Source organism: Haliotis rufescens, unplaced genomic scaffold (genome assembly GCF_023055435.1).
Source record: "Haliotis rufescens isolate VD_foot unplaced genomic scaffold, xgHalRufe1.0.p SCAF_13, whole genome shotgun sequence".
NCBI lineage: Eukaryota > Metazoa > Mollusca > Gastropoda > Lepetellida > Haliotidae > Haliotis > Haliotis rufescens.
In genome coordinates this window covers 26,776,674-26,841,699 of record NW_025963813.1, presented here as the reverse complement: position 1 = coordinate 26,841,699, position 65,026 = coordinate 26,776,674, and the positions used below count along the sequence as shown (strand labels likewise).

General features: G+C 40.2%; 1 protein-coding gene across 3 annotated transcripts; it reads right to left on the bottom strand.

The window, feature by feature from the left end:
* Nucleotides 1-31,045: 31,045 nt before the first annotated feature.
* LOC124152512 (small cardioactive peptides-like) lies at nt 31,046-64,186 on the bottom strand. 3 transcript variants are annotated; one of them, XM_046525472.1, is made up of 5 exons: nt 64,016-64,186; nt 41,670-41,702; nt 37,333-37,407; nt 33,718-33,954; nt 31,046-31,316 (listed from the first exon to the last, which is right to left on the bottom strand). In XM_046525472.1, exons 1-5 carry the CDS (start codon nt 64,082-64,084, stop codon nt 31,266-31,268), a joined length of 465 nt encoding a protein of 154 aa, XP_046381428.1. In that variant the 5' UTR covers nt 64,085-64,186; the 3' UTR covers nt 31,046-31,265. The 3 variants fall into 3 exon arrangements, with proteins under 3 accessions (XP_046381428.1, XP_046381429.1, XP_046381430.1); XM_046525473.1 differs by having other exon boundaries at nt 31,046-31,312; nt 64,016-64,181; XM_046525474.1 differs by lacking the exon at nt 37,333-37,407 and having other exon boundaries at nt 64,016-64,175.
* Nucleotides 64,187-65,026: the final 840 nt, after the last annotated feature.

Here is a 65,026-nt window from a genome sequence, read left to right as displayed (position 1 = left end):
ACCATATAGATACGTATCACATACAACGAAAATAAACCTTATTACGTTGATGCAGGAACTAGAAAAACATGTAGTCTACATTCACAGAACCTCGCCTGACATATCGTTTACCAATGCGCGGTTCTCACTTGCAGCTTGTTCAGACACGATGTGTGAGGTCTGACAAACGCTGCAGTATGTGACATTAGAATGACCCAAGTTGGTCAAAAGTTAATTACATTTACGGATGATGACGCGATAGTTCTATTTTCATCAGAAGCCCAATCAAATGGACAATACATTGTCTTTATTTCTTCCGAGCATAATTGGTCTAACAACGCTTGGTTTGTATCGAAGCTTATTGAATCACAGTAACGTAACACATTCCTGATATATCAATGTATTTCTTTCCTTGAACTGAAGTTTTTATTCCATCTGATATGACTTTATAAAAAAACTTAATCAAATAGTTTGGAGAACGGCGCCACTTTTGATGTGGATGTTAACATAATCAGTAATATATTGATACATATTGATAAATGACAACACTCTTTAAACGAATCTGATATTTACTATTGCAAACGCATTACATATAGATAAGTCAAGCACACTGCTAACATAATAAAACAGCATCCTTTAATAACATGGCACTATCTATCAAGTATGGAATATATATGCTATATATTGCATAGTGAATGATCGAAGTGATTTCTTTTTAAATCAGTCAAATATTCTGTTTCAAATTCTTGACATAGAATTATGAAGTTTCAAGCCAAGCCCATATCGATGGCATTGTTGGTTTTGTAATATATTCTGGTGTGTTTGATCTGACGAGGAATTACATCGTTTTGTGTGTTGTTTCTTCCTTTCTTTATGTTTTACGCTGCAGTTCGCAATATTACAGCTATACCATGGCGGTCTGTTAATAATAACGCCTGGTCTGGGCCAGTGGATAGTGGCATTATAAACATCCCATGCATTTGAGACGCGATGCACACAATCACTCACGTCAAGAGCCTGATCACACGAAATGGCATGATCACGTTGTCTGCATTTGGTGGCGCGATGGCACACAGTCAGAGAAGTCAAAGAGCCTGACAAACCGATCCAGGGGACTTCTTCTGACTCAGATCTCCCGCAGGATCCCATGGATGAGTCCAATTATATGAAATAGGTGAGATGAAGTAGGGTTTAACGTCGCGTTCAAAATAACTGCACTTATATTACGACGTGAATGCATGTGTGTGTTGCTGCTTGAACGAATCCAGACTTATAATCACTCGTATGCCGGATTTATAGTGCTAGCCTACTGAGATACCATGTCGCAATTTAACATGGATACTCAGACACATTATACTGACTACAAGCCGACCACTCCTTGTTTTATTCCCTTAATGCCGAACGTCATGCAGGGAAACAACAAGTATCATCTTTTGACGTATTGTGCTATGACGCGGCCAGGGGATCAAACCCCAGCTTTCTGTTTTCCGGGTAGGCGCTCTATCCACTAGACCACGAAAGCGGTCTCAAATCAAAAGGAGGAAGTGATGAATATGAATGAAATTACAAATTTGTGTCATCTTCGAGGCAAGCAGCAGTACGGATAACAATGTCCGTAAAAATTAGACTTTTCGTGAAATCACAACACAGTTATTTATCGATGTTTCATTCAGTCCCAAGGCAATCCATATTATATATATGTATGTTACTCCCCTCCATTCTAAGCTTCAGCGGGAGCTGCCAGACAATAACCAAATGAAAATTATCTGCCTTATATTAAAAATATGATTGTTACTATATCTGGTATTATTTCATCGTTAATGTGCTATAATCGAAGTGCAACAGTTGTAGCATCGGAGCTTTTAAGTGAATTCTTTAAACAGTATTTCAGTTACAGACAGTAATGTGGAAGGAAAGCCCGAAGCATTGTCGATTACTACTTCGGTGAAACCAACCAGCACGGGTATGGTACTGACAAAGCTAGAAACATAATCAGGGTAAACCTGGATTCGATCAAGGGTTCCTAGCACACCTTGTGGATGAAACACGGTACAGCTATTTGCGGCGCCTTAGACGACTGAGCCACCCATACCGCCTCCGTGGTCTAGTGGTAGAGCGTCCGCCCGTACCGCCTCCGTGGTCTAGTGGTAGAGCGTCCACCCATACCGCCTCCGTGGTCTAGTGGTAGAGCGTCCGCCCGGAGACCGCCTCCGTGGTCTAGTGGTAGAGCGTCCGCCCATACCGCCTCCGTGGTCTAGTGGTAGAGCGTCCGCGCGGAGACCGCCTCCGTGATCTAGTGGTAGAGCGTCCGCCCGGAGACCGCCTCCGTGATCTAGTGGTAGAGCGTCCGCCCATACCACCTCCGTGGTCTAGTGGTAGAGCGTCCGCCCATACCGCCTCCGTGGTCTAGTGGTAGAGCGTCCACCCATACCGCCTCCGTGGTCTAGTGGTAGAGCGTCCGCCCGGAGACCGCCTCCGTGGTCTAGTGGTAGAGCGTCCGCCCATACCGCCTCCGTGGTCTAGTGGTAGAGCGTCCGCGCGGAGACCGCCTCCGTGATCTAGTGGTAGAGCGTCCGCCCGGAGACCGCCTCCGTGATCTAGTGGTAGAGCGTCCGCCCATACCACCTCCGTGGTCTAGTGGTAGAGCGTCCGCCCATACCGCCTCCGTGGTCTAGTGGTAGAGCGTCTGCCAATACCGCCTCCGTGGTCTAGTGGTAGGGCGTCCGCCCATACCGCCTCCGTGGTCTAGTGGTAGAGCGTCCGCCCATACCGCCTCCGTGGTCTAGTGGTAGAGCGTCCGCCCATACCGCCTCCGTGGTCTAGTGGTAGAGCGTCAGGGGAGAGAAAGGTTGGGTGCACGATCCCCGGCCGTTTCATGCCAACAGACGTTAAAAGATGGTACTTGTTGTGACCCTGCCTGGCGATCGGCATTAGGAAGATTAAACAAGGACTGGTCGAGTCGGAGTCAGTATACTGTGTCTGAATGGGATATTTATGTTAAACTGCGGCATGATACCTCAAGGGATTAGTACAATAATCTTGGCATTAGTCCGTACTCGTACAAGCAGACACACACACAAACGCACGCACGCACACACGCACGCACGCGCACACACGCACGCACGCGCACACACACACACGCACACGCGCACGCGCAAACACACACACACACACACACACACACACACACACACACACACGCATGCACGCACACACACACGAGAAGTTAAACCCAATTACAACTCACCTCACCAGATCCACCCCTTTCCCCCTGAGAGCGTGCATGAGAACGAAATAAAATGCATAGGAATCATTTTACTTATTACTACATAATACAAGGAGGAAACGGGGAATACGTCACTCTTCCTCTTCCAAGGAGTGGTGACATATAGTCAAGCGGGCAAATGGAGAGGAGCAGGACTCTCTCTCTCTCTCTCTCTCTCTCTCTCTCTCTCTCTCTCTCTCTCTCTCTCTCTCTCTCTCTCTCTCTCTCTCTCTCTGCCGCCTCCGTGGTCTTGTGGTAGAGCGTCCGCCCGGAGAGCGGAAGGTCCGGGGTTCGATCCCCGGCCGCGTCATACCAAAAGACGTTAAAAGATGGTACTTGTTGTTACCCTGTCTGGCGCTCGACATTAAGGGGCTAAAACAAGGACTGGTCGGCTCGGTGTCAGTATACTGTGTCTGAGTGGGGAATTCGTGTTAAACTGCGGCATGGTATCTCAGTGACCTAGCACTATAAATCGGCATCAGTCCGGACTAGTACAAGCAGCCACACACACACATACACGTGCATGCACGTCGCTATATAAGTGCAATAATCTTGGACGCGACGTTAAACCCAATTTCACCTCACCTCACCTCTCTCCCTCTCTCTCAGAACACGTGTGAGTGAGTGGATTGGGTTCAAAGCCACTTTGATATTACTTAAGTATTTCAGTTTCAATCGCGGCGGGTCAGCTTATTGTGGGAAGACATCCCAAAGTGATGCCGTTTTTCTTGTATGGTGAAACCAATATGATACTGACAGACAAGATTCGTAAACAGCGCGAATCTGTGGTTCGAAACCACGACCATCGGAATCTTACCCAACGAAGGCTAATTTCCTAAAGACCGGGTCATCCCTGTTCCCTGTGATCAAGACACAAGACATTTAAGTAAAGCAGCGTCGTGTCTCGACGATCACGGTTTCAATAAAACTTGCATACATATCTAAGTTTTATAAAAAAAATTGTACATACATTTCTTTCTGACCCGTGAAGATCCGGCAACCCATGCTTGCCATAAAAGGCGACCATGCTTGCCCTAAGAGGCGACTAACGGGATCGGTTGGTCACGCCCTATGACTTGGTTGATGCATGGATTGTCTGGTCCAGACTCGATTATTTACAGACCGCCGTCATCTAGCTGGAATATTGCTGAGTGCAGCGATAAACAACAACACAAATACATACATTTCTGTTGCCTCGTCAGTTGAAGACCAAACATGGAAACAGAAGCTATTGTGGTCATTTTACCCATAACACAACCGCGATACTACCGCAATTACTCTTACCTCTAGTTCAGTACTGTTGTATGATGCGCTGTTAGATGCCGACTTCCTGCTTCTATTCAAAATTATGTTAAAGCCTGGTATTAAGTTTGTGTCTTCCTTGTAAAGTAGACTGGAAAAGTACTTACCAGAAGCGATGATTAGCCGTATAATTATCACTTAATTATATCCTGGGGTCATAGGTGGTCCAGTTGTCTAAGACTAAGGAGTTGTTCCAAGGGCCCCGTTCCCGAAGCGATTGTAGCGCTAAGACGATCGTAACTCCCATACTTTAACAGAGACTTACGACTGTCGTAGCGCTACGATCACTTTGTGAAACGGAGCCCTGGACATGTATGATCGCGGGTTCAAAACTTAGATTCGCTATGATTTTGTTTCGATGTCAACTATAAACATTTCTGTCTCCACCCATATATGGCCGTCGGACCATTGATAATTGAAATCAATAATGCCATTGATCACCCCTAACAATCTCTCCGGTATGGAAGGCCCGTGAAGATCTGGGTAGAGAATAGGTTTTTCTGAAACCCTTGCTTGTCGTAAGAGGCGTCTAACTTTGATCGCTGGATTGTCTGGTCCAGACTCGATTATTTACAGACTGTCGTCATGCAGCTTGAACATTGAATGCGACGTTAAACAACAAACAAACAACACATCCGATATGGGGATACGATTCGTATCGATGAATCGTTGCATCCTAATTGCCTTTCTTACACAATATAAAATACAGCTGTCAAAAACAGTTTGAAAAAATCTACATAATCACGGCAACTACAACCACAAACACCTCACGGCCTTTCTCCGTGTTTAGCTGATCGGTTTTAGCTGACGTTTACCCCAATGTAAACACTTAATACTCGTACCTCGTTACCCTAATGAACTCGAAAGGAATATAATTAAATCAATGTTTAATAAAGCAACAAAACATAACGACCAAATTAAAACAGAACTAAAGTCGGACTAATCGATACCAACTGATAATTGAGTTTACCTCCGCATTCGTTGGTGACGATGTAATACAAGGATTAATGCGCCAACACACCCAGACTCCCATCGCTTCAGACATATTATAGATTCTGATTGCGAATCCACTATGGGGAGCCTCTCCTATCTGATCTTTAGAATTGGATATTTGTCCACCGTAGTCCTATTAGCTAAATTCATTGGGCCCATAAATCATTTAAAAAGCGTCTTTAGAGCTCTGACCTGCTGAAAAAGCGTTTACCTTAAGCCTTCGTTCGGAAACCCGCTAACAGTTACCATGTAATGATATTAATATTTGCCTTGCTGAAAAACCACGAAAGTATCCTTTTGAATTCCTCGTGTTGCCATCGCTGGGATGGGGGAAAGCAATTACCTGGTGTTGTACAATGATTTAGACCATCTTCGATGCTAAATGCAACCAATCAAGCGCAAAATTGTGTCAATAGCTCAACTAGAAGATTGATACATAATCAAAGCTGTCGGTTAGGTCGACTGTCATTCTGTCTCCTCTCGTGACGTCACGTGGTTTGTTTTCCTCATAAACACTTCCCACGTAATTACGCCCTGTTCAACCATAAACGATTGTTATGACAAGGAGATTAATTTATTATTCGTGTGATTTTGACGTGTGAGAGTGTTACTTGCATACCAGAATGTGGCGAAACAAGAAATTCATGGAAATATGGGCCGACGTACAAAGGATAGGTGGGAGTGTCCTGAGTCAGATGCTTGTGGGTAAATAGACATCAGACTGGAAAATATTTAGACAAACAAAAGAATCATCTGGCTCTGCAAAAAATGATGTTGCTATTTTTAAAATCGAATGGAGGCAATGTTAACCCGTCAGTCAAGTAACCCTGCTTACGGGAAGATTCTGTTGAACGGAGACATAATTTAAGGCCATTTCTACACGGATTCTTTGTTCTGGAAAGTTGCTAATCCGGTGAGTGAATGAGTGAGTGAGTGAGTGAGTGAGTGAGTGAGTGAGTGAGTGAGTGAGTGAGTGAGTGAATCAAATTGGTATGCATGCACCATGTCGAACGAATATTTCACGCACTTGGCTCCCCACCTCCCCTTTCAGGAGTCAGCCTAGTCGCCTAGGGTGCGGCAAGATTGGCCTTGATTATAATTAACGGTTTGTCATGCCCAGGGCTTTTACAAAAGTGGCAAACGCCGAATACCTGCCTCACTTTGGGCTTTCCTCTCCCTTGGTGTGATAACTAAGTTGTTGATAGAACATGCCATGCGTGTGTATCACCTCCCTTGGGGTAGTGACTTATTTATTAATTAATATGACAATTTACATGCATAGTTGTAAAATGCCACAGTACCACTACAATTGTGTGATGATAATCTACTTGTGATATTTAAGTAAGATGCATTAATCTATGGCCGTTTCTAGATTGTTTTACGTTATTTCAGGGCCACGGCTACATGATTATAGGCCTACATGACTACATGAAAACATAATCATGAGAATAAATCGATGACAACCCCACAGCGAGCAATGTTTATACTTGGCGCCCTACAGCAGCTGTAACACCTATAGCAGAACACGTGATGCCAAACACCTCTAGATGGTGCTTGAAGTGATTGAGTGAGTATGGTTTTACGCCGCTTTTAGCAATATTCCAGCAATATCACGGCGGGGGACACCGGAAATGGGCTTCACACATTGTACCCATGTCGGGAATCGAACCCGGGTCTTCGGCGTGACGAGCGAACGCTTTACCCACTAGGCTACCCGACCGCCCCGATAGTGCTTGAAGTCAACGGTAGAAGAAAACACAAAAATCATCATACAGTTTGCCGATTATACCGTAGTGACATGACACACCGTGTGAATACACAAATGCCATGGCTGTATAGTTAGGAAGTCAAAACAGAATGGTCATACAGAAACATATCCCCAGCTTGTGAACACAAACATGTTGTTGAACATTATATAAACTTTAAGCTACATTCAAATAACATAACAGACGTAATAACACCCTATTGCAGTGATGTGTAACCGGACAGTCAGAATAACTACAACATTCGGTGTCGTGAACTGTTCAGTATTCCATTACGTGTTTGTTTTGAAATAATTATAAAATTACGTTTTGGCTGATTTTTATGGTAGCATATGTGCATGAATTCAAAAGATAAAGGAACTATTAAAGAAGAATACTATTTGACAATATGTACATGTGTCCTGATAACATATAATAATCAGTTGCAGTGTAATGTTTCACGGTTACGTGGTAGTTCTAGTTGATCTAGTATAGCCTCAAGTTCAAACTCTTGTCAAATCTCCATGTCCAATTCCTCTCACAAATGTTTATCAAAACAGCAAAAGTCACGAAGATCACTTGTGCGAGTTTTAAAATCACCCATCAGGGTTGTATTGTCTGTGTGTGATAGCACTGATAACAAAGAGATGCAACATCGGTAAACATATCATCATGAGCATCGTCAACGACATGAAACAGATGTTGTGATAGCTGAAACCACGTCATATAGTCGTCGGAGAGGTTTGTGTGCTTTATGTATGATTGTTTGTTTGTTTGTTGTTTAACGCCGCACTCAGCAATATTCCAGCTATATGACGGCGGTCTGTCAATAATCGAGTCTGTACCAGACAATCCAGTGATTGACATCATGAGCACCGATCCACGCAATTGGGATACGATGACATGCATCAACCAAGTCATCGAGCCTGACCACCCGATCCCGTTAGTCGCCTCTTACGACAAGCATAGTCACCTTTTACGGCAAGCATGGATTGCTGAAGACCTTGTCTACCCCGGATCTTCACGGGTCACTTTATGTATGAAGTGCACTTATCTTTTAGTGTTTAACTGCCAAACCAACTCCATCTGAACGTCTTCTCGCTCCAGTCCTATTTTGGATAAACAATTTATATTCATTGATATCCAATTCGTCAACTTCGTCCGTTTTCGTTCCCATGAATACAGTAATGCCACATACATTTATACTTAATGAGCTTTGTGAGTTAGTCTTACAGTCAGGGCGGTCGGATAGCCTAGTGGTTAAAGCGATCGCTCGTGGGATCTACAGGGAAGGCAGTAGTAAAACCAGTTGAAGTTACAGTCTCTGGCAATGTAGGGGTACTCGCAGGTATATCATCTTTGGGTGGCCTTTCATCTATAGCCATACAAGATGCCATATTTACTGGAATGTAAGTACTGTCTGCGTCATGATCATTCTGAAATGCGGGAAATGTTTTGTCTATCATCTTTAAGTTACTGAGCATTCGTTAGCAGTATCATTGGTTAACATTTCATTTACAGTGTCATTCTTTGATAATGGGTCAGATTGGGTCAGATTACAATAAGGAACGTTCACAGTTACATTTGCATCTGTAAGAATGGGCTCCCGTGATAGTTCTGAGTGACTTTGAAGCTTGTCATTGAACGATGACATCGGTTGACCATTATCAAAGTATAACGAATGTCCGATACTGTCTTGGCAAGTTCATCCCCGTCTGTAATGTAGACACTGCAGTCCACTTTACGTACACGTGTTTCAGTCTAACATGCATATGGTGGCGTTAGTGCCCGTGTCCGCCGGCGATTCCCCACCTGGGCCTCGTTCCCGCTGTGTTGCATCGACGCGCTGCTGGAGGGCCCGGCAAGGGGGCGGTATAGACACATTTTGGAGGACATTTTCAACATACAGTTTTTTAACCGAAAAAACACACACGCAAAGGCAAGCCAAATGTTTACTTGAACCAACATGGGAACATATGAGACAAGTCAAAATACAGAACTGACTGGGCATCATTTTAGTCACTGATTCATCAAATGTGGAAATATCTTCCACATGACTTCCATGAAACATTTTGAAAGCCTTACTGAGGCGTTGAATGCCGTAACCTTGGTCAAACTACTGAGACGCATCATGCTCTTATAAAGAGAGAGCATGCGAGGGCTGCTATCGTTTGCGTATTAAAAGTAAACTCCACTGAAGATCCGTGTCAGAATAGGTCTTCAGCAACCCATGCTTGTCGTAAGAGGCGACTATGCTTGTCATAAGAGGCGACTAACGGGATCCCGTGGTCGGGCTCGCTGACTTGGCTGATGCATGTTATCGTATCCCAATTGCGTAGATCAATATTCATAATGTCAGTCATTAGATCTAACCCGGAACCTCCATAAAGAAGTGGTTGCAGTAGATGTTGGAGTACCAGGTAGCTGTATAGTACTGGTGGTAGAAGCAGTAGGTGTAACAACAACAACAACAATAATAATAATAATTATAAATAAATTATATATAATAATATTGGTAGTAAAAAGTACTTGGATACTACATCAATACAACTGGTGTAATGTCGGAACTATCCTTCAGAGGAAACTTGAACCAGGACATGTATTTCAATTTACCCAGGTTATATTACAGGTGCTGGATTCATGTAAAACTGTGTTGTGCATTTGTGCTCCTCCTATTCGACTATTTCCTTTGAACTTTGAACTTCTTTCATGATATCGAGGCTGGCATTATCCGTGAATTGATCTAATTATCGTCAGTGGCTTGATATTAATACTGATGACAACGTAAATAAATGAACAGTGCAGGTAGTGGACCTTTATTTCTGTATTTTATGATTGATTTATAAGTAAGATAATCTTAACGGTCTACCTTAACGAGGGGATCTTGTCGGATTGCTACGCCAGCAAATTTCAGCCATGCCAATCCAACAATACTATACCCTAATCAGGTACAAACCATCTCTCAATTATAGGTCTCTGATTACAATGATGGGTCGTGTACACCATCATCCATTTTAACCGAACAGAAATTACAGGTGAAATGAACTTAACCAATAGAGTCTGAACGTATGTATTGGTGGATGAATTGACCAACTGTTACCAGATTCCTATGTAAGGGAACGTTGGTGTGTATTTGGAGAATCAAAATCTATGATTTAAAAAGGACCGAAACGTCTGAAAGCCCAAAGACTTTTCTTTGCCTTCTTGTCGTGGTTTACACTTGTCAGTGTTGATACTAGTCACAAAGGTTTCATACCAGCAAGCGTACGTCATTTAAATCAGAAGGTGAGTTGCTGTGTACACAGGAACCCTTCCCTTGAAGATCCGGGTTTGAATAGGTATTCAACAACCAATGCTTGCGAGGTGACTATGTTGGTGGTAAGAGGCGACTAACGGGATCGGGTGACCAGGCTCGCTGACTTGGTTGATGTATGTCATCGTGTCCCTATTGCGTGCATCGATGCTCATGATGTCAATCACTGTATTGTTTGTTCCAAACTCGATTATTTACAGACCATCGTCATAATGCTAGAAGTGCGGCATTAAACAACAAACGAACAAAACACAGAAAATCAATATTATTGTCATTTTGTTATGTTAGTGTATTGTGTTCAGCGTGCAAGTCCAACGGTCTTGCGTGTATGCATATTTCATGTTTATAGAGAGAGAGAGAGTGTGTGTGAGTGAGTGAGTAAGTGAGTGTGTGTGTGTGTGTGTGTGTGTGTGTGTGTGTGTGTGTGTGTGTGTGTGTGTGTGTGTGTGTGTGTGTGTGTGTGTGTGTGTGTGTGTGTGTGTGTGTGTGTGTGTGTGTGTGTGTGTGTGTGTGTGTGTGTGACTGAATGTTCTAGTCCGGACTTATGCCTGTTTTGTAAAGGTAGCCCGATGATATACCATGCCGCAGATTTAACATATATACCCAACGCAAACACATTCTACTGACTCGTTCGGCAGCTCAGATCACTCCTTGTTTTGTGTCCTTCGTGACAAGCGTCAACGGGGACAAGGCAGGGTAACGACAAGTACCATCCTATAACGTCTTTTGGTATGACGCGGCCCGGGGATCGAACCGCCTACCTTCATCTTCCCGAGGCAAGAGAGTAAACTGACTTTAAAATTCCAGTTTCCACCCTTGCCGAATAAGGCTGGAAATTCTGGGCTCGATCGTAGCTATTACGAGTTATGTCCCTTCTAAGCCTCCCCTATGGACCAATCAGATTCCACCTCTCGTATCACTTGCATTTGCTTCAAACAAAATGGCGGCGCCTTGTCAAGACGATATGATCGATAATCAAAATCTATATTGTAATAAAACGGGTCTTCACGGACGCGAAGTGCATCAAATCACGTGAGCACCTTGATTAAAAACACGAAAAGATTTGGAAAATATCTGCTGACAACGAGTTGTCGGGGAACATGCTTTGACAAATCTTACTATCGACCGAAATCTGCACGAAAGTTTACGAACCGGATTTCGATTTCGTTGCGCGATTTTGATTGGACTTTGCATAGACTCGTTAGTCCACCCAAAATGCAACTCCATAATACCAGCCTATTTCGCAAGGGTGGAAACTTGATTTTTACAGTCATTTAACTCTCTTGCCTCGGGAAGATACCGACCTTCTCTTCTCCGGGCATACGCAATATCTACTACAAACATATTTTGTAAGCATATTGATCGGGGTACGGCTAAATAGAATATGGCGATTTTCCATTCTCCTGGGAGAAGCTCCCTCAACCAGACCATAGATGTGGTTCAGTGCATATGTCATATATCATCAAATACATGCTTACCGTTATAGCCGTTCCCGTTTTCATTTCCCCCAGACGTCTGATACCTGCATAACTTTAGGCTTTCCTTCCTCATTAATTTGACACGCCGTGATATAACTGGAATAAATAAACGGTGTTAAACCAAACTCACTCACTCACTATGTTAGTACATATGTCGTTACAGTTTGACAGGTGGATTCTGGACGTAAATCCCCCAAGTGTCTACTCTTAAAATGGGACTTTTTTGCGATGTTCATGTGACATATACGGTACAGGTATGATTAAACGGAATATTAAGTGCCCCATCACTCTGCTGGCTCCGTGGGTATAATTACCTGTTGTAATACACTCAGGGGGTTTCGGTACCGAGGCAATCATTACATACATTACATTTTGAGAATTGCTTCACGCAATTTGGCAAGAGATAATTAATTGTATTGCTAGATTCATCTTACTGTTCACTAGGAACGTGCTGAGGTATGCTTCGCGGTATATACTATTAAGACTGTTACGACGTCAGCAAAAAATCTATGACATTGTTTTAAATGATGAAATGGGTTATTGAGAGGATAAGCTGTTAATAATTCGAAATAGAGGAATAGTTGTCATCCTTGTCTGTCACTGCTTTACATCCCCTCGGCGCTTTAGTGTTTTTACTGTCTCGTTGGGATATATGATTTGGTAATCCATCCACACTGTTAATAGTCCTTTTTAGCCAGTGAACTAAATTGACACTCGTAGGGTGCACTTGTCACCGGGGGATCACTGTGCAGAGTTTCGCCCCTTTGTCGTGCCGGGATCCGCTAGTCGTTGGTTTCGATTTCCTGAGACGCATTGATTGTTATGGTTCTGGGTGCAGCACTCTTGCCGTGGTACACCAAAGTGGTAAAGGAGTACATATGCTCACAACGTCAATCATAGACACTACTCAGTCTCCATTATCTGCCGAAATAGATTTCATGGGGCGAAAAGGCAAAATAATGATGACATATATATGAATGAATCACCTAAGATCAGTGATCATACTGATGACACCAGGTGTTCACAAAAAGACTAAGCACGTCAGTGTCAGCAGCGAGAATTTGTTTGTTGCCAAACTCAGCAATACTCCTGCCATACAATCGAGCCTGACCAGATAATCTAGTGATCAGTATCATGAGCCATGGTCCAAGACTGTTCCCCCGACCCACTACAATAGTGTTAGTGAGTAATGAAGTGTGAGGACCCGTTAAGGTCATAATAGTGGATAGCATCGCGCACCATAAATGTCATATTTAGTAAATGTTTTTGCTTGTCTTCCAGAAAATGTCTGGTATGATTTCTGACATTTGATGGTGAATAAAAGCGATGAAAACATGAACATCCCGCAAGTCGCCTCTTACGACGGGAACTGAATTTGGGGGAATCACAAGATTAATCGTTATGTTTTAGTTAGTTACATAACCATCGTATCCCAATTGCGTAGATCGATGCTCATGATGTCAATCAAAAGATTGTCTTGTCCAAACTCGATAATTTACAGACCGCCGTCATATAGCTGGGATATTGCTGAGTGCGGCGTTAAACAACAAACAACATGCCTGTTTTTATGTCCCAGGCTTATTTCATGGATGCATGCTTTAGTTATGATAAATAGAGGTTATTACGCGAGTGTGTTTGGGGATGGTAAATATCCTGCATTAGGAATAAACATTGTATTTAGCGAGCCTTGGCGAGCTAAATACATAGTGTTTATTCCTAATACAGGATATTTACCATCCCCAAACACACAAGCGTGATAACCTCTTTATCATATAATGTCATTCTTTAGTTCTGTGCTTAAAAATCGCTTTCCCTCTCTCACAAACATAATCAAAACATTGCGAGTTTTCCTGCAATGCGCGCATTAATATTTATTACGTCAGAGGGTAAGTGACGTGTCAGTCGGACAGTGACAGTAGCCAATATAGTTCCAAATGAAATCTATTTCTTATACAGTGGCGAAGCAACATAAACGCAAAACAACAATTGTTTTTAATTGCCTTTTGCGGCAATCCATCGGTCTGTCCGCTAGACTAACTGCCCTTTGTCAAAGGGAAGCTACTCTAACCCTAGTCTCTGAGACGTCACGGCCACGGTCAGACCTTGTTGACAGTCGGTCTGTCCTGTTATAACGTTAAGAAGTGTAGTCAGATGTACACACAGCGACAAAACGCAACAAGGTAACAATTCACATATATTTCGGCCAAATCCAACTATTTTAATTTGTGGTGAAGGTTTCAAGCCGCAGAGGTCTACAAGCACAAATATGGCTACTGATCCCGCTTGGCTAGGCCTCGTGCCCTCGCAAAATTGTTTCGAAATTTATATCTCCAAAGTTACCCAAACTTATAAAATGCCTTATCTACGTCACAGCTAGACACGGATTTTCAGTATATTAGACTGTTCTTTTGATAATGATAGCAATTATCCCTGTAGTTTATCCAGATTGCCGATGGTTAACTCTGACTCGATCCCCGAATGACGAGGGCGACGCCATGTTTGTTTATAAACAGTGAAAGTAGTCCCTACTTGACCTTTGATATTTGCATCTCTATCCGCATATGACCCCAAAGGATATCGTTTTTATCCGTTGGCTTTATCCTGCCGAGAAACCTACCCGTTATATGATAAATATCTTTATGCGTTAGTGATGATAAATATTTTTATAGCTTGAGTAGCCAGTAACATTTTCTATAACGAAGTATTTGTTACGATATTTCCATATCTTTATCACGTGTGTAGCAGCTGCGTGTTGTGGTGATACGTCCATATGATTTTGTTTTTCAAATAAATAAGCCTGTGACATAAAACAGGTATGTTGTTTGTTTGTTGTCTAACACCGCACAGCAATATTCCAGCTTTTGGACGGCGGCCTGTCAATAATCGAGTCATGACCAAACAATCTAGTGATTGATACCATGAGCATCGATCCACGTAATTGGGATACGATGACATTCATCATCCAGGTCAGCGAGTCTGACCACCCGGTTCCCTTAGTCGCCTCTTGCCACAAGCATAGTCGGCTTTTAAGGCAAGCATGGGTTGCTGAAGACCTATTCTACTCCGGATTTTCACGGGTCATGTCCATATGAGAATACTGAATCTTTGCAGAAAATGAAGTTCATAGCCTAGTCCTGTTCCTCTACCAATGGTCAATGTGAAGTTCATAGTGTATTCGGGTTGTCCTTTTAAATGACCGTATTTAGGCGTATTTACAACACATTGTTTGCATTTTGACCCTCACTCTTAGAAAGATGGTAGTACAATACGTTTGTGTTTCGTGTACTTAAATGTTCCTTCAGTGGTAACCTACAAATAGATGGATGAGCAAATAGTTAATTGATTGGCGTAAGGAAGTCCCTCCAAAATCATCATCTCTTCAACCCACACCTCTTCCCTCTGGAACGGCATCAAGTGGCAATCGTAGCTTACCAACGCGAGGATTCGAACCCGGACCTCGTGATCGACGTGTCGAGAAAACAATATCGTTGTCCTGTAAACTTTCAGCAGCAGGTTGTTTTAAGAAATTTACTAATAGTGTATTGAAATATTCTTCCTTGAAATGTGAACAACAGGACCAAATAGAAACTACTTATTATCATAACACATAACGAAAAAGCGGGATAGAGCTATTATGAAAGTTGGAAAGTAACTAACACAATCACACAAGTAGTTTAATGAATGATGCGCGGGACACCGAGAATGTCTTTCACATCAATATCTCTGCCTTATAGATAAGAATGGGCTGACCGTGTGCCCACTCAGTAGAAGAGTGTTTAAGCATCTGACGTAAACTTCTAAACACCACAAGCCGAATAACGGTGAGATGACGCATCCATGGTTTATGGGCAAAGGTCCCTATCAGCATAGCTTATTGCCTTTGAAGTCATGCGATTCATGATGAAGTACAACTATATGTTCACCCAACAGCAGCGCCGACCGAATCCCTTGGCTGGCTTAAGTGACCGTGTTTTAATCATCGCTGTAGAGCTTGTATTTCATGTATGTGAGTAATACATCTGGGAGGGATGTATTGTATGTAGAGTACTATGTAGAGTACGTACATGAATATACTATCAGAAGATCCAGGCTCGACAGGTTCTTCTGCATGGTCGATCATTTGACTGGCGACTTGGTTTTTCAGACTACAGGTAAAAAATTGACAATACCAGATAGAGAAAATGAAAATATGTGTTAGAATACTAGCAAGATTGCAGTAGCAATACTCTTGTGTAAAGTCAAGTAATTCAAAAGCATATGATAGCAATTCAATCGCTTGCCTCTTTGACTGGTCGTGTGTGTATTGTTGCATATGTCTTTCAAATGTAAAAATAGGATTCGCCGGGATTTTCACTGCATGTGAATAATATTCCTGACAAGTGTCGTTCGGAAAGTGAACATTAATAATTTTGTGTAAATAAATATTAAATAAATAATGTGTTTTCAGATATTTGAGTGTTACAGAGTGTTCGATGCGCTGAAATCTCTGAAATCTTAACAAATAAATTTTCCGGTAATCGAAAACACAGCAACACTGCAAATCCGAAAACACAAAATGTTTATCTTCTACTGGAAACACAGTGCCATATCACGCGTGTGTGTCATGATCTTCACTCACGCAAAACACAAACTCTGAAACCTGTCTATGTAAACTCTGGTTATATCATGAATATTTTGTAACATGCAAGAGAGTGCGCTTTTGAATAACATTGAAAATCAGATATTGAGTCTTCATCAAACCAATGCTTGTGTACGTTTGAGAGTATTGGCGTCAGATAACCGGTTCGGATGCTTTCTCTTGCTCGGTTTCGCGCAACGTCTGACACTGTTGATTGTGATACATGTTCTGCAGACCAAGCATGAATTAGAAAACATTCAATCTTAATATCTTAACATGAAATAGTTACATGCACATTAAAAAAGGTAATGGCATGGTCTTTGATTATGAATAATTTAGTGCGCCTCTGTCACACGCAATATCAGTTAGTTTGTTCGCTTAAAAAAGGTAACTAACACGTCCCATTTTAATTCTGGAAACCCATAAGTCCAGAAACTTTACGGTCTTTGCCGACTCTCGGTCAAAGGTATTTACAAAATTAAACATGCTGTTTTCATGGGAACATACCAAGGAAGAAAAAATGAAAAATAAATTGTTAAAAAACTCAATATTTACACTATCTCGCCCATTGGCTTGCCCATGGGCGAAAACTGGCCCATGGGTAGGCCCATGGGCAGGCCCATGGGCGATAATATGTTCCTTTACTCAAAACTCATGTTTTTGTTTCGCAAATACATTAAATGTATTTATTCAAGTATCATGACACAAAATTTAACTCATTTTAACTTAATTCAACTATTTTATAGCAATATTGAAATATTTCGCCCATTGGCGAGAAAAAGGTTTGGCCCATAGGCAGGCCCATTGGCGAGAATATGTTCCTTAACTTAAAACTCATGTTTTTGTATTTATTCAAGTATCATGACACAAAATTTAACTCATTTAAACTATATTCAACTTTTTTTAATAGCGATATTGAAATATTTCGCCCATTAGCGAGGAAAAGGTTTTGCCCATGGGCGAGAATATTTCCCTTTGCTCAACAGTTTTAGTTTCGCAAATACATAAAGGTTTTATAAGCATGACACATGATTCAACTCATTTTACCTTAATTCAACTATTAAAATATTTCGCCCATGTTTTCGTCAGTCCCTTTAAATAATTAACTAATTGTGTACAGAGTATATTGTATCATGTGAAATATACTTTATATTATATCATTACAATACTATTTAAAAAGGGCCTTTGGTTGGATGTTTCCTTTACAGAAGTTTTACAAATTTCACCTTTTTCACATATTGCAACGATACGCCAATTCATTGGCGACATTTTCCAACACATTAAAGTATAATTAATTTCTTTTTCATTTCCCATTTTACGTCTCGTTGAAACATCACACTGGGAAAGTAAGTGACACTAAGTATGCAATATACAGGTACACGTGCGCGTATTTTAATGGCAACAAAAAACGATTCGTCTTTCATTGCATAACGTCTGGCTGAACATCTCACATTCTAACGAAATCTCGAAATAATTATGTAATTACATGCGGTGTCGAACTGACCAATGGGAATTATGTTTCCAGGCGATTGAGGAAAACTTGAGTGAATATTATAACACTAAAGCAACTTTTAAATGCATTGTCACTTTTGGTATGAAAATGGTAACAGTTCAGAAAAAACAACAGCCTTCTTATGATAATTCTCATATTCTCATTAGGACGTTGTATCCAATTATAGTGTCGGCCTTATTTACAGGTGATTCTACAATACCTGCTCTCGGTCAATTACGATCTACCACACCACGCGTGAATAAACAGTTATGCAGGTGTTGCTGTGGGCAAATACCTAGCCTGAAAACGATATTTATTTTGTGGATACATGTTTTACAAATTTTCGTTGATATGTGGATATATTAAGCACAAAGACAAAAATTTTTTTATGAAAGATGAATTAGTGCCTAGAAATATTCATCGAGATGTGTATCATCGTTTAATGGGGTCATTCAATAAAAGTATGTTTGGAGGAGATATCAAAGGAGCCGCCCAATATGTGTCGTCCAGTGAACTACCATCCCACCCTGTCAAAAATAGTTATGTAATCGGTACACAAATATATTTGATGCGGTGTCAGTGTGGAAGGAGTTTGAATTACGTCTCATGTTATTATTGTTTGGAGTTCACATTTTTGGGCATTTCAGATACTAATTGAACAGAGTTCACCAGCACATGTCCACTTAAGTGAGACAGACTGTAACCAAAAATGCAATGAGCCGTAGCTCCTAATAATACAGTAAGGTTAAACCGTGTCCAACAGACAATCTTAGGTGGCTAACGCCATATCTCCCATCAAGTCAGCTCTGTTTTTAAGCGCATAATTATGTTTTTACATGTTGAAATAAAAGGAATTAAAAAAATCATATTTAACAAACCTACACATTACCAAATACAAAACCTTATAACCCTTTCTAGACTTCGTTCCAATTAACCTGGATCATTCAACTCGCTCGCGAAGGTCGTATACGACTTTTAAGTGAATACATCTACAGTGTATCATATATACTCATGATAAGCAATTATTTTCGTTCCTAATTCGAATGAGCACATTCTGAGGCTAAATCTGCAAAAGGACAGACAAAATATTTCTTTGTACAATGCAAACGACACAAACGTAGCGGCTGATAATAGAGACAATGATTTAATAATCTGCAATATATCATTTGTTCTCGTTCAATTTATTGTAGATATTGAAGTGATTGTAAAGTTTCAAGGAGTACTAAAATGTTGTGGTATTATGATGTATTTAGAATATGAATAGCGAAAAACAGTCACCATATCGGATGTACATGTATAACTTGTCTTCCATCACCACGCTTGTGCCGAGGCCCATGGTCATAAAACTAATCGGTCCCATAAAAGGAGCAAATAGTTTCGCAGATAATACTTGCTATGGTTTACTCCAAATTGACAGACCTAATCATCAGACAGACCAGTCAAGTGTGACCAGTGTACCTGCCTGGTTTTACCTCCTAATTACTGAGCTGCCCAATACTGTCATACTGTGGGCAGAATAAGCGGCGCCAACTTGTTGAGTGATACATATTAACCAGATTATGATTGTGTTTGTAAGTTGCGTTTAATCTGTGTCGGGTTGCAGTTGTTTTATTAGGCAAGACCAGGGGTAGTTTTTTCAATGAAACCTTTTAGCCGTTGAGTTTGTTTTGTATTCATTTCATTAAATACATTGTTAGGTAGAGTAATAACACGTTATATGGATTAAAATCTCCCCAACCTGAGTATAATCGCATATGTACTCTAAGTTCTGTACTATATTACTTTGCGGAGACATTGAGTATAATTTTTGAGTTGGCATTGTATGCTGTCTGAATGACTTTACACAAATCCCTGCGTCAATGGACCCGTGAAGATCTTCAACAACCCATTCTTGGCATAAAAGGGCGACAGCGCTTGTCGTAAGAGGCGACTACCGGGATCGGGTGGTCAGGCTCGCTGACTTGGTTGATGCATGTCATCGTATCCCAATTGCGTGGATCGATGCACATGATTCAGTCACTGGATTGTCTGGTCCAGACTCGATTATTTACAGACTGCCGTCATACAGCTGAAATATTGCTAAGTGCGGCGTTATACAACTAACAAACAAACATAATTTTGAGGAATTCACAACAATCACTATGACGAGGTATGCATATCTTGCAATCAACCTGAATCCAGTTACTGGAATGTCAAACCCGCTTGGTTAAAACAAGAATTGCAGTTAGATCCGCTATATGCTGTAGATCTCCTGTAGTCAAGAGATGCAATAGCGAGGCAGAACTATGTCAATTTATGAGGGACAGACAGCTACTTGAACATATAAAAACATAGCAGCCAAATATAAAAATGAAATCATATCATGTACGAAAATAGAAATCATATCAACACAAAAAGGGAAAGTGTATGAGTACTAAAACTTGCAATAGATATGTGTACCCTACGACAGTCTACAACACACTGACATCGCATCAAATATATTTGTGTACCGATTACATCACTCTTACTGACAGGGTGGGGTGGTAGTTCACGCGAAACGGACGACACTGTGAAATAGAGCGGCTCCTTTGATATCGCCTCACAACATACTTTTTAATGAATGACCCATTAAACGATGATGCGGCGTTATACAACTAACAATCAAACAACATTTTGAGGAATTCACAACAATCACTATGACGAGGTATGCATATCTTGCAATCAACCTGAATCCAGTTACTGGAATGTCAAACCCGCTTGGTTAAAACAAGAATTGCAGTTAGATCCGCTATATGCTGTAGATCTCCTGTAGTCAAGAGATGCAATAGCGAGGCAGAACTATGTCAATTATGAGTGAGTGAGTGAGTGAGTATTGTTTTACGCCGCTTTTAGCAATATTCCAGCAATATCACGGCGGGGGACACCAGAAATGGGCTTCACACATTGTACCCATGTCGGGAATCGAACCCGGGTCTTCGGCGTGACGAGCGAACGCTTTAACCACAAGGCTACCCGACCGCCCCTTGTCAATTATGAGGGACAGACAGCTACTTGAACATATAAAAACATAGCAGCCAAATATAAAAATGAAATCATATCATGTACGAAAATAGAAATCATATCAACACAAAAAGAGAAAGTGTATGAGTACTAAAACTTGCAATAGATATGTGTACCCTACGACAGTCTACAACACACTGACATCGCATCAAATATATTTGTGTACCGATTACATAACTCTTACTGACAGGGTGGGGTGGTAGTTCACGCGAAACGGACGACACTGTGTAAATTGAGCGGCTCCTTTGTTATCGCCTCACAACATACTTTTAATGAATGACCCATTAAACGATGATACACATCAGGATCGCGGAGAAAATACAAGATTCGTTCTCGTTGAATACATATATCAAGGCACCAATTCATCTTTCATAAACTTTTTGTGTCTTTGTGGTTAATATATCCACATATCAACGAAAATATGTAATACATGTATCCAGGCATGTGTACAGGCAAGATATTTGCCCACAGCAACACCTGCATAACTGTTTATTCACGTGTGGTGTTGCAGAATGTAATTGACCCGAGAGCAATTATTGTAGAATCACCTGTAAATAAGGCCGACACTGTAATTAGACACAACGTACTAATGAGAATATGAGAATTATCATAAGAAGGCTGTTGCGTTTTTCTATTACCATTTTCATACCAAAAGTGACAATGCAGTTAAAAGTTGCTTTAGTGTCACAATATTCACTCAAGTTTTCCTTAATCGCATTGAAACATAATTCCCACCCTTCAGTTCGACACCGCATGTAATTAAATAATTATTTCGAGATTTCGTTAGAATGTAAGATATTCAGCCAAACGTTATGCAATAAAAGACGAATAGTTTTTCCATTAAAATACGCGCACGTGTACCTGTATATTGCATACCTAGTGCCACATAATTGCCCAGTGTGATGTATCAACGGGACATGAAATGGGAAATGAAATAGAAACTAACTTAACTTTAATGTTGTGGAAAATAACTCCAATGAATTGGAGTACACGCACATAAATTCGTATCATAAACTGTCAAAACGTTTTGAGAGGTAAGGCCGGATTCATTAAAGATCGCTACAATATGTAAAACAGGTGAAATGTGTAGAACTTCTATAAAGGAAACATCCAACCAAATGCCCTTTTTAAATAGTAATGTAATGATATAATATAAAGTATATTTCACATGATACAGTATACTTTGCAACACAGTTAGTTGATGCTTTAAAGGGACTGACGAAAACATGGGCGAAATATTTTAATAACGCCGTAAAATAATTAAATTAAGTTAAAATTTGTTAAATTATGTGACATGAAACTTCTAAGAACTATGTATATGCGACACTAAAACACAAGTTTTGAGCAAAGGGAAATATTCTCGCCCATGCGCCTGCCCATGGGCCAAACCTTTTCTCGCCCATGGGTGAAATATTTCAATAACGCTATAACATAGTTGAATTAAGTAAAATTGAGTAACATTATGTGCCATGGAAATGGTAAGAACACCTGCATGTATTTGCGAAACAAAAACATAAGTTTTGAGTAAAGGAAAATATTCTCGCCCATGGGCAAAACCTTTTTCTCGCCCATGGGCGAAATATTTCAATATTGCTATAAAATAGTTGAATTAAGTTAAAATGAGTTACATTTTGTGTCATGATACTTGAATGAATACATTTAATGTATTTGCGAAACAAAAACATGAGTTTTAAATTAAGGAACATATTCTCGCCCATGGGCCAAACCTTTTTCTCGCTAATGGGCGAAATATTTCAATATCGCTAAAAAATAGTTGAATTAGGTTAAAATGAGTTATATTTTGTGTCACGGTACTTGAATGAATACATTTAATGTATTTGCGAAACAAAAACATGAGTTTTGAGTAAAGGAACATCTTCTCGCCCATGGGCCATACTTCGCCCATGGGCAAGCCAATGGGCGAGATAGTGTAAATATTATGTTTTTTTAACAATTTATTTTTCATTTTTTCTTCCTTGGTATGTTCCCATGAAAACAGCATGTTTAATTTTGAAAATACCTTTGACCGAGAGTCGGCAAAGACCGTAGAGTTTCTGGACTTATGGGTTTCCAGAATTAAAATGGGACGTGTTCGGTTGGTTTACTTCCACTGTTTTGAATGTGGTTGAGACGGAGGCTGGAAGTGTTGAATCCAGGTTTCATCCATACTCACAAATCGTGACAAGAACCTTTCTGGATCAGCTTCAAACAGAGCCAGATTATCACGGAATATGTTGTGTCTGGTGCATTTTTGATCAGATGTCAGAAGCTTTGGAACCCAGTCAGCTGACACTTTCTTCCTTGCCAAAGCGTGTGTGTGATAATGGAGTGTGCTCTCGCCTGGGAAAAGCCTTCTTAACTAGCAACATGACGCTCAGTCATTCGCCCGTCGGTCAACACCACATCCAAGATATTTCTCCGGGTCATTTCTGGTGTGACTGACGGCAAAGGCCTTTCCGGGTGGGGTCGTCTTCAAGGCTCTCCGTGTCACGCTTAAACCTTGCTGCCCGCCCATTAATGGGGGCATAGATAGAGGCATCCTTCCCAAGTGCTGTACTTATTTCATCAGGTAAGGCTTTACGTTCTAAGCTGTATTTCAGCAAGCACTATATCATTGCATTTTCCAAAAGTCACAGAACACTGCTTATTTCACTTGTCACAGCGAAACAATTTGATCAGTTGACGGGAGTGTTTGTTGATATACCTCAAGGGCATCAAGTAAAATGTCCACTACAAAAGATTGGCTTGCAATTCCTTGTATGTGAGGCTCAGAACTTATCAATCAACCCTCGGGAGTCAACCACTCAGATACCAGTTGCCTCACATCAGCTGCAACACTGACAGGACCACCTAAACGGAAACACATGTCACACACCACAATAACCAGTTCCCCACCACCATGACTAGGAAAGATACATGTTTTAACTGCCCACACATTTCTTGCCAAAAGCGAAAATACTTTGAAACTACAAAACTACACAGGACTTATTGTGTGTTGCGTTTTACATAGAAATGTTTTTCACCCAATACATAACCCACTCATGGGTTTAAAAAATGCGTTTTATTTGTTTTTGGAATGATGATGTTATGATAAATAACAATCATTATACTATTTGTGTGCCCTTATACCTTGTTTGATAGAGCAATTAATAAAACGTTCTGAAAGTTACACTTTCTTTTAACTTTTAAAGTCTATAGCTGGGTTTTAAAAGATCACTTTCCATTAGACAGTTCATTAATCTTCCCAACTGGCGCCAGTGACAAATTAGCTCAATTAAGTTTTTTAAGATGAGTGGTATATCTTGCTTTATTACCCCAGGGGTAAAACATATCGGTGTACATATTTTTTATATTAGCACAGTGTGTACATATTACTTTTCGGCCATTTTAAGCATCTGACATCTTACGGGGGCAAGAGAGTTAACTGAATGTAAAAGTCAAGTTTCCACCCTTGCCGAAAGAGGCTGGAATTATGAAGTTTTGATGGACTAACATGTCTATGCATAGTCCAGTCAAAATCGGGCAACCAAATCGAAATCCGGTTCGTAAACTTTCGTGCAGATTTCGGTCGATTGCAAGATTTGCAAAGCATCTGCACCGCCAACTCGTTGCCAACAGATATATTCCAAATCTTTTCATGTTTTTAATCAAGTTGCTCACGTGATTGGATGCACTTCGCGATGTAAGACCCGTTTTATTACAATGTAGATTTTGATTATCGATCAGATCGTCCTGACTCGGCACCGCCATTTTGTTTGAAGCAAATGCAAGTGATACGAGAGGTGGAATCTGATTGGTCCATAGGAGAGGTTTAGGAGGGACATAACTCGTAATAACCACGGGTGGCGCTACGATCGAGCCAAGGAATTCCAGCCTAGTTCGGCAATGGAGGAAACTGGACTTTTAAAGTCAGTTAACTCTCTTGCCTCGGCAAGATGAGTATCTGATTGGCTGGTTGTAAACCCTGCCCTTTACGAGACGACTTTCGCTGCATTCATTTCTTCATATTTCGAACACAAGAGCACTGTTTTGATTAAAGCTGGAAGTGCAATCAATGAAAGTAAAACAATCAAATTTTGAAATGTTATTATCAAACAGCTGTTAATTTCTTTTGCTGAATGAAATAGGTCAGGATGATCGAAGAATTTGGGATAAAGCTACACAACACTGCAAAATGAACTTGTTATCAAAACAAAGCCCTGGTAATATCCTATAAGTAACCTCGGAGTGACGTCCCTTGATGTGACAACGCCATGTAATGTCAAAATATAGGCCAAGGTAGGAAGCCTATACGACACTGCCCCCGTGTATGGAGGCAGAATCGGCTCGTTTCTCCACCCGAGGGTAACTCGACAAGTGATGTTGCATAGAGACAGTGTCTGGGACTGATGTTCATTTCAGACTGCTCCTTTGCACTATTGCATTTGCTATACACCTCTCTGCATCCTTCGCCTACTCAATCATTCAAAAGAAATGACCTTTGATCGGCATTTTGCTCCTTCTGTGTATTATGTGACGTCACTGCGATGAACCATGACCCAATGTTGTCAAATTATCATGCTTGGTTTGCACGTGAAAGGTGTCGTCTTAGTGTCGACCCGCTGCCCGTGGGGGTTATCACACAGATGACGTTGTGGACCTATCTCTCAAGACGTATGAGGGACAGTGTGATAAACACATTTGGGCAGATATTGTTAGACATGTGTTATACATTCCAGCTATTTATTGTTAACGGCAGGGTATATGTAGACGCAGAAGGGGAATATACATATTGTGGTCACCAGGGCTGTAGAGTAAATGATTACTTTATCTGTTCTCCGGATCTTTTTCAATACATTGACATGTTAAACATTGGAGATCGTATAGAGTCCGATCATTTACCGTTAGAACTGGCATATACATTCCTAAACATGAACAACCAAAATGATAAGCCAGCATCTGGTTATTTCAAAGACAAAATTGTTTGTAATGAATCCCTTTTTGAACCTTTTATTGAACAGCCTGCAGGAAATGGTGGTGTCTTGTAGCGGGCCTATAGATGGGACTACATATGATTTCGTCCATGTTATCTTAGATTGTGCAGATTGTATGAGGAGAAGAACTAGAACTATGCACTATCAACATACCAAGGCACTATTAAGTGACGATGTAAGATTGCAAGACGAGATGCTCGAAAAACATTAAGAACGTTTAGACGTAGACGTACTGACTCTAACAGAAACATCTACTGCAAAAATAGAAATAACTAAAAAACCTGCTGTAGCAAATATACATCTGACTTGTGTAAACTGAGGCTAAAACAACTGAGTAATACTATCCATTCTCCCTCTAAGTTTTGGAAACAAATACGTTCATTAAAAAACAGACATATGGAAAAGATGGTATCTCAAAGGCTGAGTGGCTTATTTATACACTTTATGAAGTTTTTGCCAATGATACTGTTTGACGATATTCTGGATGTTTCCTCTTCATGTTATACTAATCAGAGTCCTGACCATATTGTGGTTGAAATGATAAAATGTTCCAAACTTGAGATGGTGCCTTTCCTTCATAAATGTTTCAATAGGACGTTTGGCAGGGGTATATTCTCCAGGAGCTGGTCTTCTTCGATAATTATCCCACCACAAAAGAAAGGAGTTTTTGACAACCCAGAAAACTATAGGGGAATATCCTTAATGTAACTCGACATGTTGCTGTTCAATTACAAAATTGCTCTGTCAATCGAGATGTTGCCGTGAAACTCGACTTGTTGCTGTGTAATTCGACATGATACTTTGTCGCTCGATATGATGCTGTGCAGCGTGAAACATGATGTGTAACGTGTCATGTAGTGTAACTCGACATGTTGCTAAATCACTCGACATGTTGCTGTGTAACCTGACATGTTGCTGCGTAACTCGACATGTTGCTGCGGATCCTGACATGGTGCTGCGTAACTCGACATGTTACTCGACATAATGTATAACGTGTCTCGTTGTGAAACTCGACATATAGCTGTGTGACGTACATCATAATGTATAACGTGTCCTGTTGTGAAACTCGACATGTTGTCGTGTAACGTAAATCATGATGTGTAACGTGTCTAGTTGTGAAACTCGACATGTAGCTGTGTGACGTAAATCATAATGTGTAACGTGTCCTGTTGTGAAACTCGACATGTAGCTGTGCGACATAAATCATAATGTGTAAAGTGTCTCGTTGTGAAACTCGACATGTTGCCTGTGGCGTAACATGTTGCTGCGTTACTCGACATGCTGCTGTGTAACGTAAATCATAATGTGTAAGGTGTCCTGTTGTGAAATTCGACATGTTGCCGTGTCACGTGTCCTGTACCTGTGAAACTCGACATGCTGCTGTGTAACGTAAATCATGATGTGTAACGTGTCCTTTTGTGAAACACGACATGTGTAACGTAAATCAAAACGTGTAAGGTGTCCTGTTGTGAAATTCGACATGTTGCTGTGTAGCGTGTCCCGTACCTGTGAAACTCGACATGATGCTGTGTACCGTAAATCATAATGTGTAACGTGTCCTATTGTGAAACACGACATGTGTAACGTAAATCAAAACGTGTAACGTGACCTGTTGTGAAATTCGACATGCTGCTGTGTACCGTAAATCATAATGTGTAACGTGTCCTATTGTGAAACACGACATGTGTAACGTAAATCAAAACGTGTAAGGTGTCCTTTTGTGAAACACGACATGTTGTTGTGTAACGTTAATCAAAACGTGTAAGGTGTCCTGTTGTGAAATTCGACATGCAGCTGTGTAACGTAAATCATAATGTGTAACGTGTCCTTTTGTGAAACACGACATGTGTAACGTAAATCAAAACGTGTAAGGTGTCCTTTTGTGAAACACGACATGTTGTTGTGTAACTTTAATCAAAACGTGTAAGGTGTCCTGTTGTGAAATTCGACATGTTGCTGTGTAACGTAAATGAAAATGTGTAACGTGTCCTTTTGTTAAATTCGACATGTTACTGTGAAACGTGACATGTGGCTGTGTAACGTGACATGTGGCTGTGTAACGTGACATGTGGCTGTGTAACGTGACATGTGGCTGTATAACGTGACATGTGAGCTGTGTAACGTGACATGTGGCTGTGTAACGTGACATGTGGCTGTGTAACGTGACATGTGGCTGTGTAACGTGACATGTGGCTGTGTAACGTGACATGTGGCTGTGAAACGTGACATGTGGCTGTGTAACGTGACATGTGGCTGTGTAACGTGACATGTGGCTGTGTAACGTGACATGTGGCTGTGTAACGTGACATGTGGCTGTATAACGTGACATGTGGCTGTGTAACGTGACATGTGGCTGTGTAACGTGACATGTGGCTGTGTAACGTGACATGTGGCTGTGAAACGTGACATGTGGCTGTATAACGTGACATGTGGCTGTATAACGTGACAATGTAGCTGTGTTTCTCTGTAACGTTACGTGTCGCTTTGTAACGTGCAGTGTTGCTGTTGAGTGTGACTTGCTGCTGTATAAGGTTACGTGTTGCTGTGTAACGTTGCTTTATGACGTGTCCTGTTAATGTTGATGTCGACATGCTGCTCGCGACGAGACATGTTGCTGTGTAACATGTCCTGTACCTGTGTAACGTGACATACTGCTGTGTGACGTGACATGTTGCTGTGAAACGTGACATATTTATGTATAACGTGACATGTTGCTGTGTAGTGTGACATGCTGCTGTGTGACGTGACATGTTCCTGTATAACATGACAGGCCGCTGTGTGACGTATCATGTTGCTGTATAACGCGTGCTGTGGCTGTGTAACGTGTCCTGGACCTGTGTAACGTGTCCTGTACCTGTAAAACGGGTCCTGTACCTGTGTAATGTGTCCTGGACCTGTGTAACGTGTCCTGGACCTGTGTAACGTGTCCTGTACCTGTAAAACGGGTCCTGTACCTGTGTAATGTGTCCTGGACCTGTGTAACGTGTCCTGGACCCGTGTAACGTGTCCTGGACCTGTGTAGCGTGTCCTGTACCTGTAAAACGGGTCCTGTACCTGTGTAACGTGACATGCCGCTGTGTGACGTATCATGTTGCTGTATAACGCGTGCTGTGGCTGTGGAAGTCGACATGCTGCTCGCGACGTGACATGCTGCTGTATAACCAGTCCTGTACCTGTGAACCGTGACATGCCGCTGTGTGACGTATCATGTTGCTGTATAACGCGTGCTGTGGCTGTGGAAGTCGACATGCTGCTCGCGACGTGACATGCTGCTGTATAACGGGTCCTGTACCTGTGTACCGTGACATGCCGCTGTGTGACGTATCATGTTGCTGTATAACGCGTGCTGTGGCTGTGGAAGTCGACATGCTGCTCGCGACGTGACATGCTGCTGTATAACGAGTCCTGTACCTGTGTACCGTGACATGCCGCTGTGTGACGTATCATGTTGCTGTATAAGGCGTGCTGTGGCTGTGGAAGTCGACATGCTGCTCGCGACGTGACATGCTGCTGTATAACGAGTCCTGTACCTGTGCACCTTGACATGCCGCTGTGTGACGTATCATGTTGCTGTATAACGCGTGCTGTGGCTGTAGAAGTCGACATGCTGCTCGCGACGTGACATGCTGCTGTATAACGGGTCCTGTACCTGTGTACCGTGACATGCCGCTGTGTGACGTATCATGTTGCTGTATAACGCGTGCTGTGGCTGTGGAAGTCGACATGCTGCTCGCGACGTGACATGCTGCTGTATAACGGGTCCTGTACCTGTGTACCGTGACATGCCGCTGTGTGACGTATCATGTTGCTATATAACGCGTGCTGTGGCTGTGTAACGTGTCCTGGACCTGTGTAACGTGACATGCCGCTGTGTGACGTAACATGTTGCTGTGTAACGTAACATGTCGCTGTGTAGTGTGACATACTGCTGTGTAAAGCGTTCTTGTTTAAGCGACCGTTCTTTTTAGATACAACTGTATTCGATTTTGCCAGTGGCACAAGTGGAACATTTGCAGCTTCATCTGAAATTAAATTGACATTTCTCTTTCCATGTTTAGGCCTCTAATCTTCATAATAGCAAAAGTTTAATTTTTTCAATAAATATCTGAGCGGTATGTCAAAAGTGTCCAATTCCGTGTTGCCGTGATAGGTCCTATATACTGCCGTGTTACCGTGGTAGGCCCTATATACTGCCGTGCCACCGTGGTAGGTCCTATATACTGCCGTGTTACCGTGACAGCTCCTCTCAACTGTCTTGTCACCGTGATATGTCCTATATACTGCCTTGTTCCCGTGGCAGGTTCTACATACTACCATGTTACTGTAATAGGATCTATATACTGCCGTGTTACAGGGATAGGTCCTATATACTACCTTGTTTCAATGGTAGGTCCTATATACTGCCATGTTGGAACAAAGCCACTTGCCTGAGGAGACATCACGTGTGCAACATGTACCTCAGTGTGGGGTAGACCCGGAGACCAGCAGTAGCCGAACACGGTCACCCATCCAAGGACTCTCCGCGACCAACAATGCTCAACTTTTGATCCGGAACACAGTTCAAACAAGTGGGTGCAATCATTCAAAGGGCCTACATTTCCTACATACACGAACCACTGCAACTTTAGCTAATGCCTGACTATACCAGGTTTGGGGGGCAGGCCCTGCCCAACCGGTAGCACGTGTCATAATACAGTTACTCCCAGAAAACATTCTACGACAAAGTCAGGGACATGGTTCTCGAAGTTACTTGGAAGATGACGACAGAGCGTCGTTCATAAGGTAATAATTGCAAGTGTATGTTCAGACGGTCGACGATAGAAATGGGAAAGAAATAGCAAAGAATCAACATAATTTAACATACATTTTTATTCAGCAATTTCAGAGGTACAAAAGATCACGGAAATCTGCCAAACCTTTGTACATTTCTTTTTGAAGAGGAGAGCTCGATGTTGTTATGGACCGGAAGTGAGATGAAATGGAAACGAGGCGTACTGAGGGCACATGTCTTTGAAAACAGAAATATCACATGAAAGTATTTTTTTCGGAAATGTTCTCACAATTTCACTTGTCATTGCTGTAATAAGCGTTTCAGTTTTCCCAGAACACTTTTATTCACTGTCTGAAAAGAAAAGTGTGAGTTAGTTCAAATGATTAACTACAGAGAACGCAACCAAGAAAGGAATGGGATTAGAAGTGATAAAAAATGCACATGTTCATCGAGACGTTAAATGATAATAGGGAAAGGATCATTCATATTCCTTTGACCATACTCTAGGATTGTATTCATAAATAATCACGGCATGTTCTCTAGGCACAATAGTAAACTTTCGTTTATTGTACGTTTTCCATCGAAACTATATTGAGTCATTCGAGACAAGCGGAGTTTTGATGTTAGATTTGGTGTCACTCGGGATGTTATCGAGGCCATACACTCACATCGTCTCGATATATCGATTATTAGGATGTTCCAAATCAAAAGGAACTTACGGAATATTTCTTTTGTTATTGTTTGTGCTAACTACAAAAGTGTCGTGAATCGGTAGTGCTTTACTACATATTCTGTGTCAATCTATCGAAAATGATAAGTCAATTATAAGATCCCTACGTTTCTCTATATGGTGTGGAATAAATATCACTTTGGCTCGATGATTTCCAAGTGTGACCAGCGTATTTCAGTGTATTACTTCCTTGTTTCAATATCAGAGTAAGATTAAATTACATAAAATTTGAGCATACCTATCTCAGAAATAGTTACAACTTAGTACAGATCAGCGGACATCTTTTCTAGAAAAGATTCTGTTTGCGAAGTTATATAGACGCAGTGAATATATGACGGGGAAGATTGAGAGTTTGATGCTAGTGGAATCATCTTTGACAGCTCGTGTTGCACCATAGTCATTTCAGATGCAGATCACGGAGGTATGATTGGAAACTGACCCTGTCAACGTCAATTGCGAAACGGAAAAGAAGGAACTCAATTAAATGGGATTTTGAATTCTGTTGCCCGGGGTAAATGAAAATGCAAATATAAAGGCGGTAATCGCGACACCGTGTCTAATAGATTAAATCTCAAATGAGATATGCCATAGAAAAAAGTGCAAAGAGCACCACTCATAGCGTGGCAATGAATAAAGCAATGGCACGAATGCAAAGGATGCATTTCCCATAATGTATTTATGAATTATTCAGGACATCGAGGAGTATATATTGTACTCAGGCATCATTGAGCAGCAAGTGATACGATACAAGCTTACACTTAAACAATTCGAATGTGACAGCACATATTATGGACCGTGTTTAGATAATCACAAATGACTTAGTGATTATTGTTCTTTGAAATATTTTTTTTTAACTGAGATAGGAAGAATATAAACTTAATCTTGAATCGTACGTGTATGATCTACGTAAAACATCGTGGTAGCCTTCGATCGATGAAACCTTTTCTATTGATTCCCATACAGTACATAACGATTAACGCATAGGATGCACCTAAAACCTTGACAGCTGCATCTCCCTGGTTGTGACAGGCGACTAAATGGATCGCGTGACTAGGTGACTAGGTTGACTGTGTGCCATCGTGGTGTGGACCGTTGCTCATAATATCAAACATTGGTTTGTCTTGTCCAGACACGACTCTATTAACTATTGGCTGCCGTGATAGATGGAATATTGTTAAGTGCAACAACAAATAAACTATACTATAAAACTACAACTATATGTAACAGGTTACTGGCAGTGACTATTAATTACACATCCATTCAACGTGAAACAATTGTTACAAATTACATTTAAATCTTCTTACATAAAATCTAAACTATTTGAAGGCAGATGTTTCTGTCTGTTTATTTCTTCTTGCTACGGTGGCTTGTGTCTCCACGTTACCTTTAAGCACGTGATCCTAAGATTAAGGGTTCAAATCCCGGTTCGCTCTGTTTATGTTTCTAGGTTTGTCAGCACCATACCATACTCGTGGGTTTCACTATAGTGGTAAATCTGCATCACTTCGGGCTTTCAAGATGGCACACCGTGATAGAACAAGAATTCTGTTTAACTCACTCACTCACTCACTCACTCTTAAGACTGAAAACAGCTCGGTTTGTTCATGATACAGATACGCAAAAGTGAATATGCTAATGATTGCCTTCACCATGCGAAACAACCAGTGTCATTAACTGAGCATTGTTCATATTGTGTAGGACAATTTGTATAAGCCCCGTGAAGATCCGTGTTAGAATAGGTCTTCAGGCAACTCATGCTCCAAGTCAGAGGCGACCTGGCTTGTCGTAAGAGGCGACTAACGGGATAGGGTGGTAAAACTCGTATCCCAACAGTGTGGATCGATGCAAATAATATCAATCACTGGATTGTCTCGTCCAGACCCGATTATATACAGTCCGCCGTCATGTAGCTCGAATATTGCTAAGTGCGGCGTTATTCCATAAACAAACAAACAAACAAACAAACAAACAATGTGTCTGACGAATTGAAATATTAATTTAAAAACGACCTTTGCACATTACCTGGGGTTTGTAACACTCTGGCAAACACATAGAATAAAAAACTCCGTCGTCAAATTTCCTGTCAACTGTTTCTTTCAATCCAGAGCAGCAGACCTTTCCGGCTTGACATATATTCCTCACTTCCGCCTTCCCGTCGTCGCCAACGACCCACTCGTTTTTTAGTCCCATCGTGCAACATTCGTCACTTCCTGCGGTCTGTTGGCCCGCCCGTCCCATTCTAGGGAATGCTAAATAACCCTGAGGAAGAATCAGTGACACTTCGTTAGTACACAGACGACACACGTTCATGGTATGGTTATTACTATAAGAGGTTGTCCTTGTCAAGGCCAACATTTGATGATACATCCATTTCCAATGGAGCGCAACTAGTTTGCCGAAAAGCCCCAAAAGAACGGATGGCTCTTCTCATGTTTGCCTTGCTGTAAAAAAAGGAATGGTATTAATGCATAATTCACAACTAGATATGAAAACACGGAGTAACGAATTTGTCCACTTTTAATCAAAACCACATAAAGAAGCATATATATTGACATGAGAGTGGTACGGTCACTTCAGAATTGTCAATACATTACCATCCAAGGACCACATTTATCATTTGGACTTTAATAAAAATTCTGGTCTGACTTTTTGTCAGCTCATTCTTTGCATGTATAGGTAACTGTACACATAAAGTAGACACACATATATACACAGACACACATATATACACAGACACACATATATACACAGACACACATATATACGGAAACGGACATACACAATTACAGGTATACAGAGACAATACCTACAAGTACGTATATGTGGAATTCAGGACCCATCCCAAAGTGTGTTTATTGTTTAACGCCGCACTCAGACATATTCCAACTACACATGACGGCGGCCTGTGAATAATCGAGTCTAGCCCAGACAATCCAGTGATCGATATTATGAACAACGATTCACGTTTTCGGTGCAGGATGAACCAACCAAGTCACTTAGCCTGCCCACCCGATCAATTCAATCGGTTTTCACGACCGTCGTCAGTAGCTGGGGTCCTGTTCTAGTCCGGAATCCCCGCTGTCTCAAGGTATGGGGTCCTGTTCTAGTCCGGAATCCCCGCTGTCTCAAGGTATGGGGTCCTGTTCTAGCCCGGAATCCCAGCTATCTCAAGGTATGGGGTCCCGTTCTAGCCCGGAATCCCCGCTGTCTCAAGGTATGGGGTCCTGTTCTAGCCCGGAATCCCCGCTGTCTCAAGGTATGAGGTCCTGTTCTAGCCCGGAATCCCCGCTATCTCAAGGTATGGGGTCCTGTTCTAGCCCGGAATCCCAGCTATCTCAAGGTATGGGGTCCTGTTCTAGCCCGGAATCCCCGCTATCTCAAGGTATGGGGTCCTGTTCTAGTCCGGAATCCCCGCTATCTCAAGGTAAGGGGTCCTGTTCTAGTCCGGAATCCCAGCTATCTCAAGGTATGGGGTCCTGTTCTAGCCCGGAATCCCCGCTGTCTCAAGGTATGAGGTCCTGTTCTAGCCCGGAATCCCCGCTATCTCAAGGTATGGGGTCCTGTTCTAGCCCGGAATCCCAGCTATCTCAAGGTATGGGGTCCTGTTCTAGCCCGGAATCCCCGCTGTCTCAAGGTATGGGGTCCTGATCTAGCCCGGAATCCCAGCTGTCTCAAGGTATGGGGTCCTGTTCTAGCCCGGAATCCCCGCTGTCTCAAGGTATGGGGTCCTGATCTAGCCCGGAATCCCAGCTGTCTCAAGGTATGGGGTCCTGATCTAGCCCGGAATCCCCGCTGTCTCAAGGTATGGGGTCCTGATCTAGCCCGGAATCCCCGCTGTCTCAAGGTATGGGGTTCTCTACATGCATACGTACAATTATCATGACACTCTTTGTTATCTCCATCATCAAGGAGCATTTGTTGAACTTGGTAATTGTTTTCAGAAACAACAGTTAAAGGGATTCCATCCAATTAGTCCTTACCCACATACAGTCGATATTTGATGTACAAGATTATTGAAAGTCTACAAACAATGACATTACGTCTGTATGGCATTAACTCTGTGTCTATCATCTAAGAAAGAAGATTTCTTTAAATAGTTCAATGGAACCTTTGTTTCAAAACACTATGGACACAATACTTAACACTACATGTCCTAAACACTTCTTCTAGTAAATGTGTATATGGCTTAATTTGCTATTTCCACCCGAAGATCTGGGTTCACTGTGCGAACACACACATAACACTGACATATATTTCCGACACACATGACAATGACAGTTCCCACACGGACTTTTTGTGATTAGACAGAAACAAAACATGTTTTTCCTTCCTTCGGGAACATGAACACCTTCTATCCTTCAGCCGAAACCCTTTTGTCGCTGCTGAATACACATATATGTATCAAAGGGTTTCTGAGAAAGGACGGTCCTCTATTGTGATCTCCCAATGGAAATGAAACTTTTAAGACACAAACGAATACTCTCTTTACAGAACATCGAAGAAAATTAATGATGAATTTGCATTTCATCACGTCAAACAGTTTGGGGCATATAATATATACATCCTCATGTAACCTGTGATATTACCATATTGTTCATGCGATAGTACATATTTGAGTTAGCCATGTGTAGAGGTATTTAAATGCGCAGCTCTGCCATGAAAAATGACAATCCAAATAATAAAACCTTCATTTATGAAGCAAAATATACAGTGATTACACCTGGTGTTTACAAAACGAATGAATGTGTCGCGCCTTCTCGGCCTTACCTCTTGCACACAATTATGTCTCATGCCTTCAACGAAATATCTTACTATCTTTGACATCTCTTTTTATTTGGACACTTCAGCTCCATATATTAAAAAAATTATATTGGTATCACAATGATGTCAATTTCAATCAAAAGCTCGAAGGAAATTTGATTTATTTACAAAGTAATGCTTTTATGCCTGTGGTATCAACCTGCCTCCGTCCTTTTAGTCTTCTGCCTCCTTTCTATGTATTAATGCATGTTTTGGTTTGTAATAGACTCAAAATAGTAAGAGGATTTAGTATCTCGAATAGGTTGTCAAGAAATTGGGATCTTGTGATGGTTTAAATGATAAAGAGTCTATTAGTGCTGCATCGATCTGAGTAAAGGATGGTAATGATATTTAACAGGTGATATTTCTCTAACGTGTAAAAAATCGTGCACTTCTATTTGCAGGTTTTTTTTCAGAACTTGACTTACCATACGTAAGTTAGGTTTAGTTATTACCAGAATATAATTTATTTCCAAATCGTGATGTCATCAACAACATATTGCCAGATTACATTATTAGTTTCATTAGGACTCAGTACTGTTTATTTAGTGAAAGAATGTTTCACATATTGATCTTAATTGGTTAGCTGAAATGAAAACACTAAATGGGTGATGTTAACATCATACAGTAAAAGAGGGACATGGAACAGATACATGTACTCTGTAATGAAACAACAGATATCCTATGCGTATCTGTTGATGTCCTTCTTTATTCTATGTTGATGGTATCATCTGCTCGCACAGACATGCACCTGTGAAAGAAAATAGTAATTGACAATATCATTGTGAAAAAATTGAAAATGCTTTATCGTTGCACATGCACCCATTGACGTCATACCGATCGACCATCCGATTGCAATCGTTTCCGGGGCATGGGAAACGGAAGTCCATCTTTACTGCGAAACTGAAGAAGCTGAAATCGAAATTGCGGAATAGGACATGTTTGGACACAGAGAACATATCACTTTTCTGAAAACGTGACACACCATTGCAACATATAAAATAAAAGATATATATTTACCAAACGAGGCACTAGGAAAATATTCAGCATGAACTAGTTGTTATATATGCATTCTTAACGTTACAAATATATATGTACATTTCTTGGTGCATAACGTGATGTGATACTACTCTACATGTGAATAGATTGTGCATTATCTATTCGTGAAATTCTAGTATCATTGTAGGCATTCTGGAAGCAGGCAGCAAGAACTGATTGTGAATGCAATGTGCAATCGGGTTTGGGACATACCAAATTATTTTGCTTGCGTTGTGAACATAAAAATGAAAATACCCCCATATTTGTATCATTTGATTTTCTGATTTTGGGTGGGAAATTCACATTCCCTGATCATGACCGTTCGTCTACGATTCTGGTGGTAAACGTCTAAGACCTTCATCACTTCGGTCTTTTGAGCCACGTTAAGCTGAAGCGTATTGATATATCTCTAATATTGTAATAAGCGGTGGTTATCGCACTCAGTAACGTATGTGTAGCATGTGCAAATGCTTTCAGAAACGATGTGTATGTTGACAATGACTTCTGATTTGATGGTGGATAGTCTCAGTGTGATGCAAATATACTCTATTCTGCTTCGAGTGGTATGATCAATATTGTACAATTTTAAATGAGACCAACGCCTGTTTGGGTAAACCGCTGCTCGTGAAAATAAACAAAAGTTTCTGGTATGAACTATTAAACCACTGTTAGATGATAAACTGACTGTCATTAAATCCTATGCCTCTAAATCATTCATGTTAAAAAGTTTTCGCTTAACGCTACATTGACATGTGTGCAACTTTTATGATTAAACCAGAACACAGCTATTCGTGATAATGGGTTTCTATACAATATATCAGTACAGTGCATAAAAGAGTCCATTGTACAGTAAATGGATTCCACCAACAATACATACATGCTTGTGTTGAAAATATTCTATTGTTCAGGACTGCTGTTACGGGATATTATCAATGCAACCTATTAACCTGCATTTGCACAATAATACGCTGACCCATAATTAACACATTAACGATGGCTTACATTGCATTGATCCTATATGTGTAGGAGTTGCACGTGGGGGACAGGATAACAACGAGGCTATCTTCACTAATCCGATGTGGGGTCAGCGTTGGTGTATCTATGGGGAAGTAACTGGTAGGCTCTGGCACAATCGGGCTCTAATGTCTCTGACGACAAAATGTGTCATACAATGTTCTGTATTGGAATGACGTTAGTCTGTACCAAGTTAGCACTGTTCGTCCCTTCCCTGGTACCTCTCTCCTGGGTTTCTGAGACATACGTCTTCATATATTACAGTTACGTAACCGTGGTGATGAGAAATTAGTCAGGACAGCTTTGAGCCGTAGCATACGGATTGGCAAGGTTTCGTTGTAATGTGTGTTACTTACTTGTATATTGCTTCTATTCACACAAAAGCATAACATGTACATGTATTTGTAGAAATGAAAGTACTGAAACTAAATCTTTGATCAGTTGAATCAACAAAGAAATGTATTATTCTGAACGTTTTGCTAATGTATCTTTGAAATGTAATTGTTCAGTCATCTTCTTATCCTCCTTGCCAAAAGCACCATCCATGTTTCCCGTCATGTTTTTGCCTGCGTGTTTCTTTATATTTACACGGACAACTATTATTCTACTGTCCAACCCCATGTGTACCAGTTACAGACACATCACATCTAATCACTCTATATATTTAACTACAGCATTTGTGCTGCCCTCGTTCTATCTGGAGTCTTGGAATCCTACATTGCACAACCCAAAGCGTCTTGACTGTACCAGAACGTGGCCTTAGTGAGATTAAGCTTAATTTCACAACAGGGACCTCAAGCTACTTGTAATGAGAACTGATAGGCTTTGTGATCCTTGTGATTATAACGGAAACCGAACGCTGCAAGGACCTTGGATGTAGCGTTAGCTAGGGCAACAGCACTGGCAGGTGCCGCTGTTTACCATATCGGGAGCTTTCAGTATACCGTAAGGGATTTTACGAGACGGTTTATAATGTGGTCTATGTGGCATGGATTAGTTCCTTTATTACGACTAATAGTCACTGATGGTGACTATAACGATAGTGTGATGTTGACTTGTGTCGTTTTCCTCTGTACATATGTGAGCATGTGGGTTTTCAAACTTGTGTCTTTTCGACATTTTTAATTAAACTTCAGACAATCAATGGCTTAGTCTTACCAGTATAAATATTATCAGATCTGGGTAAAACGAATCGACGCTTATAACGAATAATCACTTATGACAAATAATCAGTTGTGAAAAACCAGTTCTCATCCAACTGGATATGTGATGTATTTCGATGAAACTGAAACGAACTGATTATGTAGGACAATATTGTTCGTCATATTCTGTGATATGTAAATGGTATGTGGTATGTAAATGGTATGTGGTATGTAAATAACAAAACAGACTGCGTGAATTGGCGTGCTGTGTCATCCATTCTTCGCCGCTGTGTGAATTAACTGCAAAGTTCAATGCAGAGTGTATCAACATGTCGAACATTCATGCTCTATGAAAACTGAATGCTACATCTAACATTAGTATAAAACTAGGTGTAGTTCTGAAGCCATTCCACTCCAATCATCGGCTCCAAGATTAAGGTGTGAAGGGACTGAAGTCCGAGTGAAACATCCATAATTTTATACGTGTAAATATTTGGAACTAAATCTACGCTTGTGACGTGTCCGGGGAGGAAAACAGACGGATGAAGTAAACCGGGTGGAAATACCCAGACACAGATGCAGGAAGGGTACGGAGGATGCTCATCAGCATATAGTTTCTCGTGGGATGTGGTTTGTGTCAAAATGCTCAAATCGTGCCCTGGAAAGCTACGATTCATACCCCTGTTTCCCTTGGGGGAGATAATTCTTGCCTTCTTCCTCTAGGGAAGGCGAAAAAATGACCGTTAAAAACACCACCCTGAATGTTTCTTGGGGTAACTAATCCTTCCTTTTGCTGCAATAAAACCAAACAGGAGACGTATTAAGGGGTGCGTCATTCACCCTAATCAGATATGTTACCCTTAAAAGAAAATGCAGTGGAAAGAGACCGTAATTTATCTCGAATTTATTAACTCCTTAAACATTATTGTAAAACACATCATGTAAGGTGTGCATGTACTGTAACTAGATCACAGGAAAAGATTGTTATTCGTATCCCGGCTGCGAGCACGGATGACCAAGTTGTCAAAGTAGTCGCTATTCGCAGTTGCGTCCCTTTGTAACCAGGGTCCACCGATTGGGGTTCGACATTTAATCCTGTTCCAATTCCGTCAGAAACGAATCGGTATTACATTGTGAAGGTTTACGACCAGAATTACTGCAAACGTTCCTCTCACATTAAGCTGAGACGCAGCAATATGCTTGTAACTGGAATACTGTTCAAGGCGGCGTTAAACCCAACTCACCCACCCGAGTGCCGCGTAAGAGGTTTGTTGATGAATACATGATTCAAGTAAAGGATGTTTCAAATTTCATTCATATAGAAAATATCTGTGTTACCTGAAACCAACAACAGGGGGTGGGTCGTGGTATTTGTTCAATTATAGGAGAGGTTCAATTATACTTAGGCACTATGCATATCATTATGATGAATATTAGTCTCGCATTAATACATGCACACAGTTGTCATGCATGGATTTCTTATTATTAAAGAAAGGGGTTTGTCGATTTAGGTTTACATAATGTGAAGATTTAATAAACCCGAAATATTTTGTCATTATAAATACTGACCTTATCAAATACTATCAAGTATAATGTCCACTCCGAGTGTGACGAAGTCAGCTGTATAGGATGGTTGGCTATTACGAACATCATGTTAATGTGAGAAACGAAACTTTGGTTAAACCGAGCTGATCTTAATGGTCCCTTAGATTTCGTTGTACAGGGAGTGGTCGGGTAGCCTAGTGGTTAAAGCGTTCGCTCGTCACGCCGACTACCTAGGTTCCCGACATGGGTACAATGTGTGAAGCCCATTAATGATGTCCCCCGCCGTGATATTGCGGGAATATTGCTAAAAGCGGCGTAAAACCATACTCACTCACTCACTGAAATACAATTTGATCAACACCCCTTCGTCATCGTACTGTAAAGATTCTCCTCTTAACCGTATTAAGTCATGCTGATTTTGAAGCTTATACTCACTGAACGGCCCATCCTTGGGAAAGCCAAATAGTTCTGAAATTTAAAAAAAGCATCGTTGTTAGTACACAAAATATACCTTTGGGTACGAAGGGCACCACCACAATGAACACCATCACGATGGACACTATCAAAATGATCGCAATTACAATGAACACCATCCCAACAAACACTACCACAATAAACACCATCACGATGAACACTCAAAAACGTTTGTGAGAGTAAACACGTGGTGGTGGTATTGAGATAGCGAGTGTAATGAATACTCACACAATTTGTACATCAAAGTTCGTTTGTTATCAACATGTCGACTTTCATTGGAAATAATGACATTGAGATCTCAGTGAAAACATCAATTAGATGCACTGTACATTTTTTGGAAAGGCTCTCGGTGGAAGAATCCGGATCAACTTCATTTCTGATCAACTTTACAGTTTTGCGTCTTTTCAAAGCACGTTCAAGGGAGAGCAAGTCGAATTTACAAGTCTCAAGTTGTTAAAACAATCTGTCTGCCAAATTGGCACTGCAAATGTTGAGAATCGATTTCCCGTTTACAAATCCAATACAATCACCTTGAGATATCACAGACCCAAAGCTATTGAAGCCAATTCTACCATTGTCTTTTAGCAGTATACATGTACATATCAGTTCATGGACAAGAGCGAGTCCCCACAGTCATCATTCAGACATGATATCCAAAGAAATCAATGATAAGAGACATGCTGATTATTAAAAACGACGCTTAAGAATAAACGTGTTCCGTGCTGAACCACCATTTCTGTCACATACCTCTAGGAAATCTAGAGGCAATATCATGACCCTTTGGCCCATCGCTACTATTCATTTTCGTTTACCTCACACGACTAACGGTATATTAACCACATCTCCAAAATAAAACGTTAATTATACCATCAACTGTAATCTGCAACCTACTGATTTTACGAATACGAGATTAACGTCCTTAAAATTCGGATGTCTATATCAAAGACCTATGTTTAAGAGATAAATGCTTTTTTTAATAAATCCAAATGGCTACATGAAACTCAAAACATTGCCATGTTGTCAGCAAAAACATAAATGTACATGGTTTGGGCTAAATTAGTCACTTGATGAACTTATTAGCATGTGTGATTAATCAATACATGGCGTTAGAAACATGAACTACGAGCAGATGCACTCGTATATTTTTAAAGGAGTAGCTGAAGGGGTACACGTTCACGTTCTTCAAAAACATATTATGTTCACTTATGAACTTGCTGTTAAATATATCTTTTAATGGATCCCTCTATATGTCATTTTATATACATGAATGTTTTCTATGAGTGTTGCTAATGATACCTTTTCAATCTATTGAACCCTGGCTTAATGCCTTTGTAATAAATGCCTTGGTCATGCATTACTGGCAATGCAAATACACATAGTTATATCAATATTGACAGCGATGTACACACGTCTATCGAACGCTTTATTTTGTTTAATGCACGACCCCGTGCTTCATCGTCAATTTGCCATCGCTAAATTAATATTATTCCAGAACTCAACAAAATCTGAAATGTCAACATTTCAATATTTGCCAATAATGACCGTGTTTTCCTTTCGGTATCAGATGGCAAATGTATTGATAAGCGAAATAAAGTGCAGTTCGTTTATTCAACATTTACTAATAATTGGCCTTTACCATCAATAACATTTTTTAAACATCGCGTTAATTTCGATCAATATCATAAATGCATTTTATTACATGACCCGTGATAAAGATTCACCTATCGTGGGATGATTATTTAAAATGCGTTCATCAAAATGATATATTAGATAGCCACTCACTTTCTGAGCAGGATTGATTAAAATGGCACTTCCCTTTAAGAATTTACAAATGTCTTTCCGGTGTCATCAAGTTTGCAAACAGTATGAACGTGACCATGCGAATATATGGCAAAATCCCAGATAATCCTCAAACGTCAAACACTTAAGTCGTGTTCCTGCATCCAATTGCATGTCATTAATCTTGTAGCCGACTTGGACAATTGCATGCTATTTCATTCCATTGCCAAAGAAGTATGAAAACCTAAAATCCGAGTGCGACATAAATGGGTTACCTTTCATTTAGTAAGCAAGCGCTTATAACAGTACTTCAGTCAATACTTCTACGTGCTAACAGATCCGTTACGGTATCCTCCGTATCATCTACACTCTACAGGAAACGGGGTCGTGATTTTACGGATATGTCAGCAAGAACTTAATGTGGGAACATGCAGTTGCCCGTAGAGTACGATGGTGGCATTGATTCACTACGCCATGTAGCTTGTATTCTGAATTCAGACGCGATGACCCCGATGGAACATCATATTTTTATTGATCTAAGTCACAGCAGATACGGAGTAAATATTTCACGTTAGCTTTGTCGCGGTTTCTATGTGTAACAGTTTGCAATTTGTCACATGGGACGGAGCCCTAAATTACCACCAGCGTCATAATGTACACCCGATGGGAATTGGGGCTACACAGAGACGTGAATCACATTTGATCCAAACTAAACATTGTTTCCAGTGGCTTTCTATCATAAAAGCCTTGGCGGGCAGACCATGTACCGTGACCCATGCTTATTATATGGACGAATTAGATGGGATACAACTACAGCGTTTTTCATAATCGGTTGAAAAGGTCAGTTCTGATTTAAAACGAAATCTTGATTGGGATGTTTCCGAAAATGCCAATACTGACGATGATAATTAAGTGAGTTATATTGCAAGACCCGCTACACAGAAACGCACTATCCATGTTTATGTCAACATTAAAGGGGCACTGGCAAACTGACAACAGTAACATTTGGAAACAAACAGTGAAATATTGATTTTTATCCCCTGGTACATTGCTTGCAATCAAAAACTAATTTCAACTCTAAAAACACACCCATCACATGCCGGAATGTCGGGAACACCTGGTGTCTAATCAATATCGTTTTAGTTTGATTGGTGAAATTGTTCTGAAATTATCGTTTAAATTTATTGGCTTCTTTGTGACTGAAGATGAACGGAAGGGATGTGCGGATGCCCCTAGGGTTCTGACGTTTAATTCAATTTATAGAGTTCAAGAATGTTGTCTCAAACACATTATGCCAACTGCCATGTTGGACTGTTCTGGTGGTGACATAAATATGAAACAAAAACAAAACACAAAACCTCGACGAATCGAGATGTACACAACTGTGTTGAGTGTTTGCGAGTTCACGCATTTACGTCATGTCATCTCAATGAAAGATATCCATCAACAGAAGATTTGAAGATACGGGAATGTATGGCACCGCTTAGAGAAAAGCCCGTCCTCTTGTAATGAAGGCAAATAAGCCGGAGTCGTTCCATCGTCCCCTGGTCTCTAAATAACGATGTCTTATGATACCAGGGAGACCAAATGATTGCCAATCCGTGTCAACGCTGACGGTTTCTCCATCTGGTAAACGACACCAGGCTATCGCTTTAATCTTACAATTACTCCGTCAGCTTATCCAAGTTCAATTGAGTGGGAACTCTATGCTGACTTGTATTACCTCTGACTACTGCTCGGCCAGCTGAAGTGATTTAACCGCTTAGTCCGTCTTGAGGTGAAACTCTGAAATCCCGAGGATCTACGTCCCTTGGTTTCATTAAAAAGTCAATATCGAATGTGTTTATGAAAGGATTCGTAGAAGGTGTCTTTCAGGAAAGGTTCAGTTCGTATCAACATGATCAAGTAGTGTTAAAGTGTTCTCGTTTATGTTCTTGAAGTTTATCAACCGTAATACTGCATGAAATGTAGTTGCGTAAGTCCAACGAACAGTATTTGGTTTAGGTACACTTTGAAAGTTTGCGTCGGTTCTCGGCATAAATACCGTAGCAAAGGAGGCCCAGTAGAAAAGCGCTCCTTGTTGCGCCACTAACTGTCAGGATCATTTGGACGTTTGGACATTACAAGTAAATTCTATTTCTGCATGGATAGAAAAATAGAGCTCAATTTCAAAACGTTTGTGGTGATCAAGTGTTGTTATTTGTTTTACAAATTGGAGAAGACGTTTTCGACTTTTACCTGGACATCTTAAATTGCATACCGTAAAACGACAAAACAATCAAACATGCATTATTGTCTCCAGGAAACGTGACCAACTGGATCTAGTCTGAAGTAACACTTCGTTGCCTTATGACTTGGCTTTAATTTCCTTTCATCAAACCACTAATCCAAATCATCCTCATAAGTGGAAAACGCCACGGGGATTCGCCGCATGGCCCAGAGCAATTGCCATGCTGTTACCCTTTGTTAAACACTAGCAGTAACTGGCGGGGCCATGTTTCGTGGAATCAATCCAGATAAGCTATGGACAAAATTTAGCACTTGTTAAGTAGTACTACCGTTCCGCCCAATTCACCCTGCTAACTCCGATTGAATTCTTGCAGAAAGACTTTAGGTTCGATGTCTCCTGGGACGAGCCTTTATCAAGACGCTGATGCTATTGGTGGCGTTCTACATGCAGATATCTCATCATGGCTACAATTACTTTAATTTTCCACAGATGAGATTTAATCGTTCACTTGTCCGGTGGGACATGGCTATCGCGTAATGGTAGATTTAATTTTGTCATAATGACAAGCCTTCACCGGACTGGTCTGAGATTAAGTCGCCCGCCGCATGTATATATGGTTCAATTATGCGTTACGCGTGTGGTGATCGCCGTCTTGGTTTACAAAATAACGATTTGTTGGACTGATTTGTGGCTGATGCTGTCATCGTTATTTAGACAGTGTTACATATCCATATCAATAAACACTTACATGAACACTGGCTTCCAGACGACAAAATCTGTCACTGCGTGTTTAACTGTAGCCATCAACAGGAATTGCAAATTGAATTTTATGATCAGTCTCCCTTCAATGCATACATCTTAATACATGTCCATTATATGACTTCCTTCATACCTAACTGGCTTCATGTAACTCTGATTAATTGCAAACGCAAAATGTACATATCCTCAGACTGCTTTTTCATACTTTATATATATATGTTAACAAGGTCATTGACAAGGCGGAAACATGTCGCTACAGCACAGTAAACTGCCGGGCAAAAGAAAGTACACCTGAAAATAGGTTGCAAAAAATGCAAATAATATGAAAACGTTACTAGTCTGAAAACAGTCACGGAAATACGTCACACTTCGGGTCCCAAACACATCTTGATTTCCGAGTGAAGTACATCACCATTGTATCGCTCGTTGACTTATCTATCTGATCCACCTGGATATTGTAATTTATCATATAATGGGTAGGTTTCTCGGCAGGATAAAGCCAACGGATAAAAACGATATCCGTTGGGGTCATATGCGGATAGAGATGCAAATATCAAAGGTCAAGTAGGGACTACTTTCACTGTTTATGAACAAACATGGCGTCGCCCTCGTCATTCGGCGATCGAGTCAGAATTAACCATCGGGAATCTGGATAAACTACAGAGTTAATTGCCATCATTATCAAAAGAACAGTCTAATATACTGAAAATCAGTGTCTAACTGTGACGTAGCTAAGGCATTTTATAGTTTTGGCATCCTTGGAGATATAAATTTCGAAACAATTTTGCGAAGGCACGAGGCCTAGCCAAGCGGGATCAGTAGCCATATATTAGTACTTGTAGACCTCTGCGGCTTGAAACCTTCTCCACAAATTAAAATAGTTGGATTTGGCCGAAATATGTTTGACAGACCGACTGTCAACAACGTCTGACCGTGGCCGTGACGTCTCATAGACTAGGGTTAGAGTAGCTTCCCTTTGACAAAGGGCAGTTACTCTAGCGGACAGACCGATGGATTTCCGCGAAATGCAAATAAAAACAATTGTTGTTTTGCGTATATGTTGCTTCGCCACTGTATAAGAAACAGATTTCAGTTGGAACTATATTGGCTACTGTCACTGTCCGACTGAAACATCACTTACCCTGTGACGTAATAAATATTAATGCCCGCATTCAAGGAAAACTCGCAATGTTTCGGTAATGTTTGTGAGAGAGGGAAAGCGATTCTGAAGCACAGAGTAAAAAAATGACATTATATGATAAAGAGATTATCACGCTTGTGTGTTTGGGGATGGTAAATATCCTGTATTAGGAATAAACACTATGTATTTAGCTCGCCAAGGCTCGCTAAATACAATGTTTATTCCTAATGCAGGATATTTACCATCCCCAAACACACTCGCGTGATAACCTCTATTTCCATTGCAGTTTAATTATCATAGCCAGTATATAGCATTTTGCATACGTAACAGGCGACTCTGCTGGCGTAAGAGGCGACTAACGGGATCGGATGGTCAGGCACGCTGACTTGGTTGATGCATGTCATCGTATCCCAATTGCGTAGATCAATGCTTATGTTGTCAATCACTGGATTGTCTGGTCCAGACTCGATTATTTACAGACCGCCGTCATATAGCTGGAATTTTGCTGCGTGCGGCGTTAAACAACAAACAAACCATTGAATATCTATTTCTTGTTTGTTTCATTTGTAGCCACCATCAAACATGGGTGTGCACATTCCTTTGCCCGGGTCTTGTAAGAAACACTGTCAACTCTTTAGTTGACCTGTCAAAACGCAATTAATCTAGTTTCAAATAAAAACAAATAATTTTAAACATCAGTGTGAAAAAGATATTCCTTCAAAGTATCTTTCACTAATATAACGCATTAAATGTTGATCTTCCTTGAATATGTATAAGTCAGAATACATTTTGATTAATTACGAAAGTACAGGACTCTCCAGTGCTAGTCATCCCAACAAAGCCATCAGCATACCAATTTTACGCAGGCACATTAGTCAAATATGATATGTGGATTGGGATTAGGAGGAATGTTCTTGAACACAGAAATACGAAATAGGAATTGCACATCAAACCATGGCATATACCTAGACCGAAACACACAAACAGTTCTGTGCACTGAAGACCTCGGGCAAACTAAATGTCTACACAGATGCCAATGACTTCATCATCCTTTCCAGTTTATTCACATGGGCCATGTCATATTCAAACCATCACGAAATCTGTATATATTACACGACTATTTGTCATTTCCTATTGTAAACGTATGTCATCTGCGTTGATTATGTACCGGTACTGGTCTTATTCTCTTCATCAATTGTTAATGAACAGATGGATCAGTACTGTGACAAATGTCATTAATGAAGGTGTTCACAGGAATACCGGCTTCCAAATAAGCCATTAGTCCGAAATTGTCACATTTTATTAAGAGGATTTGTTTCAAATGATTTAGCTTTCATATACTTTATTCCAGCTGCCAACACAAGCTATACCATGGAAAACAACATGGTGGTGAAAAAGGCTTGATTAACTGTTCATATATTTCTATGGGTTTCTGGGCAATCACCGGAAGGGCAACGCAATATCCTGGCTAAAGTGAGTGACTTCCAAGTTGAATGATAGGGCAGTAAAGGTGTAACGTATTTTTGTCATCGTTGGTGATAAAACAAGACTGATGCATTTGATACGCTGAAATAAAGATGTGTGAACATTAATACCAAGTACAAGATACCCGAACTAACGAAGGTCGATATAACTTCTTAATTCTTCTGCATTTGCTATGTTTTCAAAACATGCAAATGTTGAACAGAACAAAATCGTTAGATTGCCAAATTTGATAAGGTTTTCTAAAACATTTGCAAGTTTTTCAAATATGATATCTTAGGCCAAAGAGGGCTTTTATCGTGATATCTCGTCCTTTTTATTGGTCACCTCTTACGACCAATGCTCGTTCCTAAAAAGCGGCTCCAGCACATAATCCCAACATATGACCTAGACATTCGCCCGTGATAGGTCTAAGATCCCTGTGTGTCGCAGGGAACATAAGGAGAACGGAGATCTGTGTTATGGATCCCTCATGATCAGCCTTGTCTGCACCTATCCCTCGTCCTCATAACCTGCTAAATATAAATCATGCATACCCGGACACATTCTTAAAGAAGCTGAGGATTTTTTTTTGGAGCGGGGAGTAGAACAATAGTCTCTTTATTTCTTACTGTTAACCTCAAACAGTTTATGTCCAATACGGAAGCTGATATGACCTTCCTCTATACTTCTCTGATGTTTGCCAAGTGTGTCCAGAATCTGATTGAACGAACAATCTCTGCAAGCCACTGTCAACCAACAGTTAGGTCTTTCAAGGACTTCAGTTCCTGTAGGCGCGAATGCCATGATTTCTCGTCTGAGAAGGCAATTACCCTGTGACTATTGGCCAAATATTTGACAGGAACGAAGTGAGGAAATGGTCTAACCGCATGCGAACGCATGCAATTAGTAGTGTTAGAACTCCTCAAAGTTATTTGTCAAATGGCATTGCTACATATATGCATGGTGAGAAAGCGATTCTAAGTGTATGAAACGGGATGGCGTTGGATAGGTACATGTCAATCAGTTATGAAATTAACCATTTCAGTGAAACTGTGCTATAATAATGAACTGAAAACAAATACCAGGTCGGGAATAATTGATTGGTTGGTATCGTCCTTCCCAAACATTGTAAAAAAATTTGCGGGTGCTTAAAGCTGTACACCATGTCTATTTGGTGATAGCTGAAATTAAATCATTATTATGGCTGTATCGGATGCGTAGTTTTAAAGTTTGATTGGCATAGGACTGTCTTATGTAGCGGACATAAATATTCCTAGTCACGTGATGGGATTTGTATTTAAGTCAAAGAGAAAGCCTTCCTGATCACATTGCTGAACACATATAAAGTCTTGAATGAAGGCAACCAGATCACAACCTAAAACACTTTAACCTGTGTATATTACAAAGCAAACTTTGTATTTTATATATATTTTTTAAGTCTATGTGTCGAATGTCAGCCCACATTAGCATCAAAATACCTTTAACCTTCACAGAAAACGAGATATGTTTTTATGCTTTCTCTTAATTTTAAACCATGAAAGGACAAAGTAAAAGAGACAATTCGAAAATACGGCTTTCAAGTGATTATGATTAACATGATTTATTTATTAAAAGGGTGTATTTTTTCTGCATGACTTCACTGAATTGTAATCATTGCTTTCAAATTGCATTCTCATTACCTGTACGTCCCCAGAGTGCAATAAGGAGACGGGCCACTGATTACTGTTTCTCTCTCGGGCAAATATCTGATGAAATGTATTACTCAAAATGTCAAACAGAAAGTCGTTCTCATACATTATAAATACTCAGCTTTGATTTTGAAATGCATAGTTAAAACTAATGGATTTTATTGCGTGTGTTAATTTCAATCTTAATCCACATAATGAAGTAGATATCTGGATTGAGTGTCAATATATTCATGATTTAGTTTCAATTTACTTAACGTAATAAAACAAGTGAGATGAGGTTTCTATAAGACTGTTTATGCCCTTTTAATGAGAGGCCATCACATTACACAGGTTTGTAAATAACTGTCTTGAGGCTACCAAATAGAATTATCATTAATTATGAATTGATGTGGCGTTGTAATATCACGAGAAAGTAGTCCCAGTAAAATTAACTAATGTGTCTACTCCACTTCACGTTTTACCTCATGATCAGCTACAACAGTAATCCTATAAATGTGCATTTGGCTGTACGGCGTTATAAACTCGAGTGGGTATGTTGTTTTGCGGAGAGTTGCAATGATATACTGAAAGAAATGAAAAATGTAAAAAAATTGTAGTGACATGATATTCCATATGTACAATTAAGATAACTAGTGATGCTTTGACAACATAATTACATACCCCATATTAATATTCCGCTCACCGGTTTTGTTCAGAGGAAGAAAGTATCTTGAACGCAGTTGTACATATGTTTTTCCTTTATGCTTGCCAAATCAATATAACAAACGTATACGAGTTACAGTTTCTCAGACCCGGGAAGATTCCGGGGTGGAATAGGTCTTCAGCAACCCATACTTGCCGTAAAAGGCGACTATGCTTGTGGGATCGGGTGGTCAGGCTCGATTGACTTGGTTGATACATGTCATCGATCCCAATTGCGTGGATCGATGCTCATGATGTCAATCACTGGATTGTCTGGACCGCCGTCATATAGCTGGAATATTGCTGAGTGCGGCGTTAAACAACAAACAAACAAACAAACAAACAAAACAGTTTCTCAACTTGAATTGATGGTCATTGATATATCTTAACCCTTCCAAACCCATAATATCATGTTTTGTCCTCTGTGTCCACTAGTACATATTGACCAATGTTTTGTAAAGACATTGTTTTATTTACGTCGATGCCACTTAAACTTACCCATAAGTCATGAAATATTTAATATTCCTGTACAAGGCAAAGGTATCGTTAGTTTTTGCGAACTGCTCGAATTGCCATTTCGTGTTTAATTTTAAACGCAATAATGATTAACTAATCAGCACGGGTTATCGTTATCACGTTTGAATTAAATGTTATTCAGCTCTGATTTCAATGCCAAATGATAGAAAATGAGATTTTACAATAATTGGCGTTACTTCAAAGATGTTGAAAAGGTTGTCGATCTACAATACGATCTGTTTCAAAATAGCCCAACAATACTCTCCAACATGGAGAGGTCGACCAAGCGCAATTTGCGGCACAAGGTGACACTTTGTAAATAAAGTAGAGTTCCTATGTGTTTACTAACGATGCACGTCTATTGTATTACTATGCTTGACATCATCGCCTGTGAAGTAACGTGTGATGACGAATGAACGGAAACCTTGTGTGACGCGCCGCTGAAGATCTTTGTGGTGATAATTAACACGTTGAATGAAGCTTCTGAAACATTCATGTACCATTTTCCTTTTCAATTATTCGAAATCCTACCCGTGGTCTACAAGACAATGGAGATGTAATTGAATGAAAGCATAGAATAGAATCACAACGCACGCCTGTCTGTTCTCACGCGTTTTGTGGTACACGTTAACGCTTTGGTCGTTCCCGTATCACGCCACATTACGTCGTCGATGGAGTAGGGTGATAAATACAGGGATGAGCGACTGTGTCCTCGACACATGACGTTATGTGACTAAATATGGCCCTCTGTTTTAATGTGGCATACATGTGGATATTTCTCTGGATTCTACTTTCTGGTTACTTGCGATACACCACTTCCGTTGACGTCACTCTCCTGTCAGTATACCCATAGCAAGCTGACAAGTTAATTAAATAACATGACCGGTAATTAAGCCCATGTACATTATAATTGTTATTGTTGAAAGAGAAAAGTCATTGTTTATAGGCACATTTACCATTCCTTGACACAGATTCTCAACAGAGCTACGTTCCATTGCTGACAATATTAATGAGTTTATGTAATTAAAGGTGTGATACGTAATCAATAAAATAAAAATAACGAATATTAATTTGTGTCATGGCAACTCAACGGATACCTTGATGTAAATAAGTCATTATCGAGACAGTGTTATTTCATCATTGCGAGCAATCCAGGATATATGACTGCAAACACATGCCGGTGTCATGGAACTCATTTCTTTGAATATGTGGGCTCGCTTCACGGGAACCAAGAATATGAGTGATACAGGAAGAAAGAAACCTAAACAATTCAAACGATTAAAGTAGGTTAATGAATATCTTTCTGGTTAACATTTTGTAGTAGGCCATGATTTTGTTTATAATAGCTATATGACAGCAGCCTGTAAATAATCGAGTCTGAACCAGACAACCCAAAGATTGATGTTATGAGCAACCATCCATGATGTCATCCATGTCACCGAGTCTGAGCACTCGATCCATTAAGTCGCCTTGTACCGCAAGCATAGGCTGCTGAGGACCAAAACTTCATGTGGACTATCTATGGTACATGTATGTGATGGGGACTAAAGTAGATGCATTTTCCTGCATACACAAATCATAATATGATGGAACATATTGGGACTGACTAAAACACAGATTCTCCTTGGCACTCATTGTGAAGGGATTGACCGAGGTGTATGGAGACAATCTGATCTCTTTCTTCTGTGTTGAAGGTCTATCCAATGTTATCGTGGGTCTCTTTGTGTTGGTTTATCAATCGTCTTAGCGCTTTCAAAGTGGCCGGATATAGCTTTACCATTTCTAGATAAATATTGCAAGTAATTAAAATGAATACTCAGGTTATATTCTTAAATCAATATGACGTATTATTAATTAAACCTGCACCATTTATCAATATATATTATTCATAAAAAACCTTAGTTATGTCTTCATAGTTTGTATTTATCAGTTGATTTAATGAAGAAAAACTGTCATTTCTTTATTCGCATACATATAAGTGATACTGAGTTCATTCACATACATCTGTTTCGAGTACCTGAAGAGAGGCATCACTTGCGTATCGTTCGAACTAATTAATTATATATTTTTATCAACCACACCCTGCTTGTGACATAAGTGGATTCTACAGGGAACTCCTCCTCTTCGATAACAATGTTCGGGTTCAAATAGTCATTATTTATCGGCACACTTATGGGCTTGGCAAAAGGCTTGTGTCAAATGACAGTCTATGTTATTCCGTACAATACAGTGCCCGGTGAGTTCCTGACGCTTCGTTGTCACTTGCCCATACCATTAGCGATTTAACTCTGATTACAGGCATATCCCCTGACAACCGAAGGTAATCCATAACAATCACAAGTCAATTGCATTTATGACAAGGTTGTCGATTTCACAATGTAAAACTGACCACGGTACACCTGAGGCTTACTGAGGCGACAATATTGAAAGCCTTGTCAATGATATCAATAGTAGGTCATCATATTTTAATTGTCACAGAACAAGGGTGTAACCAGGAACAGGGTATATTCATCACGTAGAAGTATTAGTGCTTATTGACGACACACTTCACGGTGGCGCCTGAAAGGAGGTTTATGAAACATTCTACCTATTTAACATGAATATCACCCTTGTGTCAAGCGATGTACGAATACCTTCACATCCCACGTAGTTCATTGTTGTACCCACACCTGTTGGAGAGGATATAACTTATAGTTCATCCATTTCACATTGAATACATGTTTAAACTTCAGTGGACAATCAATTCAAATCTACCGTCATCATGTAGAAGACAGTTAAGAACACTTTAAATACAAATTGTAAATTAAAACAGGGAGGCTCTAACATACGGTCCTACATCTAAGTTCTAAAAGCAGTAGTAAAGTCTCAGTTTAGTTACGATTCCAGATGGGTATCTACGTAATATGTCTTCCTTTGTATAATAGTGAGTGAGTATGGTTTTATGCCGATTTTAGCAATATTCCAAAAATATGACGACGGGGACACCAAAGATAGGCTATAAACATTCTACCCATGTAGGGAATGGAGCCCGTGTCTTCGGCGTGACGAGCGAACGCTTGAACTACTAGACTACCCAACAGTCCCTTTAAACATTATTTTGACATACATGTTCATGAACCCCAAACGAAAGTCATTTAACGTGATCAATTTTTGAACCAGCTACCTCTCTCATATACATTGTACAGCGAAATTGAATATATGTTAGGGGATGTGTTCCATGTGTTTCTCAACTGATACCCTGATTAGATCTAACATAACAAACATTATTCTACACGTTTCACCATTATGACCTGATTTGATCTGCGACATATTCAAACATTAGTGAGATATCACAACTGTTTCATCAGTGTGTCCCTGTTTGATCTACGATGTAATCTAACATAATGATTTTGTCTCTGTGTTTCATCATTGATTCAAATCACATTATCTGACATAAATGCTCCGTTTCAACTGCGGCTGTTCATACAAGAATATTCATGTATATCAAATGTGTTGCCCTGAGCAGAGGATATAAGACTGACTTACGAAAAAAGCGCAAAAAGCCGTCTTTGGTTAATTATGAAAAAACATTGATATGCCTTGTACATATCTTCGGAAGTCTGACATATAGAGAATTCAAATATATCAACACAAGTCTATACAAGATTGAAACTTGTATCGGCGAGTGTTAATATATTTGATATCAACAGCCACAACAATGAGAAGCTGTCTATGATACAAACTCATTCTTCCTACTTTTTAAGTTTATAAACAGTAATATCCAGTGTATTGAGTGTATAAAGTACAGCTAACCAGCTTCAGTGGCAGGACGGTTAGTGATATCTATTGATGCCATGGTAAAGATGACGTCACAAAGACCTACAAGGCATTGTGATGCGATTTATCTGACACATGCGGCTTGATCTCACTCAAGCGATATCTCCTGTGGAAGTCAGATGATTATGAAAGGCAGAATATAATACATTTCTAATGTTAAGATCTGATATACATAGAATTCGGTGAGACAGCATAGCTGCTGTAAAACTCTTGGTGTCGATGCATTCAATACATAATTAAAACATTGTTAGTTGCCTTTTCCCTCAATTCTACCCAAAGAAGGTTATGAAGTCGTTGACGCAGATGACGTCATTAACTGCATTATGTCGTCATGAAATAAAAAAGGAGGCCACGGCGATGCATGTTATCCGTGACCAGTAACCCCAATACGTATTCATGGTGTTACGAGTGTCCAATGTCTGTTAACGTTCGTATATCTGCGTATATAATAGACAAGGACCTTCAAGTAAGGTATCAGAGTCGCATTTCTGGTTAAAACATTCTATCACCACTACTCTACCTGCCTCACTACAATGATAACCAAAGGAAAATATAAGTAGAAGAAGCAGAAGCCCATGCTACACTCAGGGTCGAGGACAAATCCTGCACGGTAAATAAAATCACCCTCTAGTCACCCTTTCTATATGAAATATCAGCTCACCAAGTATTCTGGAATCGTTGCATTTTCTTTCAAGGTTCTATCACAACGTTATTAGATTGTCGCTACACATGATTCATATTTCATGATTAAAATGAGTTGCAGCCGGACGCGACAAAAGCTTTGACTTCAGAAATGGGATTAACACATTACATTTATATCAAACCATGTTCTGAAATGTAGAAAAGGCACAATCAGAATGATGCTCATCCCGCACTGTATAAACATGTCTGAATGTTTGAAAGAATCCACTGCGCGTTAGAATTGACTCTGATGCCGTCGAAGCGTTTTTGAAGTGAGAAAAAACTTGCGTCAAATCAAAACATCTCTATTTTCATGACGTCGCGATCTTTAACTGGAATTCGGTGAGTAGGGTCGAACAGATTAAAGTAAAGAAATACATCCAGGTTCCATTTTAGTCACTACATTGTAGGGTACCGAGCCGAATGTGTATCAAATGTGTTAATTTCAACGTTTCGATTAACAAAAACACCAGTGCATTGCAATTAGTCACAACGTGGTGGAGATCCCAAAAGTCAATTCTCTGTCACGAACTACTGAAATAAACCCTCCAAGCCTCTTTTACAATGAACGATGGGGGTGTTTATGTCATTTAAATAGAACTCGCCGTGCGTGTGAGGGAATAAATTAAAAGCAATTAACCAATTACTAGGTCCCATTGGTTTCCATCCACGCTGACCTTCTTGAGGCTAATTCTTAGAAATGATTATTTCGTATGATTGAGGCACTATCAGCATGTTTGAAGTTTGTTTACTTCCCTTCGAAGGCATCACCTAAAGTACCTTGTTTCCTCGCAACGTTCTAAAGAACCGTCAGAACAATAAGGATACACACCATTCCTTCCATCTCCATTAGTGTGTGAGAAGCACCGAGGGAAAGATTTGAGGAACTATTAGGAAATTGCCATGCTTCTTGCTTACCATAAAGGGAATGCTCTCGTTCACTGTTGAACACTATGAAAGATCCACAGTCTACCTAATTGTCAAGGGGCTCAGGAAATTAGTGTCACCTTCATCGTGGCCACGTGTATTCCTGTCCAGCCTCATTCATATTTAACAAGATACCATTGGCATGCTTGCCTTTATATATCTTTTCATCGTAAACTTAATTGGACTATTTTGTAGGTCAGTTGATCAAGTCACACTGCGTGTTTTACGAAGAAGAGCTTTTCAAACACAATTTGGTTCCAAATTAAAAACAGTGACGTGTTAGTGGACCATCCTGATGTCGGCTGATGCTGAGAGTTACAAATGTTATCAGGGCCAGACAACGAGCTGATTGGTTGGTTTTTCTGCCGGTGATATTTTGGACATAACATGGCCTTACAGATTGTATGAATCTTGGTATGAACAATTACTGAACAAAAGCCCGTAACTGATTGAGCCTTTCCAAATTTATAACATATATTGGCGATACTAGTCCTGTTATTTTCATGTTATTATAATGTTATTTGCTATGTTATTGTCATGTTATTTGCTATGTTTATTGCAGTTTAATCATCATTGTAAGATTAAATGACCATAGTGTAATCTAGACTTAGTCAGAGTCATGGGTTGACGTCTCTCAATGTACTTAACTAAATATGCTGTCAGTTTACAAACTTATAATATGGGTACCCGGAAGTGGAAGGATAGTCTGTAGATGCGACGGATGTCTCTGTACGCGCATATGCCTCAGTGGAAACTTGGATAAAATTTGGCATTATAAGTTTTTGACTTCTTGTTAATACCGATGATGGTAAAGGATATGATTTATGCCTGAACTAGGGTGAGACATTCCAAGTCGGTAATGTACAAGTGAACAGTGTATTAAGTATTGCTGCTAAACAAAGGGATGGTTTGCCAACTGTTCTAAAATGCGCGTTTCACGACAAAATTTACTTTTAAAACATTTCTCAGATCCATATGCCAATCATTGCCGTTTTAAAAACCATTAACAAACTATTATTATCAATATCATTTATCATCATATTCATATCGAATGAAATCCTTGGTCGCCCCGATTATGTTTCTATGTTTATCAGCAACATACAAGACTTGATCACTTTCGGCTTCCTCCTGCATCAAGCTGACACGCCGTGAAAAGAAAATGGAATATTGTTCAAAGCATCGTTAAACCCAACACACTCACTCAATTACTCATCATCACCAAATACTCAGCATCACTTAAATTTCTTCACATGATGGCAATGGACAACCCCATATTCGTTTTATCGATACGCTGTGGTCTTCTTCTCGTGCGTGTGAAACAAAAAATATGAAGCTAATGACTATAATTTATGAAACTGACAAGGGAAGCATCGCGTTATGACAACGCCTAGCGATAATCACCGAAGTGTTAACCAACGAAATAGACACGCATAGATACATCCTTACCTTCCTGCATATGGGAAATACCACAACACTGACAATAAACTAACGGTTTGTATAGATTGCATCTCAAATGGGAATAGTTCCATACCAACGTAGCATAACTGATAGAAGCCATATACAAAGCTGTAACGATTTCCCGTCTTGCAACAGACAGAATGATCTGTGTTAGGACACTTTTGTCGGACGTGAATTCTCAGGGAGAATTTATAGAACATGGCCCTTTTTATGGTAAATTACAAGAACTAATCCTGTTTTGGTCGAGGTGTCATACCAAATTCTGATTCAAAATGTCTGTCACTGAACATGTGTTTCCTAAATCGATTTAAACCTGAGGCAGAGCTTCAGAAGGATTCCAAACCAATTATTTGTTCTCACTCATCCCTAAGTATGAAACACTTGTTGCTTGCATGACATCACACTAACTTGCTAGATGTACAGCAAGGAAACTTAAATGAGATGTTCATATTCGTTAACTGTTTTCACCTGCCGTTTCACTCTAAAAATCTTAAACAGTTCACTTGTATATGTACTTGAATCTGTGTATGTACACATGACGGCCAAGGTGCCAATCATTTTGATACAGTCGGACCTAGCGCTCCCTTAACTAATAACCTGTAGTTCTATCTTTCAGAAGATATAATGAATGATTTTTCTGCTATGTTTAGGAGAAATGTTACTGCGGTTTTAAAGTCCTCCTGTAATCTGTAAGATAGTCTGATGAGGCGGTGGGGTTAGCCTGGTGGTTAGAACGTTCGCTTGTCACGCCGAAGGCCCGGGTTCGATTCTCCACGCGTGTGAAGCCCATTTCTGGTGTCCTGCCCCGTGATATTGCTGGACTGTTGATAAAAGCGGCATAAAACCATTCTCATTCACTCTGATGATATTGTTAGCGTCTTTTTGATAGTTTAGAAAATACAAAAAAACGCGTACAACGTGTGATAAAATGTGGTCAAATTAAGTTTGATCTATTAATGTCTATGAGAAGGATAAAAAAAATGCTTTCAAGGAACATGGACGAGATACATAAAGGTTATTCGGAACTTTGAATGTTATCTTGGTTGTTAAAAAGTAATTGCACATTTTATTCAAGGATCTGTTCTTGTAATGAAAATCGTTATTTCATAGAGTGGCTTTACTTAAAATGTCAAATTGTCTTTTTCATTCTTTGTAACAATGGTTTATTGGTTTACAGGTCAATATGTTATTATAATATGTGCAAAGATGCTGTATAATGTTGCCCTGGAGAAAAACGTTTGTGGACATTCATTCGTTTACAGGTCAATATGTCATTATGATATTGCAAAAGAAGCTATGCTATGTTTCCCTGTGGGAATATGTCTGTGGACAGTGTTGGAATAAAGTTATAAGGGGACAAGTTAGTTCCGCAAGATAATATTACTAAAGCTATGAAAACAATCTCAGTCAGTGTTGGAAGACAAACATCTTGCCATTATCACAATGGAACTTGCTAACAAACATTAAGACATCTACCATTACCGTGGAATAATCAAAATCCTTCATGTCAAACCAAGCATAAGAGAACATCAGGATTATGCCGGATGAGCTTCTAGAAATATAACTCTCCTACTATGGGCATGTTTGTACACAAAAGAAGTGAAACAACGCATAGAACATCCTTACAATGCCCAAGCAAACGATGTCTCACATGCCATTCTTCCCTTTATATTGATTGTAATTCTTAATGAGGACAAACGACAGTCGATGACTGTGAAACAAACGGCTGGTTTTGGAATAGACAAAAACAATGTGCCTTAGGCTACGGTAGGCGTCCAACGGATCTACTTTAGTTCCTGGCGACGATGCAAAGCATGAAGAAGACGAAACTCCTTTTATTTAATCAGTTTAGACAAGTGATGTCGTGCAAATAGGAAGGAGATAGGCCTTTCAAGTTGATGTGTCTTGGGGTTAATTTTACATTTCGACATCTGCTTCATCCTCATTTTGCCCCAGCGTCACCCATTTTCTTTGTTTCGACATGCTCCTTTCTGTTTCATAATTTCGAGAATTCTGTTTTATTGGTACTGCGCCGTTTGTCTTCATCTTGTACGGATATGTGAATCATGATGCAGCTAACAGTATTTGCTCGTGACTACATTCTGATTCTGTCTCTCTCACCCTTATTGCCTTCTCGAAGGAGTTTGGTTAAGTGTAAATGAAGTCAATTTTGAGGTTGCCGTCAGCCGGTTTCCTATAGCATTCTTTGATATTTTCAGAAGAACACGTAGTTCACGTTCGCTGAATTAATCCAATCACCGAAGATTTCGAATCCTTAAAAAACACTTTTTACAATAAAAGGTTAAATGTCTCTGTAAGCACAACCAGTATCTTTTCATCTAGTTTTCAGGAAGTTCTTCTTTTTGAGGAAGCAACAGTGTTGGTACTATTAGATTTACAGTTGTCAAACAGAATACAATTATCTTTTGCTCTTCCAGGTTAGCTTCAAACAATGAAATATAATCTACTCTAACAGTTTACAGGAACGTTTCTAAGACTTACAGAAGCGGTCTCTTCCAACTTGCCCTCAGTAAATGCTTTACATTCAATTCAGAGTAGCAGGTGATCTGATAATAAGGCAGTGCTGTTTTGTTTGTTTTTTCAATTTCTGGTGTTTCATATAAACTTTCAGCTATTTCAACAAACTCTTTGCTGGGTACGTGCCATCTAAAGCACTTTACTGATACTAAGACCATATCTTATGTGCACCATGTACGATACCATGTCGTAAAGACGTTGAAATTCAAGCTCAGAAGCGCTAAGGCCTTGGTTTGTCTATTTACCAAATGGTACTCTATGGATTTGCAAACCTCAACTTTATAATTATGCCATCGAAAAGGCCAGTAGGCACAAGTTATACTGAACACGTTTCTACGGGGTACCCATTTACTGTTTGATTAACAAAGACACTGGTAGATGACATGACTCAACACAGAAAGTGACAAAATGATTTGTGATGTTTTTAAGAATCTCAGCACTTGAGTCCATTACAACAACTCCCACATCGAAACGACCTTTTGCAAACGATTCTATGCCGAATCACCCCTCACCGGCCACGTGTAATCAGTGGGTGAGTGAGTGAGTGAGAGGGTAAAAGAGTGGGTTGGTTTTACGCCGTTATTGGCATTATTCCAGCAATATTACCGCGGGGGACACCAGAAAAGGGCTCCACTTCGACGCGACGAGCAAACGCTTTATCCATCAGACGTCCGCCCCGAGTGAGTGAGTGAGTGAGTGAGTGAGTGTTTTATCATTATTTCAGCCACATCACGGCAGGGAACAACCACGAATTGTGGGGAATCGATCCTGAATTTTCGTTGTGACGAGTCAACGCTTAGGCCACTAAGCTACCCCGTCCAAGTAGAACGTCTCACTAAGACATGCAGTCACGCTTACCCTTGTTATTTTACTTATCTTGACATCATGTCATTCGCGACAATCATATCGTACCAAGATCCATCAATCTGTATGATGTAACACACACGCAAGCAGTAGAGCGGACATAAGCGGATGATAAATGGCTACCGTTACACGAACATGTAGATTGTGTTTCGCTTCGTTTGTTTTGTTACGATATAATTAAGATAGTAAGTATTATACAAGCTATCATGATCACCATACGCGTCTTCAACGTTGAATATATTGATATATTTATCGTTGAACACGAACATGAGTTACTGCTTCTTAATACAACAATGACAAATGCCCGCTATAACAGCGAATATCGTAATGTAAAAGATTTGCCCTGTAGAGACTAAACGAGGACTATTAATGTGATCATTAATAAGGTCAAAAAGAAACTATTTGTGATTTTTTTCTGACGCAAACTCCAATTATTTTGAAAGTTGATATGCTCATTAAATTACCCAAAGGATCTCCCGTGTCGCGTAATCACATCAATAACATATTTTGTCAGTCTTTGAATATTGACATCTTTCAGGACAGGTGGGTTAACCAAGTACTTATGATTCTTGAAGCAGACCTTTTTGCGTTGGATAATTACTTTTCTATTTCTGCTAGATCATATTCTTCAAGAGAATCTTTGACGTAGAAATTAAGATGAAAACGAAATATCGATTTATACTTTGGATAAATTGCAACTTTGAAACCTTTATTATGTAAGCTTTTGTGTTTCATGTCCGAAACTTAAAACATTTGAGAAAAACGAGTACATGTGTATGGGGTTATTCTTTGTTCTTCGTGACATTCCTTTGGAATGTGAGATGAAGACACGAACACCCTATGTCGAGGGCCGTGCTGACCCACGGTAACCGCGTATTTTAGGAAATTAGGAAAGGTTTTAGCAGTGTTCGAAATACCTGCCTGCCCGACCGTCCGAGACGGGTTGATTTTAACTCGGGCTGCCAGATTTTCAAATCCCCCTGCCCGACGGTCAGGTTATATTTCATTTGTGAAAATATTCTAAATATTTCCCAATGATAAGCATTAATTCACATGTAAAGATGAATGATAAAATGTAACCAAAAAGAAACCCCGTTAGCTTATCCTGAGATACATATGATTATAGTAGGCAGGCAGGTTTTGGTCAGGGCTGGCAAGTATTTCAGCTGGCCAGTCCTGTGGTCTGGCTGAAATTTTGGGGAGTTTCATACCCTGGTTTTAGAAATCATTATGATCATCAGATTCGTTCATATTGTTTTATTCAACACTTGCATGTTTGGGACTTACAGCATTATTTAATGAATATGTAAGGTTTGCCAAGGCTGATTTAGAGGTTTCTGGTAACGTTTTCCTGATATTTGAATATGAGCAAGTCTTCGACAGCAAAAACATTAAATATGATCAATGGGTCATTTTAGAGCATGGACGTGTTTACAGTTCTATTTTTCAGCTGGTATAGGTTTCTTTTCCCTTGCTCTCATTTTACCTACACTTGTACTTGATTATGTTCTTAGTCAAAGATAGGCAAGTGAAAAGAGAAAAAAGGCGAGTTGTCAGTCATTTGAACATACCTGGTACTTTTAATACCATAACCGCAATCAAATCATGGCTATATAAGTTTTCACAAAAACAACAATGTTGTGCGGGTTAAGAAGATTTCGTATATATATATATATATATATATATATTTCTAATAGTTGTAAATAACAAGTTAAAGTTTAAATATAAAACCTCCAATTACAAAGTTGAAAACAGCTTCACTTACCATCGCCTCTGATCCAACAACAAGGATGACCACCAAGCCAATACTAAGTCTAATAGCAGAGGCTTCCATTATGGTAGGACAGGCTGTGGTTTCTTTCTAAACGTCCTGGAAGTCAAACTTGCAACTGAAATGATCGAGATAGAGACCAGTCGGACCAAATATACTACAACGCCACCCCCAACCCTCCGGCCCACCCCACTTGCCAATAACCTCCCCACGAGGCGTTGGTTTCCTCGACAACGTCACTCCAGACCAACCAATCAGCGCAGCGAGGAAAACCTATGGTGGAGTATCATGGAATCGATGGTTGCGCCCTAGCCGTTGAAATCAAGGATTTGGTTGTCAGTTAATTGTTCCCCGGTTGTCACAGATCCTTTTTCATGGGCTGGATGGTTTGTTTCAATATTCCGTGATTTGATCCAGCTGTTGTGTTTAATATTATTGATACACCTACAGTGGTCTATTCAGTCACAAAGAGGACACCGTCCACAGCGATAAGAGAATCGATGTTGTACTGACGTTAAGAGAATAGGTATCACCCATAGGAGTAAAGCCACATTACAATGAAAAGTATCATCTTCCAACACAGTCGCGTCCATGATAACCTAATCCCATATGGACTCTCATCCCTCGATGCTTATTTGCTCCTGTGGGTTCTACAAGAATGGACAATTGGTGGTCTATTATTGAGAAAGAGCAGATTAAATTGGTTCATTGCCGTATGGAAATATTGCCTCAAAGTTCAATGGAAACTATTATATTTGCGTTTTCCGTCATCCTGAAAGAAAAAACCTACTGTCCTGAGCCTAGTATAAAGTTTCTGAGCTTGGTAAAAACATCCGCTGTCAGACTCGGACAGGTTTGTGATGGGATATTGTTATTCAACATCCGTTTTAATTTCAGGAATTGAGTAAGGTTAGATGTAGAAGTCGTATTATCAACAGTTAACCCTGGTCGGTACACTCGGGGATGAAAAGGTACAAAAGAAACAACTCTCGCGGGAATTGACGA

What these genes read in the sequence shown, in the direction of transcription:
- LOC124152512 (XM_046525472.1), bottom strand. Translation starts at nt 64,084, where the DNA reads ATGGAAGCCTCTGCTATTAGACTTAGTATTGGCTTGGTGGTCATCCTT. An exon ending in TTGTTGGATCAGAGGCGATG is followed by an intron (nt 41,703 to 64,015) that starts GTAAGTGAAGCT and finishes TTTAAATTTCAG; the next exon opens with AACTATTTGGCTTTCCCAAG. An exon ending in TCCCAAGGATGGGCCGTTCA is followed by an intron (nt 37,408 to 41,669) that starts GTGAGTATAAGC and finishes TTTCGATTTCAG; the next exon opens with CTTCTTCAGTTTCGCAGTAA.